This window comes from Nerophis lumbriciformis, linkage group LG25, assembly GCF_033978685.3.
Source record: "Nerophis lumbriciformis linkage group LG25, RoL_Nlum_v2.1, whole genome shotgun sequence".
Lineage (NCBI taxonomy): Eukaryota > Metazoa > Chordata > Actinopteri > Syngnathiformes > Syngnathidae > Nerophis > Nerophis lumbriciformis.
The window spans coordinates 16,124,039-16,188,615 of NC_084572.2; the positions used below are offsets into that span (position 1 = coordinate 16,124,039).

At 39.9% G+C, this 64,577-nt stretch overlaps 1 protein-coding gene across 1 annotated transcript; it reads left to right on the forward strand.

Annotated features, from left to right (window-relative positions):
• The first annotated feature begins 2,255 nt into the window (after window positions 1-2,255).
• LOC133621658 (arachidonate 12-lipoxygenase, 12R-type-like) lies at window positions 2,256-59,722 on the forward strand. The gene is made up of 14 exons (XM_061983888.1): window positions 2,256-2,495; window positions 6,646-6,850; window positions 16,417-16,498; window positions 16,578-16,700; window positions 16,978-17,081; window positions 34,501-34,667; window positions 34,776-34,919; window positions 38,803-39,006; window positions 39,084-39,170; window positions 39,240-39,409; window positions 44,559-44,680; window positions 45,784-45,884; window positions 45,949-46,119; window positions 59,263-59,722. Exons 1-14 carry the CDS (start codon window positions 2,355-2,357, stop codon window positions 59,440-59,442), a joined length of 2,001 nt encoding a protein of 666 aa, XP_061839872.1. The 5' UTR covers window positions 2,256-2,354; the 3' UTR covers window positions 59,443-59,722.
• The last annotated feature ends 4,855 nt before the right edge of the window (window positions 59,723-64,577 follow it).

Below are 64,577 nucleotides of genomic sequence, written 5' to 3' on the forward strand. Positions count from 1 at the left end.
ACCCAATAGGACTCTTTCTTCAGCTTGACGGCATCCCTCATCGCTGGTGACACCAGCGGGTTCTAGGATTACCGCCACGACAGGCACCAACTACCTTGCGGCCACAGCTCCAATCAGCCGTCCTTGCACGCTACACCGCTACAACAAAAATGGGAGTGGTCAAAAATTCAACCAGAAGCTTGCCAGAAGCTTGTGGATGGCTACCAAAAGCGCCTTATTGCAGTGAAACTTGCCAAGGGACATGTAACCAAATATTAACATTGCTGTATGTATACCTTTTACCCAGCAAATTTGGTCACATTTTCAGTAGACCCATAATAAATTCATAAAAGAACCAAACTTAATGAATGTTTTTTGTGACCAACAAGTATGTGCTCCAATCACTCTATCACAAAAAAAAACCAAGAGTTGTAGAAATTATTGGAAACTCAATACAGCCATGACATTATGTCTTTCACAAGTGTATGTAAACTTTTGACCACGACTGTGTTGTGTTTTAGTGTGTTCCTGCCTTCTTTGTTGTTTGCACCTGTGTTTTAGTGATTCATCCTCGGCGAGGGGCGGACCTGGTGACACACCTGCTCGCAATTAGCCCGCCAGTATTTAAGCTTGTCACCTACAGCTTGACCTTGCTGGTCATTGTTTCCTGAACTGCGCACGTGCATGCGCCTACTTCGCCTCATGGTACGTTGCTTTCCCTTGTCCTGTTATTTCTAACTTCTTTGTGTTTGTTCCCTAGCCTCCTTGAGGCAACAAAGACTTTATGCGGTGCTTGGTGCACCCTGGCTTTCCTCCCTGCCAACCACTGAGGAACCTGTTTTATTAATATACATGGTGTGCACTTTTGCCCCATCGCTTTTTGTTACATTTTTGACCTATTAAATGCATTCCTTTTTGTATTTCAAACTTGCCTCCCGTCTCTGCATCCCGGGGTCACCCCCCTTGACCAGTTCATAACAGACTGTACATGAAGACAGACATGCTAAATCAGTGATTCTCAAACTCTGGTATGCCAAATAATCCCTTAATTTAATATTCAAACAGTGGTACTGTTCAAACTGTGTCTAATGTGGTCAAAAATATTAGACATACAGTACTTTTTAAATAAAACCTCTGCCTTGTTTTTAATGAATACTTAGCCCTACTACGCTACGGTATCTTATTGTTGGTCATTATGGTGGTACTTGGAGAGCCAAGTGTTTTCTGAGGTGGTACTTGGTGAAAAAAGTTCGAGAACCATTATTTTGCGCTTTTAAAAAATGGAACTTTCTGCGCACAAGTTTAATAAGCCAGCTTTGCGTGCGCTATCAGGTTTTGCATGTTTTAATACACACAAACCTTCAAGCACTGTCGTGGAAGATCCTACAAAGCAGCTAAGAGTACAAATGGGCGGAGTGGCTCAGGTGATAAAGCGGCCATGTCAGCAATTTGAGGGCACTGAGTTCGATTCCGGCTTCCGTCATCCTAGTCATGGCCTAACTTGCTCCCAATGGCACCTATACTGGTGTATGATGGTGCACAACTCCCTTGAAAATTAGATATTTAATCTCAATAGGACTTTCCTGGATAAATGCAAATTTTAAAAAAGGTGTGTTTTGTTTCTTCTTTGGCCTTTTTAATAGAAAAAAACAGTGATACATCACTGTGTCCACTGCCCCCTGCCTAGCAAATCGAATGAAAGTTAAAAAAAACTTTTTGTTTGTTGATGTGCTTCATTCCATGAACTGAGGTGTGTCAGGAAAGTTCCAGGACTGTCACTGTTGATGGCGTTTGTTTGATGTGAGGCGCATCCTCCACTGGGCGCTCTGACCGAAAGGCTGGATGTGATCAAACTAGCATGTCAACAACGAGATCCTGTGACGTTGGCTCAAAGAGGCGAGAGTTGTGGCAGGAAATCTAATAGCTGCTCATAACTCACATCGCCGTGATGGAGCATCTTTCCGTCCTACCTGACCTGACATGTGCAGGAATCTAAGGGAAAGTCTATAGGACCCCAGGTGATTCCAAGGGGTAAAACTTGTAGTTGGGTTATAAATTGTCTTTTCCAACACAGTGAGGACAAGAAAGCAAAAAACTGGAACTCCAATTAACACACCGGATGGATTGGTTTATTTGATGTCTCAAGCTGCATGCAAGTTGCGTCAGACTTCACAGAGGAAGTCCATATCTATCTTGTGAAATCTAATGGTGTAAGTGTCCCGCTGTCGTTGCTCTTACATGTCTGACATTCTTTAAGAAAACCTGCTCCAAGAACCCTCCCACTAGCTTGCATGTAGTATAAAAAAGAGGCGGCTGGACCTGTGTATTTGAACAAAAGACCAATTTTGCGGACTTATCATCATTCCGGATTAACAATGGTGGTCTACGAGGTGACTGTCTACACTGGCGACCGCGTTCATGCCACCACATTGAACAACATCCACATTAAGCTGGTGGGCACTGAAGGCGAGAGTGACCGGACGTGGCTGATGTCTTTGATTATCTTCAGGGGAGCAGTAAGTCTGAAAAACAGCTTGCAACTATTTATAACTTTTCGCTTCAGTGCTCTTTGCTCACTTATCTAACAACTACATTAAATGAAATGATCAAAAACATGCATCGTAAGTTTCCTATACCAGCTTGCAGTGCATTCGCAAAGTATTCACAGCACTTCACTTTTTCTACATTGTGACATAGGCTTATTCCAAAATGGAATAAATTAATTTTTGTCCTTAAAATTCTACAGACAATACCCGATAATGACAATGTGAAAACTTTTATTATTTTTTTAGTTTAAAAAAAAATTAAAACACACATGCACATAAGTATTCACAGCCTTTGCGCAATACTTTGTTGATGCACCTTTGGTGGCAATTACAGCCTTTAGTCTTTTTGAATACAAGCCACATGCTTGGCACACCTATTTTTGGGCAGTTTCGCCCATTCCTCTTGGCAACACCACTCAAGCTCCATCAGGTTGGATGTGAAGTGTGGGTTTTCATGCAGTATGTCTCTGTACAATTATTGTATATTTGTTGCTTATATCTCTACAAGTCTCCCAGTTGTGTCCGCTGAAAAACATCCCAATAGCACAGTGGTTCTTAACCTGGGTTCGATCGAACCCTAGGAGTTCGGTGAGTTGGGCTCAGGGGTTCGGCGGAGGTCAAGACACACCCGACTCATTATGTAAATAAAAACTTCTCCCTATCAGCGTATTACGGATACAGCAACAGCAGAACTCACACTGATTTGCAGGTGTGTAATTTGTTGTGAGTTTATGCACTGTGTTGGTTTTGTTCTTTGAACAAGGTGATGTTCATGCACGGTTCATTTTGTGCACCAGTAATAAAAAAACATGGTAACACTTTAGTATGGGGAACATATTCACCATTAACTAGTTGCTTATTAACATGCAAATTAGTAAAATATTGGCTCTTAACTAGTCATTATTAAATACTTATTAATGCCTTATTCGGCATGGCCTTATTATAACCCTAACCCTCTAACCCTGCTCCTAACCCTCTAACCCTAACCCTAACCAAATAACTCTAAATTAAGTCTTTGTTACTTAGAATATGTTCCACATACTAAAGTGTTACCAAAACATATAACTGTCTTGAATTTGAAAAAAACAACATTTTATTTTTCACTAAAGAAGAGTTCGGTGAATGCGCATATGGAACTGGTGGGGTTCGGTACGTCCAACAAGGTTAAGAACCACTGCCATAGCATGATGCTGCCACTACCATGCTTTACTGTAGGGGTGATATTGGCCTGGTTTCCTCCAAACATGAGGACTGGCATTTACACCAAATAGATCAACCTTTGTCTCATCAGATGAGGTAATTGCCTTTCCCAATGTCTGAGAGTATTTCAGGTGCATTTTGGCAAAAATGTGGGGAAAAAGTTAATACTTTCTTATGAATACTTTCTGTAGGCACTGTAAATTAATGTAAGCCTCATTACATTTCCATTATTGCAGTTTGATATAAATAGTTTGAAAAAGGAAAATCAAATGACACAAAATCAAAACGTACCAAAAATACACAAATATATTGAATGTTAGTGTTGTATCTGACATTCTATTCAAATAATATCACACAGGCTTTTGTCTTGTCAGCATTTTGGGAAACTTCTCTTTTGGGATAAGAAGCATCTAAAGGGTGTAATAACTACATTTTGTCTTTGTTCGGTTTTTGCAACAACAACAACAACAATATTTATGTCTTTGTAAGTAGACTGGGAGAATTTTTAAGGTCAGTGAAGTCTGTGATTATTCTTTTACCCAGATTAACGTTATTATAATAGATACATACAATTTTGGGCAAAAAAAATATACATCTGTAAAAACACATTTATTTGTGAACAATTTAATAATATATGAATAAATATATAGATAAAACAATATTTGCCGATAAAACAATATCAACAAATGATACCAAACTACCCTGGTATTGATAATTTCAATGCTTAGGCCGCTCTGCCCTCATCTAATTGTAGTGTTATCCTGCATGTGTGAGACAGAGGGATAAAAAATATGCCTCTATAAACAAGAATATGTTCATAAATTGTTTTCATGCATACTAATGAATGATTTGTATTTAGGATTACAGTATATCTTCAGTTTATGTTGACACTCTCAGACATGTACTAATGCTACAATAAACGTATGGCAGTGATGGGCAAGCAACTTGGAAAATGTAGTAAGCTAAGCTACAAGTTACTCCCGATTGAATGTAGCAAAGCTACAGGGGAAGCTATCCCCGGAGAATTGTAGCAAGCTACAATACAAGTTGCACAGCAAAAGTGGCTTGCTACATCAAAGCTACATTTAATGACATTTATATGTACAACGCCTACCGCCCGAATGCAGCTAAAATAGGCTCCAGCACCCCCCGCAACCCCAAAAGAGACAAGCTGTAGAAAATGGAAGGATGGATATATCTTTGGGCCCACATGTATAATATCAATGATAATGAAACTGAGAGTGTACAAATGGACTCAATAAGTGTCCATTACTATTAACTATCTGTCATTTAGCTGGGGACACTCTAGGGGTCCCCTCACCCCACATATGTATGTATTTAGTTTGCCTTTTCTCTGGCTCACCCTTATAAAGTTATTCATTTTCTCTACCTACAGTAAAAAAAACAGCATCTATTTATTTCAAAACAATGACTTGTGTGATGTTTGGGAACAGTTGGTAATGGTTATGTGCAGTAAAACTTTTCATGAACTCAACTCACTTTAATGTGTGTTCCTAAATCTGTGTTGGGTGTCTAAAAGATGAAGAGAGCAGTTATGATTTTAGTTTACAGAGTAAACAACTAAAAACTAAGGTTTTGGGTATTGTTTTCTCTAAACGCATACATTTGTCTAAATATGGCCAACGATACGCATTAGAGAAAATCCCTCTGCCATTTTTAAGCATGTTTCTTTTTTTTTTTAAATCGTCAGCTAGAAGCGTCCCTCTGTCTCTGACTCTCTCGATATGACATGACATGAGTGCGTGTCTGATATGATTTTGCTTCCTGGTTTCGATGACCCGCCTTATATTGGCCAATCCGTAATGTTTCGTCCTAACCTTAGCCAATTGTGACTCATCATACGAACACCAACCAATCATCATGAATTTTCTCCGTATGTATGGATGTTATCATTCATCCAGGTCATTGTATTTTCTCCATATTTGGGGGGGGGGGGGCCTGGATTCGCAGTCCATTTTCTCTCTTTGTAGCTTGTAGCTTTCATGTAAGCTACCTAGCTACATGGGTCTAAAAGTAGCTAAAATACCGGAAAAGCTACTCGTTAAAAAAGTAGCTAAGCTACCAACAAGCTACTGGAAAAGGTAGGTAAGCTACAAAGCTTAGTTATATGTAGCTTATTATTGCCCATCACTGATGTCTGGTGAGGTAAGATAACAACAATTTCATCATACACACCCAACAGTAGGATGCAATGCGCTAATCCAAATAAATCATTTTGTCTTGATTAAAATATGGCAGTAATCTAAAGTCGCTCCTGTCAACGCAAACCTCGCATACGCGGTGCACAGCACACTCTCAGACATATGTTACAGTAAATTATCCATCCATCTTCTACCGCTTATCCTTTTCGGGGTGGCGGAGGGTGCTGGAGCCTATCTCAGCTACAATCGGGCGAAAGGCGGGGTACACCCTGGACAAGTCGCAACCTCATCACAGGGCCAACACAGATAGACAGACAACATTCACACTCACATTCACACACTAGGGCCAATTTAGTGTTGCCAATTAACCTATCCCCAGGTGCATGTCTTTGGAGGTGGGAGGAAGCTGGAGTACTCGGAGGGAACAAATTATGTGTTTGTTATTATGGTTCGTTCTAAGAGGGTCTGGTGCATGAGGTAAGGTAACCTTATTTCACCAGACACACCCCTCATTGTATTGTATGATGCAATGCACTTTTGATGCTTATCCAAATAAAGAATTTCGCCTTGACCAAAAATGACAGTACTGTTTCTCCTGTTGCTCACAGTGCAATGTAAAATGTATATGTTCTACATTATAATACACATTGCAATATTTCAACACCACATCAGACAGAACCCAGTTTCCTATAATTTCATGATGCATTTGAGTGCATCCGTTCTTATTACTTTCTCCTGTCATTTTGTTTGCCTTTTAGGTGTCTACTTATACTGTGACCTGCGAAAAATCCCTCGGACAGCTACTTCTGATAGAACTGGAAAAAAGAAAATTTTTCCTGGTCCCTAGTGATGCTTGGTTCCCTGACAAGGTGGAAATCAAATCACCCGAGGGCGACGTCTACACTTTCCCCGTCTACTGCTGGATCAGTGACAGTGAGACTCACCGCTACAGAGAGGGGAAAGGTGTGTTGCTTTGTGTGCTTGATACCAATGTCATTGACCCAGCCACACACAAAGAAGTTGTAGACCTCCATGTTTTTCCAAGTTTCCAGTTTTTGTCGTGTAGAAAGATGTCTGGAGCACAACCGACGTATAATCCTTGATATCACTCGACAAATCTTTTTTTGATAAAGTATAAGGATCTATTCCACTGCATAGTTTGATTTTTTGCTCATATCTGCTTTTTGCAGGAAGGTTTAAGCCTCTTTTGTACTCAGATAGTTTTCACGCTTTCTTGCTGTACAACAGTCATCTTAGCTTGGTTGACCACCACTGGTTTTCACTTCTGGGAAGAGGTCACGTGTCGGAATACACGCTTTACAAAAAAAACAAGCAACAAATTAATTACACTCTATATTAACGCTCCTGTTTTTCCTAAATTTGGCATTTTTCTCTCAAATGACTTGTTTTTCACCTCTTGACACAATCATACTTTTCGTTCCATATCGTTTATTCTTAGGTTTGAGATTTAACATCTATCTCCTTCTCTCCCCCTTCTCAGTTTTTGACTTTCTCATATACTTGCTGACAGACATATGATGCCTTTTATATCCAAATATCGAACTGTACTTTTAACCACAATTGTTGTTTTCTCAGAATTATGGTTAGCTTGAAATGTACGTTTATCACTTCAGTCATGAAACATAACAATCACCGAGTCCTCCTGGACTCTACAACAAATGTCTACTCTTTCCACAACTTTATCTCTTTGCACTTACAGTCTCTGCATATGATACTCAGTTCTTAATTTCTGTATTTCAGCTGCCTTTTATTTTACTTGCCTCACAGCCTCTGCTGCCAACACTGTGTGCTCCACCACAATGTACACACATTTCCTACACACCTACTCCACACCTTCGACATGTTTGTTCCCCTTTACAATAAGTCGCTATATGTCCATACGTCTGGCATTTGTAACACCGTAAAGGTGGTGGTACAAACAACCTCACTTTATACCTAATGTACCCTATAAAAACACATTTCAACTTGAAAATCCACTAATATTGACAGGCTATCCACTTTCCTCCTCCTCTCCATGCTTTTAATGACCTTTCTCTTTGCCCCTCACTCTTAGGCCCCTTCTACACTAAGCTGGATAAGGTTATCCGGGGTAAATCCCACCAAACCTTATCCGTGTCCACATGCCACAATGCCACCGTTAAAGACCCCCTAGCCCCCTCGTGACTATGCGCGTGCCATAGTCACCTCTGACCTGGAAGTGTATCCTTACACTGTGATTCAATGTAGACTATTGCCACATTTCTTATAACAGTAAACCTTGCTTGCCTCACCATCAGCAGCTGTTACAAACCCTGTTTCCATATGAGTTGGGAAATTGTGTTAGATGTAAATATAAACGGAATACAATGATTTGCAAATCATTTTCAACCCATATTCAGTTGAATATGCTACAAAGACAACATATTTGATGTTCAAACTGAAAAAACTTTTTTTTTTTTTTTTTTTGCAAATAATCATTAACTTTAGAATTTGATGCCAGCAACACGTGACAAAGAAGTTGGGAAAGGTGGCAATAAATACTGATAAAGTTGAGGAATGCTCATCAAACACGTATTTGGAACATCCCACAGGTGAACAGGCAAATTGGGAACAGGTGGGTGCCATGATTGGGTATAAAAGTAGATTCCATGAAATGCTCAGTCATTCACAAACAAGGATGGGGCGAGGGTCACCACTTTTTCAACAAATGCGTGAGCAAATTGTTGAACAGTTTAAGAAAAACCTTTCTCAACCAGCTATTGCAAGGAATTTATGGATTTCACCATCTACGGTCCGCAATATCATCAAAGGGTTCAGAGAATCTGGAGAAATCACTGCACATAAGCAGCTAAGCCCGTGACCTTCGATCTCTCAGGCTGTACTGCATTAACAAGCGACATTAGTGTGTAAAGGATATCACCACATGGACTCAGGAACACTTCAGAAACCCACTGTCAGTAACTACAGTTGGTCGCTACATCTGTAAATGCAAGTTAAAACATTCCTATGCAAGGTGAAAACCGTTTATCAACAACACCCAGAAACGCCGTCGGCTTCGCTGGGCCTGAGCTTATCTAAGAAAGACTGATACAAAGTGGAAAAGTGTTCTGTGGTCTGACGAGTCCACATTTCAAATTGTTTTTGGAAACTGTGGACGTCGTGTCCTCCGGACCAAAGAGGAAAAGAACCATCCGGATTGTTATAGGCGCAAAGTTGAAAAGCCAGCATAGCATCTGTGATAGTATGGGGGTGTATCAGTGCCCAAGACATGGGTAACTTACACCTCTGTGAAGGCACCATTAATGCTAAAAGGTACATACAGGTTTTGGAGCAACATATGTTGCCATCCAAGCAACGTTACCATGGACGCCCCTGCTTATTTCAGCAAGACAATGCCAAGCCACGTGTTACATCAACGTGGCTTTATAGTAAAAGAGTGCGGGTACTAGACTGGCCTGCCTGTAGTCCAGACCTGTCTCCCATTGAAAATGTGTGGCGCATTATGAAGCCTAAAATACCACAACGGAGACCCCCGGACTGTTGAACAACTTAAGCTGTACATCAAACAAGAATGGGAAATAATTCCACCTGAGAAGCTTAAAAAATGTGTCTCCTCAGTTCCCTAACGTTTACTGAGTGTTGTTAAAAGGAAAGGCCATGTAACACAGTGGTGAACATGCCCTTTCCCAACTACTTTGGCACGTGTTGCAGCCATGAAATTCTAAGTTAATTATTATTTGCAAAAAAAAAAAAAAGTTTATGAGTTTGAACATCAAATATGTTGTCTTTGTAGTGCATTCAATTGAATATGGGTTGAAAAGGATTTGCAAATCATTGTATTCCGTTTATATTTACATCTAACACAATTTCCCAACTCATATGGAAACGGAGTTTGTAGATTATTGTAGGGAATCACACCGGAGCCATCATACATAAACCATATCTTTAATGGACCTGTGAAAGTAAACAATGTGATAAAGAACATTTTACAAAAACCAACAACAGGACACTGTGCTTGTAGGCTGAAATTGGCGGTCGTACTTGACGTCCGCAACCTCTTCATGGCTTCCCAATAATTATGGAGTACAAAACTAGACGTTGAGTAATCGCTCGACATACGTCGCGGACAATAACCGATAGTCTGCTTTGCCAGTACAAATGCATTCGCTATTTTTCATAGTCTTAGTGTAGACATAGCCTTACAGATTATCATTAGTTTACCATTGTTATGCACATTAGCCCTCTTTACGTTACCTATGTTACCACAGAGGAACCGAGTAATTGCACTTGATCCCAATACTCTTCTAATATCTTGAACTTCCTTGAACTTTAAAATTACTTTGAATTCTTCCTCCCCATGGCTCTTCTTTTACGCCACTCTCTCTTTCTCACTGCGACTTGAGCTACTCCAAAACCTCTTCCTGCAAAATTGTTCCTCATCAAAGTCGCTGCTTTTCCTCGCTTTGACTCAAATCCCTTTTTAACCCTGCCATTGGCAATTGGTCATTCACCCCCAACGACTACGTCAATTCTTGTCAACTAGTTTTGCAGCAGTGACATTTGTGCAAGCTGACACTGTTACCATGGTATCAAGTTTTTTAAAAATAATCTTTATTTGAATGAGAACGTAATTCAAAACAATACCTACAAAACAAACATTATACAATAGATATTTCGAAACAGTCACTGTCACCTTGGAAACAATTGACTGTCACTACACGACCCGTAAAGAAACGATTTGCTCGGCAGCCCTAAACTAAACAAAAAACAAAGTAATTGACCTGTTTCCTTGTTTATTTACATCAATTCACAATAGGGATAATGGCTAAGTGTACTTTTTGTATTAGGCTGCAGGTATGGATTAAAATGAACATTTGGGATTTAGTTGCGCTCCTGTGCGTCATTAATGCGATTGAAATTGATAACCACAATTTTTTTCAATCTACCCCTAAGTGTTGATTTTCAAATACTTTTTTTTTTTTCCTATTATGTATGCTTTTTTATAGGAAATATTCATAAAACATTTACAAAACCCAAAACCAGTGAAGTTGGCACGTTGTCTAACTCGTAAATAAAAACAGAATACAATGATTTGCAAATCCTTTTCAACTTATATTCAATTGAATAGACTGCAAAGACAAGATACTTAAAGGCCTACTGAAATGCGATTTTCTTATTTAAACAGGGATAGCAGGTCCATTCTATGTGTCATACTTGATCATTTCGCGATATTGCCATATTTTTGCTGAAAGGATTTAGTAGAGAACATTGACGATAAAGTTCGCAACTTTTGGTCGCTGATAAAAAAGCCTTGCCTGTACCGGAAGTAGCAGACGATATGCGCGTGACGTCACAGGTTGTGGAGCTCCTCACATCTGCACATTGTTTACAATCATGGCCACCAGCAGCGAGAGCGATTCGGACCGAGAAAGCGACGATTTCCCCATTAATTTGAGCGAGGATGAAAGATTTGTGGATGAGGAAAGTGAGAGTGAAGGACTAGAGGTCAGTGGGAGCGATTCAGATAGGGAATATGCTGTGAGAGGCGGGTGGGACCTGATATTCAGCTGGGAATGACTAAAACAGTAAATAAACACAAGACATATATATACTCTATTAGCCACAACACAACCAGGTTTATATTTAATCTGCCACAAATTAATCCCGCATAACAAACACCTCCCCCCTCCATCCCGTCCATATAACCCGCCAATACAACTCAAACACCTGCACAACACACTCAATCCCACAGCCCAAAGTACCGTTCACCTCCCCAAAGTTCATACAGCATATATATTTCCCCAAAGTGCCCAAAGTTACGTACGTGACATGCACATAGCGGCACGCACGTACGGGCAATCGATCAAATGTTTGGAAGCCGCAGCTGCATGCGTACTCACGGTACCGCATCTGCGCATCCAACTCAAAGTCCTCCTGGTAAGAGTCTCTGTTGTCCCAGTTCTCCACAGGCCAATGGTAAAGCTTGACTGTTATCTTTAGGGAATGTAAACAATGAAACACCAGCTGTGTTATCCGGCACAACAGTCAGGTGTTTCAAAAATGCTGGCACAAGTGGCAAAAAAGACTGAGAAAGTTGAGGAATGATCATCAAACACTTATTTGGAACATCCCACAGGTGAACAGGCTAATTGGGAACAGGTGGGTGCCAAGATTGGGTATAAAAGCAGCTTCCATGAAATGCTCAGTCATTCACAAACAAGGATTGGTCGAGGGTCACCACTTTGTGAACAAATGCGTGAGCATATTGTCCAACAGTTTAAGAACAAAATTTCTCAACCAGTTATTGCAAGGAATTTAGGGATTTCACCATCTACGGTCCGTAATATCATCAAAAGGTTCAGAGAATCTGGAGAAATCACTGCATGTAAGCGAAGACATTACGGACCTTGGATCCCTCAGGCGGTACTGCATCAAGATCGCCATCAGTGTGTAGAGGATATCACCACATGGGCTCAAGAACATTATTTAGAAAACCACTGTCAGTAACTATAGTTTGTCTGTAAGTGCAAGTTAAAACTCTACTATGCAAAGCAAAAGCCATTTATCAACAACACCCAGAAACGCCGCCGGCTTCGCTGGGCCCGAGCTCATCTGATGCAAAGTGGAAAAATGTTCTGTGGTCTGACGAGTCCACATTTCAAATAGTTTTTGGAAACTGTGGACGTGGTGTCCTCCGGACCAAAGAAGAAAAGAACCATCTGGACTGTTATAGGCGCAAAGTTGAAAAGCCAGCATCTGTGATGGTATGGAGGTGTATTGGTGCCCAAGGCATGGGTAACTTACACATCTGTGAAGGCACCATTAGTGCTGAAAGGTACATACAGGTTTTGGAGCGACATATGTTGCCGTCAAAGCAATGTCTTTTTCATTGACGCCCCTGCTTATTTCAGCAAGACAATGCCATGTGTTACAACAGCCTGGATTCATAGTAAAAGAGTGCGGGTACTAGACTGGCCTGCCTGTAGTCCAGACCTGTCTCCCATTGAAAATGTGTGGTGCATTATGAAGCGTAAAATACGACAACGGAGACCCCGGACTGTTGAACAGCTTCAGCTGTACATTAAGCAAGAATGGGAAATAATTCCACCTGAAAAGCTTCAAAAATTGGTCTCCTCAGATCCCAAACGTTTACTGAGTGTTGTTAAAAGGAAAGGCCATGTAACACAGTGGTAAAAATGCCCCTGTGCCAACTTTTTTGCAATGTGTTGCTGCCATTAAATTCTAAATTAATGGTTATTTAAAAAAAAAAATTAAGTTTCTCAGTTCAAACAATAAATATTCTGTCTTTGCAGTCTATTCAATTGAATATAAGTTGAAAAGGATTTGCAAAATCATTGTATTCTGTTTTTATTTACAAATTACACAAAGTGCCAACTTCACTGGTTTTGAGTTTTGTAAGTATAACAACAAATGACGTCACACCAGCATTGTCGTAAAAATTGCGAATACAGGAAGTGACGTAGCCTTTGCACATTCATGACAGACCCACCATCACCCTTCCCTATACAGCAAGCGATGACCAAAATTGCAAAATTTTATGAACATTTCAGGAACCATACGATTTTATCCACAAAATCAAAAATATTTGAACACAAAGTGTCTCTAAAAGAGTTTCTCTTCGACTCCCGCTAACATTTAGTAGTCGACTCTACTTGCTAGCTTAGCTAACAGATAACAGGTTCTCAATAAAGACTCCAAACCCCAGTGTTGGGACTAACGCGTTACAAAGTAACGCGTTACTGTAACGCCGTTAGTTTCGGCGGTAACTAGTAATCTAACGCGTTATTTTTTTTATGCAGTAACTTAGTTACCGTTACTACATGATGCGTTACTGCGTTATTTTACGTTACTTTTGATGTAGTATCGGCTAGAAACAGAAGCGCTGCGGTGACGTTCTTCTGAATCTTCCTCTGTCACAAGCCGGAGAGAAGAAAAGAGGCGCGGTCTATGTGTGTGTGTGTGTGGGTGTGGGGAGGGGATGAGGCACACAACTGATCCGCGGTTTGATATATGAAACAAACAAAAAAAAGTTGTTGGCACGTTCAGTCCACACACAGCGTGGTCATGGCGAGCGGAGTAACGGAGGAGCTTGAACGCCCCCGCCATTGAATCGGTGTGTTTATAAGTGCAGACTCGGTTGTGCAAAACGAGGGTTTTAAACACATGCTGAACGTGCTTGAACCACGTTACGACATCCCGTCGCGCACCCACTTCAGCAATAAGATTGTGCCAGATCCTTATGAGCAGGAGAAGAAAAAAGTTGTGAATGAACTATCCCGAGCATCATCTGTTGCGCTCATGACAGACGGGTGGACGTCCAGCGGAACTATAAGCGCTCACTTCATCACAGCAGACTGGGAGATGAGAAGACGAGAGTCACCTTGCGCAGGTACTGACACAAGCAGTGGAGGAATGGAAGATAAAGATATCCCAGTCACACGTGATAATGCCAAAAATCAAATAATTACAGAGAATGAGGCAGGACTGGGACCACAGATAGGTGCTTTGCACATGTAGTGAATTTGGCATCACAGAAGGGAATCTCAGTCAATAGGATGGAGCGCCTCTTTGGGAGGATCAGGAAGGTTTCTTACTTCCACCCAAGCACAACAGCTGCTCATGTGCTTAAGACAAAGCAAGAAATGCTAAAGCTGCCTGCTCATACATGATGTCCCAACGAGGTGGAACTCCACTTATGATATGTTGGAGCAGCAGGCAGCTATATACTCTGCATTGACCCACAACACCCTGAAGACAAATGTCACCCTGTCTGATGATGATGTGAGAGTGGCAGATGAGGTCCTCCAGGTGCTTAAAAGTGTTCCATCTCTACTGAGCACTGAAACTTCACCATCTGTGTCAATGATCCTGCCACTGAAAACAAGGATTCTACAATCCATGGCTCCAAGTGTGGAAGACAGCAGCATCACTCCAGATGTCAGGCTTTATTTCACTACCTATGTTTCAAGGAAGATGATGTTTCTTCTTATGTTGCACTTAAACTTGTTTTTTATTAATGGTCATTGGTCCAAGTTTAAAGAAAGGAGGAATGCCTTTTTATGTTGCACTGTTTTTCATTCATTATGTTAAAAGGAAAATAAAAATGTATGTCAAGTTGATCAACAGATTGTATTATTCTCCAGTGCAATAACAGTACTGAAATGAAGGCAAAAAGGGCATTAATGGGAGCTTTAAAAAAAAAAGAAGAAAAAAAGAAGTAACTAAATAGTTACTTTTCACAGTAACGCATTACTTTTTGGTGTAAGTAACTGAGTTAGTAACTGAGTTACTTTTGAAATAAAGTAACTAGTAACTGTAACTAGTTACTGGTTTTCAGTAACTAACCCAACACTGCCAAACCCCACCCTCTTGTTGTATGGTGTGGGGCATCATAAAGATGACAAGAGTCCTGCTGTGTCTCAGTACCGTGTATTCAGGCTGCATGTAGGAAATACAACTCAGGTAAACACACATGACGCAGGGATATATTATAGGTGAGGGCTCTGTGGCTGCCACAGGGTGGCGCAGTATGTCAATACAATCACCCTGTAACACCTCTCTGCTGTGCCTCGTCTGCATGGAACTACTTTGACGTAGTACCTATGATTGCCGTAATAACCAGTATAACACTCAAAAGCACAGATTCTGTCCATCCATCCATTTCCAACCTCTTGTCACTCTGGAGCCGATCCCAGCTCAGGGCCAACACAGATAGACAACATTCACACTCACATTCACACACAAGGGCCAATTTAGTGTTGCCAATCAGCCTATCCTCAGGTGCATGTCTTTAGAGATATGTACCCAGTTCGAACGCACAAAGTCAGGATATGCATTCCAGCAATTGTCATAATTTCTTTAGACTGACACTTGCGGTAATTGTAAACGTGACACCTCATTGGCTGGTTCTGAGACACCATCAATTGCTTCAGTCTTAATTTATCACAAGTGAGTCTTGAGTTTTAAAGCAACAAATATTGCTTTAAATTGTAATACACTGAAATTGTATAAACTGCATTTTAAAAAAACTGTATTTTACCAAAATATTAATTCAATGAAACTGTCAGCTTAATTGGATGTAATAAAATTCAGTTCCTAAAATTTAAATGCCAAAAAGTCAGTTACATAATTTCAAGGTAAAAAAAAAACATAATAAAGAAAACCTCCATAGTGGAGGCATTCCCTTTGGATTGATTGATTTGATTGATTGATTGAAACTTTTATTAGTAGATTGCACAGTACAGTACATATTCCGTACAATTGACCACTAAATGGTAACACCCGAATAGGTTTTTCAACTTGTTTAAGTCGGGGTCCACGTTAATTGTGACTGAAACCCTCAACCAGTCCAACACCAAAACTTTGGCAAGCTCATGCCAAAATGATGATGATATGACACGTTGGCAAATTGTTTAACACAAGTATCCAATATTGTAACAACATTTGTAAGCCAGAAAAGAGGAAAATTCCAATAGTCTGACTTTAATAATGTGTTTTTCTTGTGAAAGTTCTGAGGATCTTTGAAGACAACAACCCTCTTGGTCAGTACGCACGGGAGCAGGAGCTAAGCCAGCGGAGTGAGGACTATAGGTGGGATTTAATTTTCTTTATTATATTTATAAACGTACTACAGACGGCTAAATGAACCTTCATGCCCTCCCCTCAACAGCTGGGACATGTATCACCCAGGCCTGCCATACAGCATTAAGGCAGATGGTCCCCTTGCCCTGCCAGATGAGGTCCAGTTCTCCTTCACCAAAAGTACACAGTTTGCCTTCACAGCGGCCACTGGGTAAGATATGTAATGTACTATATATATGCTGGTTGTTCATTGGTGGGGCAGATTTACAAGACTAGTAAAGGACCAAAATAAAATGATGCTAGCTGCACCACGGTCTTCACTTTGCTGCAAGACCTTTTTCTGTCCTCAGTCTCGTTTTGGATAAAGTGCATCTTCACACATAAGTAAACACTGTACAGACCTTGGTTGTTATTATTGACTTGTTTTGTGTCCACTAGCATCCTTTCTGTTAGCGTGTCATCATTCAGCAGGTGTTTGTGTTTTCAAGGTTAGCAGAGCTGAAGCTAAAGGGCCTGGCAGAAAACCACGACAGTTGGGAGAATCTCAACGATATCAATGAAGTGTTCCATAAAAAAGATACAGCCTTATCAGGTATTGGGGGGCTGGGTTTAACCTCGTCTGGAAGAGACATATATATTTGATTCGTTTTACCTTTATTTTGCCAGAGAAGATCAATTGTGAACAGCTTCTCATTTACAATGATGATCTGGCTATAGGCCTGAGCCAAAGCAAATAACAATACACATACTTTTTTTACTCTTAGTAGTGTTTTTTCTGAACAAATGTTTGTATAGAAGAAACACTACCTTTACTCCATTACATTGAATTTAATTCCGATCACTACAATTATTTAACTCATCATATTACCAAGACGTTTTATTTTGGCTTGTTAAAGAGACATCTTCCAGCGGGCACAATCACATCACTCTGTTTCACCAATTAAACGTAAGGACTTGTTACAGACTCCTCTCTGAGCTCCCACCTTAACGTGGTAGAGGAGTTTGCGTGTCCCAATGACCCAGATTTCCCTCGCCCGGACGCGGGTCACCGGGGCCCCCCTGTGGAGCCAGGCCCGGAGGTGGGGCACGGCCAGGCACTGCCCGAAGAGGCAACGTGGGTCCCCCCTCCATTGGGCTCACCACCCATAGCAGGGGCCATAGAGGTCGGGTGCAGTGTCAGCTGGGCAGCAGCCGAAGGCAGGGCACTTGGCGGTCCGATCCTCGGCTACATAAGCTATCTCTTGGGACGTGGAACGTCACCTCGCTGGGGGGAAGGAGCCTGAGCTAGTGCGTGAGGTGGAGAAGTTCCGGCTAGATATAGTCAGACTCACTTCGACGCACAGCAAGGGCTCTGGAACCAGTTCTCTTGAGAGGGCCTGGACTCTGTTCCACTCTGGCATTGCCGGCAGTGAGAGGCGACGGGCTGGTGTGGCTCAAAGCCTGCACGTTGGAGTTCAACCCAGTGGACGAGAGGGGAGCTTCCCTCCGCCTTCAGGTGGCGGGACGGGTCATGACTGTTGTTTGCGCTTACGCGCCAAATGGCAGCTCAGAGGACCCACCCTTTTTGGATTCACTCCAGGGAGTACTGGAGAGTGCTCCCCCGGGTGATTCCCTCGTTCTACTGGGGGACTTCAACGCTCATGTTGGCAACGACAGTGAAACCTGGAGAGGCGTGATTGGGAAGAATGGCCGCCCGGATCTGAACCCGAGTTGTGCTTTGTTATTGGACTTTTGTGCTCGTCACAGATTGTCAATAACAAACACCATGTTCAAACATAAGGGTGTCCATATGTGCACTTGGCACCAGGACACTCGAGGCCGCAGTTCCATGATTGACTTTGTAGTTGTGTCATCGGATTTGCGGTCTCATGTTTTGGACACTCGGGTGAATAAAGGGGCGGAGCTTTCTACCGATCACCACCTGGTGGTGAGTTGGCTGCGATGGTGGGGGAGGATGCCAGACAGACCTGGCAGGCCCAAACAAATTGTGAGGGTTTGCTGGGAACACCTGGCAGAGTCTCCTGTCAGGGGGAGAGTTTAAATTCCCACCTCAGGAAGAACTTTGAACATGTCATGAGGGAGGCGCTGGACATTGAGTCCGAGTGGACGATGTTCCGTACCTCTTTTGTCGAGGTGGCCAATTGGACCTTTGGCCGCAAGGTGGTTGGTGCCTGTCATGGCGGTAATCGTAGAACCCGTTGACACCAGCGGTGAGGGATGCCGTCAAGCTGAAGAAAGAGTCCTATCGGGGTCTTTTGGGTCATTGGACTCCGGAGGCAGCAGACAGGTACCGACAGGCCAAGCGGTGTGCGGCTTCAGCGGTCGCGGAGGCAAAAACTCGGACAAGGGAGGAGTTCGGGGAAGCCATGGAAAACGACTTCCGGACGGCTTCGAAGCGATTCTGGACCACCACCCGCCGCCTCAGGAAGGGGAAGCAGTGCAATGTCAACACCGTGTATGGTGGGGTTGGTGTTCTGCTGACCTCGACTGCGGATGTTGTGGATCGGTGGAAGGAATACTTCGAAGACCTCCACAATCCTACCAGCATGTCTTCCTTTGAGGAAGCAGTGCCTGGGGAATCTGTGGTGGGCTCTCCTATTTCTGGGGCTGAGGTTGCCGAGATAGTTAAAAAGCTCCTCGGTGGCAAGGCCCCGGGGTGGATGAGATCTGCCTGGGCTGTCTTGGTTGACAAGACTCTGCAACATTGCGTGGACATCAGGGGCGATACCTCTGGATTGGCAGACGGGTGGTGGTTCCTCTCTTTAAGAAGGGGGGCCGGAGGGTGTGTTCCAACTATCGTGGGATCACACTCCTCAGCCTTCAAGGTAAGGTCTATTCAGGTGTACTGGAGAGGAGGCTACGCTGGATGGTCGAACCTCGGATTCAGGAGGAACAGTGTGGTTTTTGTCCTGGTCGTGGAACTGTGGACGAGCTCTATACTCTCAGCAGGGTCCTTGAGGGTGCATGGGAGTTTGCCCAACAAGTCTACATGTGCTTTGTGGACTTGGAGAAGGCATTCGACCTTGTACCCCGAAAGGCCTGTGGGAAGTGCTCAGAGAGTATGGGGTAACGGACTGTCTGATTGTGGCGGTCCGCTCCCTGTATGATCAGTGTCAGAGCTTGGTCCGCATTGCCGGCAGTAAGTCGGACCCGTTTCCAGTGAGGGTTGGACTCCGCCACCAAGGCTGCCCTTTGTCACCGATTCTGTTCATACTTTTTATGGACAGAATTGCTTGGCGCAGTCAGGGCTTTGAGGGTATCTGGTTTGGTGGCTGCAGGATTAGGTCTCTGCTATTTGCAGATGATGTGGTCCTGATGGCTTCATCCGGCCAAGATCTTCAGCTCTCACTGGATCGGTTCGCAGCCGAGTGTGAAGCGACTGGGATGGGAATCAGCACCTCCAAGTCCGAGTCCATGGTTGTCGCCCGGAAAAGGGTGTAGTGCCAGCTCCGGGTTGGGGAGGAGATCTTTCCCCAAGTGGAGGAGTTCAAGTACCCCGGAGTCTTGTTCAAGAGTGAGGGAAGAGTGGATCGTGAGATCAACAGGCGGATCGGTGCGGCGTCTTCAGTAATGCGGACGCTGTATCGATCCGTTGTGGTGAAGAAAGAGCTGAGCCGGAAGGCAAAGCTCTCAATTTACCGGTCGATCTACGTTCCCATCCTCACCTATGGTCATGAGCTTTGGGTCATGACCGAAAGGACAAGATCACGGGTACAATCGGCCTAAATGAGTTTCCTCCGCCGGGTGGCGGGGCTCTCCCTTAGAGATAGGGTGAGAAGCTCTGTCATCCGGCAGGAGCTCAAAGTAAAGCCGCTGCTCCTCCACATCGAGAGGAGCCAGATGAGGTAGTTCAGGCATCTGGTCAGGATGCTACCCGAACGCCTCCCTCGGGAGGTGTTTCGGGCATGTCCGACCGGTAGGAGGCCACGGGGAAGACCCAGGACACGTTGGGAAGACTAACTCTCCTGGCTGGCTGGGAACGCTTCGGGATCCCCCGGGAGAAGCTGGACGAAGTGGCTGGGGAGAGGGAAGTCTGGGCTTCCCTGCTTAGGCTGCTGCGCCAGCGACCTGGCCTTGGATAAGCGGAAGATGATGGATGGATGGATGGACTTGTTTCAGACCCTGACAGTCACATGATCGCACTCGTCCTACACACAAAGCCGCATTAATGTACGGGCTCACATGAGCTGAAGCCCGGGGGCCTCACCCATTTCGGGGCCCCCGATTTTGTCGGTGGAATTGGTGTTCAATCACAGATGGCTCAGCTTTGTGTAGCGATTGTGTACTGTCTTTCTTGATTGCGTTGATTTTTCCAAGCGCTTCGAGCGGGGCGCGAACCCTGGTGTGACAGATCAGCGTGCTGCTCCTGAGCTGGGCAGTCTCACTGCATCGCCAGCACTATTCTTAAAGTTGACTGGCTCCTGTTACACTCGCACAGACGTGCATGCGCCTATCGTGAAGATGTATTCATGAACAACATTTTTTTTTTTTAAATGGGTGATATTTTTGCATCCTTGTTGTTCCGTTAAGTACATTTTTTTTCTTTTTTTTCAAACTGTGGTTGGGGAGACGTGGGGGGGGGGCTTGTTGGGGTTTGAAGGCCCCCCCCCCCCCAAATCCCCCTTAGTCCCTTAGGTTCAGGCGGCCCCTACTGTAAAAATGACATATGTCAGACAAGGCGGCACAACTATTCAATGTTTACTTACAAACTATGATACAGAACATTTATTTCATACAGTAAGCTGTCATCTGTGTCAGTAGAAATGTTTACATTTCTATGAGGGGCCGTTAGGGACATTATTCAGAATTACCTCTTACATACACTACTGAAATGCTCTCACATAAACAACTGAAATCTTTTTCTTTTATACACACTACTGAAACACTCTTATAAACACTACTGAAATGCTCTTACATACACTACTGAAATGCTCTCACATAAACAACTGAAATGTTTTTCTTTTATACACACTACTGAAACACTCTTATAAACACTACTGAAATGCTCTTACATACACTACTGAAATGCTCTTATAAATACTACTGAAACACTCTTATAAACACTACTGAAACACTCTTACATACACTACTGAAACACTCTTATAAACACTACTGAAATGCTCTTACATACACTACTGAAACACTCTTATAAACACTACTGAAATGCTCTTACATACACTACTGAAACACTCTTATAAACACTACTGAAATGCTCTTACATATACTACTGAAACACTCTTATAAACACTACTGAAATGCTCTTACATATACTACTGAAACACTCTTATAAACACTACTGAAACACTCTTATAAACACTACTGAAACATTCTTACATACACTACTGAAACACTCTTATAAACACTACTGAAACATTCTTACATACACTACTGAAACACTCTTTTAAACACTACTGAAACATTCTTACATACACTACTGAAACACTCTTATAAACACTACTGAAACATTCCTACATACACTACTGAAACACTCTTATAAACACTACTGAAACATTCTTACATACACTACTGAAACACTCTTATAAACACTACTGAAACATTCTTACATACACTACTGAAACACTCTTATAAACACTACTGAAATGTTTTTGTCTCACGCACACACACACACACGCACACACACCTGGAATTATTTTTCACTAGTATGTATAAACGGATTTCACCTGTGTGTGTGTGTGCTTTTTACACGTCCGTGTGAGAGACAACAATTTCAGTAGTATGTGTGCAAAGATTTCAGTTATGTGTATGAGCGCATCTTACCAGTGTGTATGCAAGCATTTTACCAGTGTGTGTAAGAGCATTTTACCAGTGTGTGTAAGAGCATTTTACCAGTGTGTGTAAGAGCATTTTACCAGTGTGTGTAAGAGCATTTTACCAGTGTGTGTAAGAGCATTTTACCAGTGTGTGTAAGAGCATCTTACTAGTGTGTGTGAGCGATGTTGCATTCCGGTTCCGGTCACCAATAATCCCCGCCCCTTTTCAGACAAGTTTTTTATTTTTTTATTTTTTTTTAAAGCCAAGTTGTTGACAAAATGTCTGCCGACAAGTAGCTTAACCGAGGCGGGAGCTCCACTTCATAATTTGAGGGCTTCAGCGGAGAATATAAGAACACTTTCAATGCAACAAGGGTCGGGCTGCCGCCCTAGGTCGTCCCTGCTATACGCGGCACCTGAGCGGCCACACAGGTGCCTTTCTCCTCCCGACAGCCAAGCAGCCTGGAGCAAATGTTACCTTGCGAGTTTGCACCGCAGCATCATCAAGTGCAACGTTTCAGTTCATGGACATCGAAGCAAGAGGAGGAAAAGGTAATTAGACATTATTTATTTCTAAATGATTGTTGAATCCCTCGAAATGTAAGGCGACATGGCATTGTAGTGAGCTACAATGGTAACATGTCGAAATGTGAGTCACGTCGTGGTACGTCAGTAGCTAATCAAATACTAATGATAATGGATTACAATTATTTAGCGTTTTTCTATCGACTTGATAAGGGGTCCCCAAACTACGGCCCGCGGGCCGGTTACGGTCCACCAAAGTCCAACATCTGGTCCGCTAGAAAAAAAAAAGTTGTATTATTATTTTCAATCTGTCTTTTCTAATCCATTTTTTGGTGTTCCCTAGACGCTCAGGCAAATCATATTGTCTAAAAATGCATTTCCCTGTATGACTTATATTGTCTTGGCTGTTTTCATGTGATCTGATTGTTACATTCTTATTCCAGAGTCACCACACAGCTGCGTGACCATTTCAACAAGGACAGAATAAACAACCTCTGGATTCATGGAACTTCTCTGCACACAAATATATTAATTGGAATATTCAATCAATTTCACATAAACATATTAAATATCCTTTTTTTTTGCTCAAAAAAGGTTCCTTATGCCTCATTGGCGTTGTTAGGCCTGTTTTAGGGGGGCTCAAGCCCCCCTAAAATATTCTTAAGGCCCCCTAAATAATTTGGGGACAATTTTTTTTTTTTTTTTTTTACAAATACATGCCGACATATTCATTATAAAGTGGCCCGAATATGAGTTTAAATAAATAATTATATAACCTGTCATTATTCACTCAGTTTCCCCTCACTTCATAGCGTAAGGTAGAGAGCCCCTTTAGTGCGTCGGTATCCAATCCATTCCACTTGTTCATATAGAAAATGCCCACATCACTCAAAATCCAGTCCGCATTTTCTTTGCCACCTTGCATATATATATATATATATATATATATATATATATATATATATATATATATATATATATATATATATATATATATATATATATATATATATAAGAAAAACCCAGACACAATCTTTGTAGTCATTTTTCTCCTGCGTGGACTTCCGTCTTCCTTTACAATGAGTGAAGCTGCACGAAACCTTGTGTCTGCAATTGTAAATAATTTAGTTTTTAAGTTTTGTGTTTCTGGTAGAGTCTATATAAAGTAATATACATTATCCTATTGTTAAAATAATGAAAAAAACATCATTAAATATATTTGTTTTATTGTATTGTATTTTCAGAGGGAGGAAAAACCAAGACATTTAATATCAAATGTAAAATTAATAAATACATAAAAAGAAAAAGAAAAACAATGGTTAAAAGCCATTGTCCCGGGGAGCATTTCATTTCGTCACGTGCATTTTTTTTTACCGTCCCCGGGACTATGTTAATCTCAAGTCCTGGAAGTTACATTTTATTGTTTGCATTATTTGTTTCAGCATTGCACTTTGAAGATGATCCCTCAACTCTTTGACAGCTTTGGCTCTTTTTCAGATCAGCAGACGGACTCTAAGTCTTTCTTATTTACAGTATATATAAACCTTTCTCATTTCTATTCAGACTTCCATATATATTTAATTTCCTTAACGGCTTGCCATAATATATATATATATATATATATATATATATATATATATATATATATATATATATGTATATATATATATATATATATATATATATATCTTATATTTAAGCCAAATTATCCCGATCCAGATATTATTTTAATTCAAGTAACTAAGTAATATTTCCAGGGCTTTAATTTACAACCATTTTAGTCACATATGTGCCCAAAATGTAATCTGTGCAACTTCAAAATATTTGGGAACAAACAATTATTGTATTGTGAGCTAAAGTGGTGGCATTAGCCTCTATGTTGTGAATTAATAACATAAAGGCTAATGCCACCACTTTCATAGTGTTTCAGTGTATCTTGAAGGATCATGCAAGTAATTGTTTCTTGTTGATGCTGTAAACAAAATATCACTGTGCAAAGCCATGTTTGTTGTTGTACTGAACACAGATTGAAAATAAACCGAAATAATAATAATAACAATGAATTATTTATAAGTCTTTGTTAGCCGTTTGTGAAGTGTTTTGCTCGTGCGCTACGTTCGCTCGCATCCTGTGCATCTCCTGGGGGCTAAGCCCCCCCTGTCCTTAAAAGCTAGTGACGCCCCTCTTATGCCTTATTATTTATATACTTTTCAATGCTTCTTGTAGTCAGACAATATATATTGTTTGTCCAAAATTATAGTTTAAGTTAATGTGTTAATATTTACACCTAGCCTAAATACAATAATCATAAGACAAAAAAATTGTGTAGCACAAACATTTGGGACAAGTTTGGGGAGATTTTGACAAAGTGTGTGTGATGGTGGGGGCTGGATGACATTACTCGTCAGAACATAAAATAACTTAAAAACCTCAACGGTAGAAACATAAATGTTTACAGCACAAACATATTGCAGTGTTATTTTGATATTTGCAATAATAAAGTGGGCAACTTCATATATGTCTGTATAACAGGTTCCTTTATTTATTTTTTACAAAATGTTAATTTGCAGAATACACTGCACAAGAGAAGAAAACATTTTAACAAACCTTATATATCACATATTGTTCACTGAATAAAGTGCAGAATTGAAGTGAAAATGTCTATTCCATAGTTGCCATCATTTTCAAGTGGGTTCACTTGTTGAAAAATGTTCATTGTTGTCTCATTAATGTTTACATCTATGTCTGGAATTACACACCGACAAGTATTGAAAGCATATGAATAATAAGACATAAAGAACCTTTCTGAGCCAAAAAAGGTTGTTTTCAACACACTGTTGAAAATAATAATCACAATGTTTCTATGTGAAATTGATTGAATATTCCAATTAATATATTTGTGTGCAGAGAAGTTCCATGAATCCAGAGGTTGTTTATTCTGTCCTTGTTGAAATGGTCACGCAGCTGTGTGGTGACTCTGGAATAAGAATGTAACAATCAGATCACATGAAAACAGCCAAGACAATATAAGTCATACAGGGAAATGCATTTTTAGACAATATGATTTGCCTGAGCGGCTAGGGGACACCAAAAAATGGATTAGAAAAGACAGATTGAAAATAATAATACAACTTTTTTTCCCCCAGCGGACCAGATGTTGGACTTTGGTGGACCGTAACCGGCCCGCGGGCCGTAGTTTGGGGACCCCTCATCAAGTCGATAGAAAAACGCTAAATAATTGTAATCCCTTATCATTAGTATTTGATTAGCTACTGACGTACCACGACGTGACTCACATTTCGACATGTTACCATTGTAGCTCACTACAATGCCATGTCGCCTTACATTTCGAGGGATTCAACAATCATTTAGAAATAAATAATGTCTACGGTAATTACCTTTTCCTCCTCTTGCTTCGATGTCCATGAACTGAAACGTTGCACTTGATGATGCTGCGGTGCAAACTCGCAAGGTAACATTTGCTCCAGGCTGCTTAGCTGTCGGGAGGAGAAAGGCACCTGTGTGGCCGCTCAGGTGCCGCGTCCTGCAGGGGCGACCCTTGTTGCATTGAAAGTGTTCTTATATTCTCCGCTGAAGCCCTCAAATTATGAAGTGGAGCTCCCGCCTCGGTTAAGCTACTTGTCAGCAGACATTTTGTCAACAACTTGGCTTTAAAAAAAAAAAAAAAAAAAAAAACTTGTCTGAAAAGGGGCGGGGATTATTGGTGACCGGAACCGGAATGCAACATCGCTCACACACACTAGTAAAATGCTCTTACACACACTAGTAAAATGCTCTTACACACACTGGTAAAATACTCTTACACACACTGGTAAAATGCTTGCATACACACTGGTAAGATGCGCTCATACACATAACTGAAATCTTTGCACACATACTACTGAAATTGTTGTCTCTCACACGGACGTGTAAAAAGCACACACACACACACACACACACAGGTGAAATCCGTTTATACATACTAGTGAAAAATAATTCCAGGTGTGTGTGCGTGTGTGTGTGTGCGTGAGACAAAAACATTTCAGTAGTGTTTATAAGAGTGTTTCAGTAGTGTATGTAAGAATGTTTCAGTAGTGTTTATAAGAGTGTTTCAGTAGAGTATGTAAGAATGTTTCAGTAGTGTTTATAAGAGTGTTTCAGTAGTGTATGTAAGAATAATTCAGTAGTGTTTATAAGTGTTTCAGTAGTGTATGTAAGAATGTTTCTGTAGTGTTTATCAGAGTGTTTCAGTAGTGTTTATAAGAGTGTTTCAGTAGTATATGTAAGAGCATTTTAGTAGTGTTTATAAGAGTGTTTCAGTAGTGTATGTAAGAGCATTTCAGTAGTGTTTATAAGAGTGTTTCAGTAGTGTATGTAAGAGCATTTCAGTAGTGTTTATAAGAGTGTTTCAGTAGTGTATGTAAGAGTGTTTCAGTAGTGTTTATAAGAGTGTTTCAGTAGTATTTATAAGAGCATTTCAGTAGTGTATGTAAGAGCATTTCAGTAGTGTTTATAAGAGTGTTTCAGTAGTGTGTATAAAAGAAAAACATTTCAGTTGTTTATGTGAGAGCATTTCAGTAGTGTATGTAAGAGCATTTCAGTAGTGTATGTAAGAGCATTTCAGTAGTGTTTATAAGAGTGTTTCAGTAGTGTGTATAAAAGAAAAAGATTTCAGTTGTTTGTGTGAGAGCATTTCAGTAGTGTATGTAAGAGGTAATTCTGAATAATGGCCCTAACGGCCCCTCATACATTTCAGCCTACAAGAATTCTACTTCCAACTACAAAACTAAAATGTAGCAGCAAGTTGTAGATGTTTTTATGTTTTAGTTTTTACAGATACTAACATTAGCCCTGTTATAACTTCATAAGCCAACAGGCAAAAGACATAGAAAAAACGTTGAGAACTTGTTGAACTAGGTCCTGACATTGAGCAACTCAAATATAACATTTGAACAACATATTTATTTAACGAAGTGTAATTAATGTTGGGTTTTGACGTTTATTTTAACCATTGAATTTTGGTTATTTCCCCAACCACTATTCTACAACACAAATACAACCTTGAAAAAAAAAGCTTTTTGACAAAGTTTATTTACTTTTAGGCTTTGGCCTTGACTTTACCATTGAAATTTGGTCATTTCTCGACCAACAAGGTGGATCCAACGTTAGACATCAACGTTGTCTCAATTTACAAATACAACCACTTTACAATGTCGTTTCAAAGTCAGTTTTATCGGACATGTATGCTGGGAAGTGACTGTAAAATGTGCATCTTTTGTAGTACATACTGTAGTAGGGTCTCTGTCTCACACGCACACAAATACACACACCACCTACGGTTGTGTTAAAAATACCATTCTCATGCTCAGGTTTGAGTTGGACCCAAGATGCAGGGAAGAGGCGTAATAGCAGTCAACAAGTCTTTAAAGTGAGTAAAGACACAAAATGCATTAAAAGTTCTGTACAGATGTCTCGGCCAGAAGGAGACAAAAAAAGTGGGAAACTAAGGGGTCCGGAAAAATAGAAAGATTCGTAAGGCGGAAAATTTACGAGTAGCAAAAAATCAAGAGGAGAACCTGGGAAAAGCCACCAAGCTCACTCCTAGAAAAGATGAACAACTAACAGAAAACCCACACCTGAGAGAAAGCAGGTGTGGGTTGTTACTTCGCCTATATGCAGTAACTCAGGAAATGGAAAACTAAATTAGCGACCGCAAAAAAGAACACCAGGGAGTCAGTGGCAGGCAGAGTTTGACAACGATAGATAATAATAAAAATAAATCAGAAGTTACACATCAGTTACTCAGTACTTGAGTAGTTTATTCATTGAGTGCCCTGTTTTCCCATTTGTGTTTGGGTTTTTTACGCTGTTGAATTTACACACAATTGTCTTATTCGTATTTTTCCATCCAGCCTCTGGACACGCTCACTCACGCTGCTTAAGTGAGGCAAAAGTGCTTACTGTAAGTCTCGAATGAAGCCGTACTCATTCATTACTAATAAAGCGAACTCTGCCGTGATGCCTTTTTTTCTGATTGGATGAAAATAATATGGAGTTTTCACAACACTTATGAACAGGGGCAGCGCTACACTGGGGCTGAGGGGGATATAATCTCGTCAGAAATCTGTATGGTCCAAGTCAAATCCCCCCCCAGCCTTTTCTTGTATATTTAAAATATTTGTTATTTAGTCAAGTAAAACACATTCAAACCGAGCCTAGCCATCCAATGCAGCTAGAGTTGCCAGCCATACCTTGAGCGCTGACGCTGTCTTAGCATAACAAAACAGCGACCGCCATTCATCCTGCTGTATTTGTTACCTTTGCATGTTAAACATTTTTGCCATTGTCACCTGTGTAAGACTTGACTCATTTGTTGAATATTCTTTGGTCAAATTCAGATCAAACTACTTTTATATTGAACACTCTTGTTCTGTGCATCATGACTGCTTTTATTGAAAAAATGAGAACTGAAGTCATGAAAATCGATTATTTTCTTAACACCCCTACGTATCGGTCAAGCCCACCCTTTAGCCCCCGGAGAGAAAGAAATTCTTGAGCCATCCCTGCTTGTGAATGTCATAGAAATCCACAAAAAATATGACAATTCGAATTTGAAAAAGGTGTATCAATCCAGGCCGTACTTGTCACGTGAACGTGTGTTGTAATGGTGATGTAGTGTGTGTATGCACGCTACAATAGTGTCTTCTTCCTGGCTGGATGTGAATTATGATCCTTAGATGAAACATTGCTAATATAAATTATATTATATTATTATTATTATTATATTATATTATATTATATTATATTATAATTGCTATTATATATATATATATATATATATATATATATATATATATATATATATATATATATATATATACCGGTATATATAGGGAGGCATGGCATAGTGGGTAGAGCAACCGTGCCAGAAACCTGAGGGTTGCAGGTTCGCTTCCCGCCTCTTACCATCCAAAAATCGCTGGGCGGGACACTTCACCCTTTGCCCCTGGTGCCACTCACACCGGTGAATTGAATGAAGAATGATAGGTGGTGGTCGGAGGGGCCGTTGGCGCAAATTGCAGCCACGCTTCCATCAGTCTACCCCAGGGCAGCTGTGGCTATGAAAGTAGCTTACCACCACCAGGTGTGAATGAATGATGGGCTCTTAGAAAAGCGCTATATAAATCCCAGTTATTATTATCAGAGGTGTGGACTCGAGTCACATGACTTGGACTCGAGTCAGACTCGAGTCATGAATTTGATGACTTTAGACTCGACTTGACAAAATGTAAAGAGACTTGCAACTCGACTTAGACTTTAACATCAATGACTTGTGACTTCACTTGGACTTGAGCCTTTTGACTTGACATGACTTGACATGACTTGCTACTTTCCCCAAAATCCAACGCTTAAAAAGTTATTTGGGAGCGCTCCGTATTTTTCATTTTCTTCGTCTGTGTCTCTCAGCGTGTTGTTCCTGTCAGCTGGTGTGCTGTCAGTACAACAGCCAATCAAATTAGATCTACGTTGTTTTCATCACGCAGCATTCATCCAATCAAATTGCAGTACAACCACCGAACAAGTTGTCAAACAACGCAACAATTATGCCAAAGTTGGTTTCGTTCGGGTATAAAAACTACGACTTGGTCAACAAAAAACTAATTGCCGTATGGAAACCACGCAGTTCGAATATTACAGACGGAGACGCAACAACGTTCAACATTTGAAGTTGCACAAAGAAGGGTAAGTTTTGAATGTAAGATAACGTTTATTGGCTAAGTTACGTGACTTGTATTTGCTGTGTAGTTAAATCTGTGAGGCTGCAAACTCACTGCTAGCGTTATAACCATAGACATCTTATAAGTAGACGCAGTATGGAGCGCTACTGCCTACTGGCGCAGACGAGGCGCGGGGCCGCCATCTTGGAGTGGTGATCCGCTCCACCCAGTGCAATTCATTTGGCAGGAACAATGAACTGTCTGCGCATTTAATTCATTTTACCTCACTGAATACCACTGATTTTCACCCCCCTTTTTTGTCATACGTGTAGCTATGATAACAGACACATGTTTTGGCGTGTTTTAGTATTCATAGTTTGCTTAACAGTAATATAATATTCTTATATGCTATAAGTGACCAGACGTCCGAGATCAAAACTGGGATTATAATCCTAGAGAAGGGGAAAAAACGGTAAACTATTTTTAAGTTGAAGAAACAATATGATTAGGTTATATATACATGCGTATATCCTACATAAACAATGTATGAATACATTAGATATCTATATATCTTAGGGACCTATAGACTGTATCTCTGTTGCTGCAGCAGCAGAGAGTTTATTCTGTCTTGACACTTTGTATTGATATTTTCTATTACATTCTTCCCTTAAATGATAATATTTGCAGTGATTGTTTTATATGTATTATTTTATGTAAGTCGCTTTGGATAAAAGCGTCTGCCAAATACTTAAACATAAACACATATAAACACCTGAAAGTCTTCATATCAGCTAAAACCACCAATCTGTTTCACTGGATTCAGAATAAAACCAAATTCTGTTTTACCCAACAATGTTAGTATTTGAATATTGTTACTTGAAGACTTATTCCTGGTTACAATTATACTGTTAAGAAAGTATTGTCTTATACTTTGCCTAAAATGAGAATGCATCATAATCAGTGGCGGCTGGTGAATTTTGTTTTAGGTGGGGCTGAAAGTTTGTAAACCAAACCCCTGTAGGGGCGTCATCCTCCCCCAGAAGATTTATTTGTGATTTTCACATACAAATATTGAAGATCTTTGATCCTTCTCAACTCTGTGGTAATATTATTTTCATAAGATACAACCAATAGTATGTTAATGTTAAATCTTACTTGTGAAAAGTAATCCCCCGATTCCTATTTTCAACAGTCCGCTCATTTGAGCAGGAAAACGCTGAACACCAGCATCTTTGTTTTCTACCTGTCAACTGTCAGTTTAGGCTGCTCGCCGGCTCCTCATCACCACTTCAAGATGGCGGCCAAATTGCTCACGTCACAGCAACCTGCGTCTACTTATAAGATGTCTATGGTTACAACGTCATTGCAAACACGGCAATCTGTTGCGTCCACTGCAGTTTGCTACCTTATTCATACTTTTTGTCAAGTGATTTTTTTTTAAGCAGGGTTGCATGAGGTACCTACACATAACGTTACGTTAGACAATGTATCACACACAGTAACGTAACGTTAGTCAATGTATCACACACAGTAACGTAACGTTAGTCAATGTATCACACACAGTAACATTACGTTAGTCAATGTATCACACACAGTAACATTACGTTAGTCAATGTATCACACACAGTAACGTAAAGTTAGACGGTGGTCAGCAGCACCGCGTATTTTAGCCACCTACAAAAAGACAAACATAGTCAAATAAAGGTCAGTTAAAATGTATACTATATTAAGAATATGTGTACATATTGCATAGGGTCCTGACATCTAAAAAGTACAACTCTGTTCATTGTTATGTTCATATATTTGTTATGTTTTTCATGTGTACGCACACATAAACACACATACAGTATGAGATGAGATCAATGAGATAAGGTAAGAACAGGATAGAAACTGCTGTGGAACTAGTTACAATGCAATATGCCATTGAAATACAATGTTAACACTTTTGTGCAAATAAGTACAGTTGCACTTGTTTTTTTCAAATGTGTTTATTCTGTAAAGGAATGAGTTACAAGTTTAAAATGACTGGTTAATAGTGCTATTTTGAAGTGCAATGTCAGCACTATCTTTTTCCCTGCAATTTCAAATGCACTTGTTTTAATAAATAAATACAGCATTTTAAAAGCATACACAATCTGTGTAAATATATTAGTCTGTGGTTAAACGACTTGAAAGGACTCGAAACTCAAAATGCAGGACTTGGGACTTGACTTGAGACTTTCCAGTCTTGACTTTGGACTTGCTCTGTCTTGACTCGGGACTTGACTCGGACTTGAGGGCAAAGACTTGAGACTTACTTGTGACTTGCAAAGCAATGACTTGGTCCCACCTCTGATTATTATTATTATTATTATTATAACCAAACTGATGTTATTTGTGATTGTGTTTGTACAAATGTTTGTGAAGCTGTAACACGTGAGATGGGCTTGACAGCTGTTTGTGTGTGTTTTTTATGTGTGTGGGGAGCATGATAGTTTAATATTGACCGTAAATGAATTAATCAAATCAATTGATAGCAATACATTATAGACGTATTTTCTATTAAATTGCCACATGACTACTGTCCAGATGCATTCAATGTCCAATAGTACAAAGATCTTCAAACATGGCTGATATAAACGTTCTCCCCTAACGCTGTGGTCGCACTCGATGTGCATTTTTATTTTTGATAGTTAATACATACAGTGTGTCATTATGGTCCTAATCTCAATTAATGTTTCTAGGGTGTCTCAATTGAAACGATCAAAATAGATTTGATATTTTTCTGGAAGTTTATTTTATCATATGTGTGCTGTCGAGCTGCATTAAAATTTCAAGAGCAAAATAATGTTTCACCATCCGGGGCGCTGGACTTATTCCACCCTCAGAGGCGCATAAGAATAAAAGAAGAGAGAATAATTGGAAAGCCATATTTGACAGGGAATGCCAATAATTAAAGCTTCCTCCATCGAAAGTGCGCATCTTGGATGAAGACACATAGTGACAGACTTTAAGCTGGGGTAAATTGAGGTAGAATGCTGTGCACCTTTTTTCACCTAAGCACATAGAACAGGGGTGGGCAACCCGCGGCTCTAGAGCCGCATGCAGCTCTTTAGCGCCGCCCTAGTGGCTCTCTGGAGCTTTTTCAGAAATGTATGAAAAATGGAAAAAGATGAGGGGAAAACAATCTATTTTTTGTTTTAATGTGGTTTCTGTAGGAGGACAAAGATGACACAAACCTCCCTAATTGTTATAAAGCACACTGTTTATATTAAACATGCTTCACTGATTCGAGTATTTGGCGAGCGCCGTTTTGTCCTACTAATTTTGGCGGTCCTTGAACTCACCGTAGTTTGTTTACATGTATAACTTTCTAGGACGTGTTTAATGCCACTTCTTTTTCTGTCTCATTTTGTCCACCAAACCTTTAAGGTTGTGCATGAAAGGTGAGTTTTGTTGATGTTATTGACTTGTGTGGAGTGCTAATGAGACATATTTGGTCACTGCATGACTTCAAGCTAATCGATGCTAACATGCTATTTAGGCTAGCTATATGTACATATTTCATCATAATGCCTCATTTGTAGCTATATTTGAGGTCATTTAGTTTCCTTTAAGTCCTCTTAATTCAATTTATATCTCATGACACACTATCTGTATGTAATATGGCTTTTAATTTTTTGCGGCTCCAGACAGATTTTTTTTTGTATTTTTGGTCCAATATGGCTCTTTCAACATTTTGGGTTGCCGACCCCTGACATAGGAGAATAGGGCCCTGAATACTTACTTTTACCCGAGTAAATATTTGGATAACTACTTTTTACATTTAATTGATGTATATTACACTAAAATAACGGTAAAATGTTTGGCTACTCTACCCACGTCTGCCTAGAGTATGTTCCATTTTGTCAAAGACTTCATTCAACTTGTAATTGTTGTGTCAGAATTCTTAAAATAAATCCAGCAAAGCCTGACAATAATTGACTGACAACAAGTCAAAAGTATGTCCTTTTCTCAGATTACGTCGAGGAACACTGGAAAGAGGATGACTTCTTTGGATACCAATATCTAAACGGCATCAATCCCATCCTCATCCGACGTTGCAAAACTCTGCCGTCGAATTTCCCCGTGACCAATGACATGGTTTGCATCCCTGCGGGCTCAGACCTGTCTAATGAGTTGAAGGTATTCGCTCGTTTCACATGAGTTCCACAGCAGCTTGACGCCATGATCCAACTACTTTGTCATTAAACTCGACAAGATACACAACCAGATTTGTTTCCCCTCAAACAGCAAGGCAACATTTACCTGTGCGACTACAAGAGCCTGGACGGAATGCCAGCAAACACAGTCGTTGGAAAGCAGCAGTACTTAACGGCGCCCCTGGTTTTGTTTCTCAAGAGACCAGATGACAAGCTGATGCCTATTGCCATTCAGGTGACATTAGTAAACAGTGGTGTTAAAAAAAATATGAGACATATTTTACTGCCCTGCTTTGGTGTTTTCATTTTACCTGTTGCTCCTGATTTTTGGGTTTGCCATTTTTTTTACTTGCATGAAGGCATATGATAGGACAGTTGTAGTCATTCCTCATGAAAATGATACTGCTTGTCATCGCCACAATGCAGGCCCGGCCCTAACCAATCTGGCGCCCTAGGCAAGATTTTAGGTGGCGCCCCCCCACATCGGCAGTGAAGTGTATATACTCACAAGAAACCGAATAGCTTTGTCTTTGACCTTTTTTTTTAACTTACAACCAGAGGTGGGTAGTAACGCGCTACATTTACTCCGTTACATCTACTTGAGTAACTTTTGGGATAAATTGTACTTCTAAGAGTAGTTTTAATGCAACATACTTTTACTTTTACTTAAGTATATTTATAGAGAAGGAACGCTACTTTTACTCCGCTACTTTTATCTACATTCAGCTCGCTACTCGCTACTAATTTTTATCGATCTGTTAATGCACGCTTTGTTTGTTTTGGTCTGTCAGACAGACCTTCAAAGTGCCTGCCTTACTGGTGACGTTTCACTTCGTTCCACCAATCAGATGCAGTCACTGGTGACGTTGGACCAATCAAACAGAGCCAGGTGGTCACATGACCTGACTTAAACAAGTTGAAAAACTTATTGGGGTGTTACCATTTAGTGGTCAATTGTACGGAATATGTACTGTACTGTGCAATCTAATCATAAAAGTTCCAATCAATCAATCAAAAGTGTGAAGGAAAAAATATACTTTTTTTATTTCAACCGTACATCCCGTCAAAAGCCTCAAGACTGACCGCACATGAAGACGTTCCTGTCTTCACAATAAAAGTGCCGCTCCATCGCGCCTGCGCTTTCAAAACAAGAGTCTCCGAAAGCCAGCGCAAACAAGCTAGCAAGCTACGGAGTTTGACGCCAATATATTTCTTGTAAAGTGTATAAAAACGAATATGGAAGCTGGACAAATAAGATGCCAAAAACCAACCACTTTCATGTGGTATTAGACAGAAAGGAGGAACTTTTCTTCTCCTCCATTTGAAAACGTGGACGTTATCATCACTACTGTCTGATTACAATCAACGCAAGTCATCAGAATCAGGTAATACACCAACTTATATTCTAGTCTGCATGAAAGAAAGGAATCTATATGTTAAACATGCATGTATATTCATTAAAACATCTTTAACATGTAAACAAAAACAGCAAAATAAATACATATAAATTATATACTGTATATATCAATGTATATGTATGTATATATATATATATATATATATATATGTATATATATATATATATATATATATATGTGTGTGTGTGTATGTTTCTCATCAGTTACTCAGTACTTGAGTAGTTTTTTCACAACATACTTTTTACTTTTACTCAAGTAAATATTTGGGTGACTACTCCTTACTTTTACTTGAGTAATAAATCTCTAAAGTAACAGTACTCTTACTTGAGTACAATTTCTGGCTACTCTACCCACTTCTGCTTACAACTATACCTAATATATAAAGGGGTGGAAAAGTGACTATTACCTGCAGGGCAAACATTAGCTAACCAGAAGGCAATAACAATGTAAACAAAAACACCTGCTTAAAAGATCTAATACAAATGTCCCTGAGGAATGTAAGGTGGGAGTACTGTAATTACCTAACATTACATTATTATTTTCCATAACAATTTAGCCCCCTCCACAATATTAACCCGACGTTAAAACAGAACTAGCTATTTATTGATTAGCAATTGCCGAATCATGTAACATTAGCTTAATGCTAAAAAGCCAGGTTACTATCACATTCTGTAACAGACAAATAATTTAATGTAGGCTAACGTTACCTACCTGCTACCTCCGTCTTTCCTCGTTTCTCCTCCTCTTCTTTTCTCTTTTTTCTTCCCTGGGCACCTGACAGTTTTGGCCGTTTTGACATCTTGTGTTAATTTTTTGATGTGGTGACGTCCAAAAAGAGTCATGATACGGGAAGGGGGGGGGCGCACCGTGCGAGGGGAAGGGGGGGCGCGTAATGTTGTAACAAATAATATTTCTATTAAATAGGCTTTAATTTGCATTTTAATTAACGTTTAATTAAATCAAGCTTCACTACACGCTGGAACTTTGCCAAATATCCGTCACCTGTCATGGCAGCTGTCACTTTATTCAGCGAATAGCCAAAACTTAGCATATTTTTGCTGTTAAATTGTGAGTGTAATGTTAGCATTGTAGCTTACATAGCTATGCTAGTGTTGCTAACATCTTTTCCTCCTGTCCCACTCCATAGTTATTTGTCGTATGTGATACATGGCCTCTTTTACATTGGAGAAGCACAGAGTTAGAGTGTTTTATGTCAAAAGTGCACAACAGTGTTTTTCAGAAACACACAAACATAACTCACTAGCATTAAAGTTAAAGACACACACAGGCATGTTCTTACTCAATTCTGGCAACAAGCCCATACAGTTTTGGACAACGTGTAACCAATAGCTTGGATTTTACTGACTTCACGTCCGGCTCACGTCCCGCCCATTAAATATGTGTGGTGGTCAAGCTAGCTCTGTTCTTAATGGGTACTGGGCTAAACGTTTCTTCAGAGTTCTTTGAGAGTAAATCAAAAAGGGCAGAAGAGTGGAAGAAAGCATGCCACTCTCACACCAGTCCAAGGGAGTAGAGTCAAAGAATGCATACGTTTGCAGTGATCACTTGGTTAAAGGTTTGTTTGATATACTTTTAACAGTTATTATTTCCCATATGAATATTATCCTGATATGATTTGTATTTCTTAAACACATGCTTGCTACGAGTGTTTCCAAAAGCACCAAGTCAGCGAGTCTAAATCAAAGAAAGCACGTGTGAGCAATTCCTTAAAGAGTTTTAAGCTTTTACCAAAGGCAGCAATCATACATGAATCTTTCAGTACATACAGAATGTTGACTTCTATAGTTATATTTTAATAAAGACGGGGGAAAACACACATACTCGTAAACGGTGCGTGAAACAGCAACAAACATGGCTGTAGACGGCGAAGTTAAATCATAAAATGCAACCTTACCTGAGCAAACACCTTGTATGATTGCCTGGCAGAGTCTTGATACCAATTTCATTGACCTAGCCACACACAGAGAAGTTGTAGACCTCTATGTTTTTCCAAGTTTCCATCTGTTTTGTCATGTAGAATGATGTCTGGAGCACAATAGTTTGAAATGTCTGAGAAAGCGACCGATGTATAATCCTTTGATATCACTTAACACATTTTTTTGGGAAAAAGTATAGGGATCTATTCCATTGCAAAGTTTGACTTTTTGCTTGTGTCTGCTTTTTGCAGGAAGATTTAAGCCTCTTTTGTACACAGATAGTTTGTGCGCTGCTTGCTGTACAACAGCCATCTTAGCTTGGGTTGACCACCACTGGTTTTCACTTCCGGGAAGAAGTCACATGATAGAATACAAGCAATACCCTATTGTGGGATCTCAAAGATTTACTCAAAACATTTCAAAAATACTGCAGTGAAGGGCTTTTCATGGTGTCTTGAAGCAATAGTCAGCTTTTTATTAAATAGCTTGCTGTTTACAGTAGATGTGGGTGAAACTGTAGATATAAGTATCGATTCGGTAACTCTAAGGCTGGTATCGTTGATACATATAGTTGTGACTTGAAATGTGATTATTTTTTACTATTTTTTAGGAATTTTCCCTCTAGTTCGTTGATTGTTATTATGTGTTTTAGAATACAATGGAATAGGCTTTTATTGTCATTGCATACTATGAACTTGAGTTTAGAACTTCCCTTTCCCTTGAGTTAGAATGTAGATCACTAATTGGATCACGACTTCCACAGCTGAAACAGACCCCAGGTGAAGACAACCCCATCTTCCTCCCCACTGACTCCACCCATGACTGGCTGACGGCAAGGATATTTGTGAGAAGCGCCGACTTCTCAGAGCATCAGCTCAACACGCACTTGCTGCGCACGCACCTGCTGGCCGAGGTCTTTGCGGTGTCGTTGCTGCGCAACCTACCTATGGTGCATCCCCTCTACAAGGTAAGGAGCTTTGCCTGTGTGGGGTTTTGTCTTTGAGTACTTTTTCATCCTCTTTTCCTTCCATCCCTGCCCTTTAGCTCCTCATACCCCACACTCGCTACACCCTGCAGATCAACGAACTAGCTCGAGATACGCTGATCGGCCCCACCGGGGTCTTCACCTTGGTATGAAAAAAAGTTAACTTTGAAAATCATAAAGATCCTTTACGGTTTCCACTCACGTATTGGTCTCAGTTTGCAGCTTCCGGCGGAGATGCTTTAAACAGGATCCTGGCGAGATCGCTGTCCGCCATCACCTACACTTCCCTTTGTATCCCAGATGACATCGCTGAGCGCGACATGCAGGACGTCCCCAACTACTACTACAGGGATGATGGGCTCAAGATCTGGAACATCATGTACAAGTACGACATTGCCGATTGTTTTATACACAATACTGTTTGAAAATCACTTAGTGTTTGTCAAAGTCTGCTCATTTCAAATATTTGTGGTCTAATCCCAAAGTAAGCGTGTCCCACCTGCATTTCGTTTCAAGTGTGAAGCAGGAGCAGCTTGAGAAAAATTAAGACAAATAGGATAATTACCTAAACAAATCCTGCTCAGTGGCCTTGTGGTTAGTGTCCGCCCTGAGATTGGTAGGTTGTGAGTTCAAACCTCGGCCGAGTCATACCAAAGATTATAAAAATGGGACCCACTACCTCCCTGCTTGGCACTCAGCATCGAGGGTTGGAATTGGGGGTTTAATCACCAAAATTATTCCTGAGCGCGGACACTGCTGCTGCTCACTGCTCCCCTCACCTCCCAGGGGGTGGAACAATGGGATGGGTCCAATGCAGGGAGTAATTTCACCGCACCTGGTGTGTGTGTGACTATCATTTGTACTATAACCTTTTAATTAACTTCTGTAATGTTGAAATACAATCAGTCTCCTGGGTTTTATTTACTGCGCCTTGTCCCATTTCTTCTCCAGCAAGTACAATTCATCCAAAAAGTTATGTAATTAAATGTAACGGAGCAAATGCAGCGCGTCACTACCCACCTCAGGCGAGGGCATTAGACAATAGCAGTAGGCCAGCATAGCATGGACAATAATCTGGCACAGAGGTAGGCTGGAAGAAAGACATTCACAACAGCCGGCAGGTGTGTGAACCAGTGGCTCCACCCCAGAATGGAGGTACCGCAAAAGAAAGCAGATTGGCAGAGGCAACACAAAACTCCATGTTTGTGGAGAGCGCTGCCATAAGACTCTATTTTTGGCATGTGCTCACACTATTGGGATTTGCTGATAATGTTGTGAAAATACAGACACAATGCTTTTTTTGTACGATTGCTGACCACACAAACAGTCCCTAATGTGAGTGGACTGTAACAGTAAGGGTATGTTTTGGTCATTGAATTGTTTTTTTCATTAACAGGAATTTTAAAAAACAAAAACGATTGGTTTATTTCCATTTTATTTTGAAAAACAAAGAATAACATTAATATACAAAGCGTTCTTCTTTTTTGGTGTCAAGGGTTTTATTTATGAAACCAACAATGAAAATTATTTTGATACTATTTTTCCTATTCCGACACCAGAAGCAGAAGGGTCTGTGTACATTCCGCTCATTCTATTTCCAATTCTGAAAATCAAGGAACAAAATTAGGGCCGTTTTTCAATTTTTACTATATATGGCAGATTTTAAAACAAACAAAAAAGGGTTGATTTTCATTAAAATATAGCCATAAATTTGGATTTTGTGCTGTTTTCCTTTTATGGATTTTTATTTTTCCAGAAAAACGCATGGTTATCTGTGTGATGACAAATTGAACCGGAAGCAGTATTTTAGCTTTTCCTTCGTGTTTAGCATGTTTTTAGCAAGTTCAGCAGCAGTCCTATTGTCGTTTTAAAAAAAGTGTCATTAAATAGTTGTCCAACTTTTGTTTCAGAAATAAAAATAGAAAAAATGGCCCGAAGTGTGTTTTTTGATTTGCAATTAAGAATTTGAAATAGAATGAACGGAAGGTACACAGACCTAGAAGTTGCTATTTTAAGACAAGATCACGAACTGGCTCGACGGAAAAACACAGTGTGATTGTGCATCCTGTGTTTTTACAAAAAGGCATATTGATCCATGATCATTTGGAGTCTGTGTAGGTCTGAGCACATTTGGTTCATTAGGTTTTCAAAATAAAACCAACAGTAAAAAATAACAAAATAACAACTCGGTTTGTTTCCAGACCCAAAATGAAAAACAGATAACAAATAATTTTTTATTTTATTTCAGATTTTGGGTACAATTGAAAAATTGACAAAACATGTAACAGACATTTAAACCTGTTTTTTGCAAATCCATTTGAGACATCAAGTTTACCCGTAAGTGGATACCTGTGGACTTGGGTTTGCTGGTAAAAAAAACAAAAAACTAAACATACCAGATCGATGTTTGGCGAGTTTAAAACAAAAACATTAGTCTTCCTGTGTTCTTCTCTGTTTGTTTACCTGCAAGCCCACGTCTACAGATATCCACTTCCAGGTAAACTTGACGTGTCAATGAATTTTGAAAAAATTTAAAAAATTTATTGACACATTTTAGAGTGTTTTTGCACAAAAAAAATTGTGAAAATGTACACGCTAGTAGATAGCCAGGCGTGGGCTTGTAGTTAAACAAAGACTGAAGTAGGACTAATGAATTCTAAACCAAGTTGAAGTTATGGGATGTCTTTGTTTTGTTATAAAACACATTTCAAAGTCTTTTCTTTATTTTCATGACTATTTACATTGTAGATTGTCACTGAAGGCATCAAAACTATGACACCGGTGAAGTGAAAACCCTCTTGGAGCTCATCAAAAGAATGCCAAAAGTGTGCAAAACAATAACCAGAGCAAAGGGTGGCTATTTTGAAGAAACTAGAATATAAAACATGTTTTCAGTTATTTCACCTTTTTTTGTTAAGTACATAACTCCACATGTGTTCATTCATAGTTTGGATGCCTTCAGTGACAATCTACAATATAAATAGTCATTTAAATAAAGAAAACGCATTGAATGAGAAGGTGTGTCCAAACTTTTGGCCTGTACTGTATATTAAGTTAAAAGTTAAAGTACCAATGATTGTCACACACACACTAGGTGTGGTGAAATTTGTCCTCTGCATTTGACCCATCCCCTTTGATCACCCCCTGGGAGGTGAGGGGAGCAGTGGGCAGCAGCGGTGCCGCGCCCGGGACTCATTTTTGGTGATTTAACCCCCAATTCCAACCCTTGATGCTGAGTGCCAAGCAGGGAGGTAATGGGTCCCATTTTTATAGTCTTTGGTATGACTCGGCCGGGGTTTGAACTCACAACCTACCGATCTCAGAGCGGACACTCTAACCACTAGGCCACTGAGTAGGTATATATATATATATATATATATATATATATATATATATATATATATATATATATATATATATATATATATATATATATATATATATATATATATGTATGTACACACATATATATCAAACCAACATAACAAGGGTCAACAATCTTTTTTTTTATCAAGACAACACAATATTACAGCAAGCTTAAATGTCAACACTAAACACACACAAGTCTCGTTGGTGCACTCCAAAGCAAAAAAAAAAAAAAATTTTACCTTGTGTTTGGGATTATTTGAGGCATTGTTTAACAGTCCATGAGTTCCGGAATAATAAACGAGCAGTGGCTTCACATAGTCGCCGCTAGCATTGGCACAAAGTAAGGCAATCATCCATTGGCTTGTGTCCAGGTAATGCCTTCTCCTTTACTGTAATGTCCGCTGTGGCATCTTTTTTCCGTCTCATCACAATTAAAGATTTGCTGCGGAATTAAGCTCCATTCGCTGACAAAGTGAAAGTGCCGCAAGCAGGATGCTAAAAGACTAGCTCAGTGGCTGTCTAGCAACCCAAAGCTACACAGCGATACTGAGAGTTTGAACACATTGAAAACGTTTCTGATCGCGACAGGCTGTCACAGCTCTGACCAGCGCAAGGTACGACAATTGTGGAAATAAAGTCGTCAGAAGTGCCACTCTCATTGAAGCTCTGTGAAATGGTTGCGCCGGTGTGTACAGGATGTAAACAGGATGTGACATAGATGGCCCCAGCTCTTCAAAATGGATTTGCCAGTGTGTACAGGAAGTGATGTCATTGAAATGGCAGCCCTCATAGGGTTTCCAGTGGCACACAAAATGAATGAATGGATGAATAAATGAATGAAGCGTTTGTACGCCAAGAATTTGTGCGCACACAAAGGCATATTTGGCGCTATGTAAACATTTGTAAACTGAACAGGATGTAAATAGAGTAGTTCACTTCACTACCTGCTGCCATCTAGTGGACGATTATTTAACTGCAAATGGCACACCAGTTAGATTAAATGGGCACACATTAGGGCAGTGGTTCTCAAATGGGGGTACGCGTACCCCTGGGGGTACTTGAAGGTATGCCAAGGGGTACGTGAGATTTTTTCAAAATATTCTAAAAATAACAACAATTCAAAAATCCTTTATAAATAAAAACCTATCTTTTTTTCCAAATAGTTCAAGAAAGACCACTACAAATGAGCAATATTTTGCACTGTTATACAATTTAGTAAATCAGAAACTGATGACATAGGGCTGTATTTTACTTCTTTATCTCTTTTTTTCAACCAAAAATGCTTTGCTCTGATTAGGGGGTACTTGAATTAAAAAAAAAAAAATCACAGGGGGTACATCACTGAAAAAAGGTTGAGAACCACTGCATTAGGGTACTACTATCGTTCACAGCATACAAGTGTTCCAGAGCACCCTCAAGTTGAAAAAATAAAACTAAACTACTATAATTAAAATAAAGTAGTATTGCAGTACATTGTATACACAGTATATGCATACAATATAATAATAATGATAATGGATTAGATTTGTATAGTGTTTTTTTAGACACTCAACGCAGTAAAAACTGAGAACCCATCATTCATTCACCCCACATTCATATATTGGTGGTGGTCATATGTGTTTATTAATGATGTGGAGGTTGAGGAATTAATGTAGTGTGTGATTTTCTACAAGCCAAGTTCATATGCCCGATATCTTGGCAATTGTGTACAAAATCAGAAATTGGGAGAATGATCCATTGTGGGTTTTCTCATGAAAACTAATATTGAAAAAAATTGTTGTCATTCGTTAATTTAGTATTGGTTTAATATTGAAAACGAATGGCCACCTGGTCTTTACATTTGTTTTCCTACAAGCCAGTCTGCCATCTTATCTTTAAGTAGCAACTTCCGTTTCCAATGTCAGAACATGAAAAACTTTTATTTTTGGTCCGTTTTTTTGTTTTCCTGACTAATGGTTTTTATTTTTTGTTGTATGAAATCTAAAAATAATTTAAAATTATTTTTTTTTAGATCTAATTGTCCTCTGACAAAAAAGAAGAGGACTTTGTTTCAGAATAACATTCCAATGAAATAATGTATTTTTTGCTTTTCAATTCCCATACATGTACAGAAAAGTCAATAACCAAAACAAGATGGCTGTGAATTGATCTGTTTTTCTTCACAGGTTTGTGCAAGGACTGCTAGAGTATTACTACAAAAGTGACGACGACGTCCTGAAAGATTCAGAACTGCAGACTTGGATCGGGGACATTTTTGAACATGGCTTTCTTTCCCAGCCACAAACAGGTGATCCTTTTATAATATATAGCTATGTTGTTTCAACAATCATTTTGAGTGCTTCACATGCACGCTTTACACTGACTACTCTAAGGTATCTCCAAGTTTGTGATGATATACTGGAATAAAAATGCTTGGGGTGTACTCAATTTTCAGTCCCTGGGTGGCCGCCACAGTAATGCGGTCTCTCGTAGTTGTTGCGTTTTTCATTCCTTACACTGAACAAGGAGAGCGCAATCCACCAAGTCAAATTCCTTGTGCGTTAAACATAGTTACTCCAACAATTCATACAAATTTAACTGATCCCCGCCTCACAACTTTGTCCAATCCCCTCAGTTTTCCCGCACAATTTGACTGATCATCGACCAGCAGAACTCCAATGCAACGTCACTGTCAAACCAACCAAATGTCTCCCTGCGTTGTTCTGTGTTCACTTCTTTGTTTACATTGTGCATAAACTATTTTCAACTGTGAAAATGTTTATTCTTTACTTATATGAAGGTTATGACATATTTATATCAGCCTTTTCCTTGCTATATGTTTGCATTTTTGTGTATGTTGGTCAGATGCTTTTCTCAGTTTTTTGTTTATTTTTGTTCTTTAATTACTTTTTTTCAGCAAATATTGCAGTATAATTACATAATTAATTTTCTATACTTTCACTTTCTCCCTCAATTGTGTTGCAACAAACACCGAGAAAAAAAAAAAAAAAAAAGTACTTTCCACTGCGATTTTCGGGAAGAACTTTCTGTAAATTCAGGCATCAAAAAAAAAGGGACGGATACATTTCTGTCAGTGTTCAAAAATGTTTAATTTAAGATGCAGATAAAACATATTGTGTTAGATTTATTGAAATCATGTGCTTTTTGAGGTTAGGTTTACAAAAAAACACTTACTCCATATTCATAAAACCATAAGGGGATTGATTAATGAAAAAACTTTTCTTTCAACTTTATTTTGGAAAAATGCTACTGCAAAATCAGGCATTTTATGTTGCAAAAATCACACAAAAAAAAGGCAGCAAACTGGAAGGACTGACTATTATAAAATACTGCATGCGTACATTTGAGCTACTAGCAAAAATGACACCATTTTGTTTCTGTCCCTGGCAGGAATCCCTCAGAGTTTCACCACTGTGCCTGAGATGATCAAGTTCGTCACCATGGTGATGTTCACTTGTTCCTGCCAGCATGCGGCTGTAAACAGCGGGCAGGTGAGCCCTCACTGTTTTGTGTATTATACAAATAAACCAATAACTAAAAAAACACTCGTTGCAGTACGACTACGGCGGCTGGATGCCCAACAGCCCCACGACTTTGCAGCGTCCTCCCCCGACGAAAAAAGGGACAACGACGGAGGCAACAATGTTGGCCACGTTACCTCCCGTCAGTGTGACAGCTCAAGGCATGGCGACACTCTGGCTCCTCAGCAGGCAGTCGTCAGACTTTGTAAGTAGACCAAAACTTCTAGACAAATTACAAAGTGTGTGTGTGGAGGGAAGTGGGGGGGTGGGGGGGGGGGGGGGGGGGGGGTACAAGTGCTACAAGGTTAGTTGGTCAGGGTCATCAATGTAAAAATATGTTTATTAGCCATTCCACTGAATTTCTGCCATTAGCTTGATGTAACGCTGTAAAAAAACCATACATTTAGGGATTTTTTTTCACTTCTAAATGTGATAATACAAATGTTAAATTGCTAAAAATGCGCATAGGTCCATCTCAGGCCACTTTATTTGATGTGTTACAAGATTCCTAGGTGGTAGATGACTCATTTCAGTAACAGGACTGAAAGTAACAGGAATCAGTTTTTTGCATTATCAAATACAGGAAATATAGCCCTATGGCATTTATTCCAATAGCATGTTGACACTCAGCACATTGCAGTCATTCAACATTTTTTTCTTTTCTAACTAAACACAAATATAAAATTGGTAACAGGACTGTGCTAATATTTAACCCCCGCCTTAGTCATGGTTGAAATACCATGGATTGTATACAGAAAAAAATCTGAATGATGCAACTTCCCATGGAGTATGTGACTTGTGGAATATTCCACATTTTTCAGAGGGTGTAACAGGACTGAGTGAAAACCCAGGGATATCAATCAATCCTTTTATTGTCATTGTCATAACAACATCAGTTATACAGTTAGCGTGGCGCAGTGGAAGAGTGGCCGTGCACGACCCGAGGGTCCCTGGTTCAATCCCCACCTAGTACCAACCTCGTCATGTCCGTTGTGTCCTGAGCAAGACACTTCACCCTTGCTCCTGATGGGTGCTGGTTAGCGCCTTGCATAGCAGCTCCCTCCATCAGTGTGTGAATGGGTAAATGTGGAAGTAGTGTCAAAGCGCTTTGAGTACTTTGAAGGTAGAAAAGCGCTATACAAGTACAACCCATTTATCATTTTATCATTTATCATTTTGTTGGAGCATAGTACAGCAGCATAGAAAAGAGTTGCTGGTCATTTTGATTCAATAATCTTCTGGTACATTCAGGGGCAGTCCAATAACAGTAGTTATTATGGCAGGACAGGAGAGAGGTGGGAGGGAGGAAAACAGTCAGATGTTAGAATGCAATGTCCAGGGCACGGTTATAGAGGTGGCGTTACAGAAAATGAGAAGGCTGTCGTCTCAAAGCCTGAGGATACACACTGAAAGACATTCTGGTGGTACAGCCGTGAATGGAGATGTAGCTTCTTCCAGAGGGTAGCAGGTGGAACAGGTCACGTGCAAGATGTTGTGTATTCGTCTTAGGCAGCGAGCGGTATACACGTCTCTGGGAGTGTTGTCCCTGTAAGTTTTCCCGCTACTTAAACCACTCGATGGAAGCCCTGTTAGTTAGCTTTTGTGCAGTTATCAAAGCACACTAAGAAACTGTGTCTTAGGACACGGTTTATGGCACAGTTGTCAAAGTTTACCGTTAGTTCCTGCAGGATTTTTGCGCACTTTAATTTTCCTTAAAAACAAAAGACGTTGTTTGGTCTTTCCAACCATAGAAGCAATGTTAATGTCCCAGCATGGATTGTCTGTCACAGTCACACCTAAACATTTGAAGTGTTCAACCCTCTCTAAAACCTCATTGCAAATAAAGAGTGTGGAGAGTTTTTTGCACTTTATCCGCAAAAGTCCACAATTCCTTCTTTGTTTTTAAAATGTACATGTTCCCTGAAAAAAATTATCTGATTATGCGTGCATTTTCATGCATCACACATTAAGTCGGAATACTTTATTTTGACATGCACAGCACATACAGAAAACGGAAGTAGAAGAAGAGTGACTTCCGCTCTAAACAAACATGGCTCTGTGCACGTTATTTATTTGTCTGTTTTTCCTTCTGTTCGCTACTTTTGCTTTACCTCTCTTTTTGAAATGGAGCTATTTTTTGCCCTCCATGTTGTGATGTGTACGGGTTGCCGCACGTCTTCATGGTACGACATTCTGTGTGCTTGCCTGAGACTAGCAGTCAGCACCTGGAGTAGCTGTAATGTCAAGAATAAAACAGCTCGTTGAGACGACAACTGGATCCATTCTTTTATTGTTACATCGACACATGGCACTCCAGACCATTCTTTTGTTTTTGCTAGTCTTGTTCTTAGAGCACCAAACTCAACAACAGTATATAATGCTACTTCTGTACATGTTGAACGGGGGGAGACGACAGCAATACAATCGCTTCATTTCGAGACTATTTAACTTAGTCCCTCCTCCACCACCAACGTATAGCTTATGTCATATACATGCGCAGTAAGGATCATTTTGACCCAAACTTTGGAAGAAGTGTTTTCATGCGCTCCAATCTGAATGACTATTGGAATAAACCACCCGTCTCGATCGGAATTAAAATATGATCTGAACGTGTGTGATAGGGTCAGAAAATTCCAAATGACGTTTTTGCATTAAGCATTTTTATTCCAGTTAGGCTTTTAATCTGATTAATTGTGTCCATGTGTACATAGCTAGTGGTGTCTTAGGCATGTTTGACAGTGAGGTTTAATGTAGATGAGGTAAAAGAGGCTATACAGTCATGTCTGAGGAGGTTGTAGAGCATTGGGCTTAGTAGAAAGCCCTGTGAGGCCCCGGTGTTGATAGTGTTGGAGAAGTCTACTTTCCTATTCACTCGTACTGTGTGCGGTTAGTTAAAAAGTCCAGAATCCATTTAGAGAGGGTGTTGTTCACACCGTGATTGTGGAGCTTATATCTAGGTTTGTTTGGTTGTTTTGTATTGAAAGCTGAACTAAAATCACAAAGAGCAACCTTGCAGCTCAAGATGTCCCAAGTAGTGATGGGATCGGCAGTTCTTTTGACTGTACTGAATCACTAGAATCAGTTCCTTAAATTGATTCGTTCGAAAAATTTGTTCACCGAATCACTTCTGCAGCAGCAGTTCTGTGTGCAGGTCGGCGAATCACGAGTCAGTCAGTAACAGATTCCCCAGCGGCAGATCTCGGTGTGTGTCAGTTCGCGAACGACACAAGCCCTCAGCACCCAATGAACGACGCGCACAGTGACTGAACGAGAGCCTCAATGTGACGTCCTCCTCCGCGACACAGTCAGTTCTCTGTGTCAGTAGGTTCGCGAGTCCTGTTGTTAAATATGTTTTATTGCACTGAAATGAAAATAAGAAATAAATAAAAGTGGGAAATAAAAAAAATAGTTATAGCCTACTAAAATGCTTGCAATCAACAGTTAAATTAATAGGCCTCGTTTGTTTAGTGCAAAAACAAATATTAAATTAAGAAACCCTTAACAAATGCCAACATAAAAACTAAATGTTCTGTAGCCTACGTTTAAAAATATAACAAAGAAAATATTAACTTAAATGTGCAAACAAAAAGAAAATAAATAGGCTACCTTAAATAAAACAAAACAAATATTAAACCAAGTGCCAGAAAAGCCAACATTAAAACTAAAATTTCTGTAGCTTACATTTAAAAATATAAAAATGGAAATATCAACTTAAATATGCAATAAAAAAGAAAATAAATAGCTTAAATAATATAAAAATCAAGATAAATAATAGCCTATGTATATGTACATACATTAGTTATTATTTTTTATTTTAAATCTTCTCAAACAGCCTGCCCTACACTTTACCCCCCGCCCCTCCCCCTCGCGTCGCTGCTGCTCAGCCTTGCCCTGCACTGACTTTCTTTCTGTCTCCTCTACTCTCATAACTTTATGTGTTGAGATAATGGGGACGGGGCGCGTGTGTGTGTTTGTTTTCATGTGGCTTGATTCAACATTAGCCGTTAGCTTGGAGAATGAATGGAGAACGGATGCCAATGGCATGAAACATATCTCCGCGACGGGAGGAGAATCACTCGCGGCATTGGGGCAAGCAGAGGAGAGAGTGAGAGCGTTGTCGTTCACTGAGTGATTCATGTCGTTAATCCGCGGTGAACGAATCGTTCGCTCAGTCCCTCCCCCCGCCCCCATGATGAGTAGCTGGCTGCGTCGTTCGCCGACGTCACAGAATGCGCCAGTTCCACTCATACCGGCATGGTCGCGGCGGAGCTCAACTGAACTGAGAAAGGAACGAATCAGTTCATGAAGTGATTCGGTTCAGTACGTTCACTCAAAAGATTCGTTCCTTCGAACGAATCATTCGCGAACGACACAACATTAGTCCCAAGGGTCTGTGGAGTCTTATAGCAATGGTGTCTCCTGTCGATCGGTTCTCACGGGATGCAAACTGGTATGAATCAGGTGATGGTCAAATTGCTTTTTAATGTGTTTAACTACTTGCCTCACATGTACTTAGCTAGTATCGGGGTCAGTGCTTTAGGTCTTCAGTCATTTAGACATGTACTATTGGTCTGTTTAGGGATGGGGACTACTGTGGCTGTGTGATTTTCGAATTAATTGCGATTTTCACTTATAACGATTCTTAATCAATTAAAAACAAAATAATCAAAAAACGATTAAAAAAAAAAAAAAAAATATATATATATATATATATATATATATATATATATATATATATATATATATATATATATATATATATATATATATACTGATGATTGAGGGAACCCCCCCTCATGAAACAGGCCTGTAGAGATGAAATAGTCTTGTGATTTTTTTCCCACACATACATATATTGCGCTCTACTACGATATCGAGCACTATTTTTTGGATAACCTTATTAAGACATATATATATATATATACATATATTCCTGTCCAGCAACTCAGACAAATCTTGTTGATGATGATTGTAGATGATCATATCTGCCGTACAGATTTTCTTCAGAAAAGAGAAGTGTTGAATACTTCTCCTGTTGCCTTGCTTGTATTTGACTTTATTCAATGTTTGGGTAGAATTTTATTAAACAAAACCAAGTTTATTTTAAGTAATACATACATTTATCAGAGCTGTTATCTATTTTATAGAGAAAAGTTTTATTAAAAAAAAGTATTGATTTTGAATCAAGAATCGTTTTGAATCGAGAATCAATTTTGAATCGAATTGTTACCCCCAAGAATCGAATAAAATCAAAATTAAGACATCTGTTTTAACACACGACACAACATTAGGCCCGGCTGCTTTCCTTGGGTTGGTGTTACGAAAGGTGTGATTTACTTCATGTGTGCTCAGGACTGGGGCAGTGGAGGGCAATGGGGGTGGGGGGTGGGGAATAATACTGAATCTGTATTATCCATCCATCCATCCATTTTCTAACGCTTGTCTCTATCAAAATGGGCCTAAAAATATTAAATTCCTCACCTAGGGTGGCACTACTCTTTGCTGAGGAAGAGGTATTTTTTGAATTGTAGTTACCTTGGCACCTTTACACACCTGCTACGGATCTGCGTCATCTAGCGTTTTTGACTTGGCAACACACACGGACTTGTTTAGATGATGGACACAGTCGACGCATAAATTAATGTAGTGCAACACTATTGAGGTGTAGCCGTCCAGATATTCACGTGAAAGTGCACTCTCATCTCTAAAAACTTCTCAAAAAGTGTAGTAAGAATAGTCATGGAGCTTAGGGATAGCATCTTCTGGCCATGTTCTTAAAGTTAAAGTTAAAGTACCAATGATTGTCACACACACACTAGGTGTGGCGAGATTATTCTCTGCATTTGACCCATCACCCTTGATCACCCCCTGGGAGGTGAGGGGAGCAGTGGGCAGCAGCGGTGGCCGCGCCCGGGAATCATTTTGGTGATTTAACCCCCAATTCCAACCCTTGATGCTGAGTGCCAAGCAGGGAGGTAATGGGTCCCATTTTTTATAGTCTTTGGTATGACTCGGCCGGGGTTTGAACTCACAACCTACCGATCTCAGGGCGGACACTCTAACCACTAGGCCACTGAGTAGGTACCAGGAGAGTCGAAAACATGTTGCCTCTGTTTTGAAGCGGTTATGATATATATCTCATTAATGACACCAAAAGACTTCCAAAGTTTGTGAAAAAATAGATCTGATCAAAATAGTATCAATCTCACAGAAATTCCTGAGCCATTTTGAGAATAAATGACGAAGTCAGTCACGTGATCCATGACGCAGAGTTAGGAACTACAGATCTTTTCCCCATCAACAATAATGCTAATCAAGCAGACTTTGTGAGAGCCAACAACAACTACTTTGGCAAAAATTAGGATCCAGAACCTTATATATTTGAGCCTGAACACAAAGTGGATGAGCAATAAGTTTTAGAAGCCGAGTGCCAGTCAGATCCAGTTTTATTGAAACGCTATAGCCTTAGCAGCACTGCTATAGGTGCTAATTATACAAATTAACCATAAAAACCTTACACTTACTGTACAATTTCCACTGTCGCTGGGATGCCGACCGACAGGACGCTCACATAATCCTGTTTAGATGAAGATTCCATTGCAATCCTCACAAAGGGTTAAAAATAAAGTTGCCACAACTAGCGTCTTTTTGTGTCTTTTTTGACATCTCGGGAGATGTCAAAGTCGACCAGCCTCTCGGTCCATGGCCACATTTGTCTACTACCAGGTGAGAAATGCATTATTCATAATCTTGAATTAACTTTTATCAACTTTGAGCCAAAGCAGAAGCAATGTGTCAACAATAGCAGCTAAGCTAGCATTAGCTCACTGCTATCAATGCACCACTAAAACTGGTCTTCTGCGTCATCGCTTATAATAACTTGACCCAATTGTTAGCTATTTATTTATGATTTTGAATGCATAAAAAAAAAAGCCAAGCGTATGTGTTTTTGTCTTGCAGAAGGATTGTGAATGATAAACAGCACATCTATTTCCACTTTCTGCGTATTTCCAGTATGACTGATCTGATAATATGGTCAGAGTGCAGAAGCGTTTCTACCGTGACGTGAAATCTACGAAAATTGCTGAAAGATATTCAGAGCGGAAGATTCAAAACAGCTGACTGAATTTGTGACATTTTGTGATGTTTAGACAATATTTTTACATATTTTGCGGATTTTAAACACAATTGGATATGGTTTAATGGATACAATGAAACACAATCAAGCATATAAAGTCAACTTGTTTTTTCCACTCTGGCACAGCAGTTCAGATTTTGGGTGTGTATCACGGGTGTAGCAGAAGAGAAAGGTGATCTAACAGGTATAATTGAGGGTAGGCGTGGGCTCTGTATGCACTGCCATGTTTGTGTAAACCTGATCAAGCGTTTTCCTCCCTCGGTTGCACAGTTTAGGCTTCCATGAAACGTAAACATGTAACCGTTTTTACAGTCAAGACTAGTTAGTCTCTACTGACTGATGAGATTTCGTCTGAGCTCCTTCATATGAATTAGAGTTAGCACATTATCTCGATTTGCAAAAGGGAAATAGCTGTAATGTCCTCCTTATTTGTGATGTTTAATGCATGAGAGGCTTGCATATAGAAAGGTACTCTCATTCATTTCCTGATAATAATACACTGAATATCTTTTGTTCCCATCATCATGTCGCACCACAAAGAGACGACGTAGCAAAAATATAAGTGTCCTAACTTTTTCCACCAAAGTCCACTTTCTGTAAAGATCCAATTTGTAATTTAGTAAAAAAAGAGGGAGAGAGGCAAAAAACATGTATTCAAAGACAACGGGCCAATACAAATAAAATTAGTCACAAATTGCATCTGGATTGTATTTATAACACCCTTGAGGTAGCCTAAATACAATAATGTTAAAGTATTTATTGAACCACAAAAACAATTTCAGAAGGAACAACATTATTTTTTTTAAATCAATGGCTGTTCTCATCCAGGTCTTTGTAATCTCAGGGCATTCAATCAATCACAACTGGACTGTTTGTCTGAGAAGACGTTTCATCTCTCATCCAAGTAGGCTTCAGCAGTTCATGCTCATAGAATTAGATTGTTAGATCTAGTCTTAAACTTAGATAGGTCTTATCTAGTCTAGTAGCTGGTGCCAAAACCCCAACTATTTATACTCCCAACACAAGGAGGGTGTGCCTTGGCAAGGATGGTTCCGCCCTATTTTCAAGAGAAAAACAGCTGTTAAGATGCAAATTAGCAACCCTTCTTGTCAATGCCAACGACAGTTGGTAAAGTGGAATTTCTCCTCGTTGGTATTGAGAAATTGGCCTTCTCTACTGGCCTAACATAAATCGTGATCATAAATTGATAAAAGTTAATTCTATTTTTAATTTACTTTCCCTAAATATATAACATTATTCATCATATTATCTTCTTGTCATATTAGGCTCCAGTGTTGCTGTTTTTACATTAGAGCTTTTATTCAATCAGAATTCAGCTAGCTTGTTGCCAGCGCTGTTTAAATCTGCCAAAGGCCTTCTGAATCAACAATGTGGCGAACTGTGCAGTGTAGGTGAACGGGAAACATACCGTCGATAAACAGTTGCGATAGCCAATCAGATCCTGAGTTGTTGACAGTTGAACCGTTGAATGTGACATTAACTCCTCCTGTGATTAAATTAGTATCCAATTACAAATTTTGAGAGCAGCAAATCAAACAGAGGCGCACTTGGCAGCAGAGAAATCTGATACGTAGTCGCTTTTTTAACCCATGAAGGCTGAAGGAAAGCAAAACGTTCATTAGGTTGTAGATATATATTTGCAATGCCATTTTCAAAAAGGACATTTCAAGAGAAGCTAGATCTAATGAGACGAGTTCGGCTGACCCCCGAGCTTGCTAACCTGTGCCAGCTGGTGAAATGGTTTGGCCGCCACTTCCAATTGAATCAACCAACTATGAGCGGTACTCCTGGCTTCCGGCTTCCGATTCTGAGTTCAAATATTTGATTTCTTTACTTTTTCATGTTTAATATGTTTTTACAATTATTAACATTTTGACACTACCACGTAAGATATGCTTCAATATTTAATGCGGGTTTGTTGATTTTTAAATGGGTCAGAAGATAGGCCGTTTTGTACACTATTGAGGTGATTAAATTCACAGTGGTGTGCAAGTGTGTTTCTGTATGGTATTTCTCCAGCTGTGGTCATGTGGTGACATACATTTTGGTATTATGAGAGGTATTTATTAAAGTCGGACTAAGTAGGATACTACTAATGTACGGCCCGCCAGTGGAACGACCACCATCAGCACAAAATCAGTCGGAATTATCCCTGATAGCATTCCATTCAGTTGTAAAAGTTGGCACAAAATGAGCATCTGTGACCAGAATATTACTAACTCCTGTTATTTGTTGGAGGCTAAATTGGTCTTTTAGGAATGGTTGAAAGGACAGTCCTGTATGTGGGAGACAGGAGGTGTCACAGACCACCTCCTCTATTCACGGATGGTTTTTCAACCTTGACATAGATGGCTTCCTTCACAACTCTTTCGTACCATCCGTACTCCCTGTCCAGTATCTGTACAGTTTTGTTCTTAAGGGAGTGCTGTTTCTCCTGGAGGTGCAGGTAGACAGCTGAGTTTTGGCCTGAAGAGTTTGCCTGCCTATGCTGTGCCATACGCCAGCTTAGTGGTTGTTTTGTTTCCCAATATATGAATCAGTGCATTCATCATTACACTGTATAGCATACACCAGTTTTTGTGGGTGTGGGGTGTCCGGTCTTTAGGATGCACCAGTCTCTGTCTCAGGGGGTTGCCTGGTTTAAACTGTACTGGGATGCTGTGTTGACTTTTTTTATATACTGTATTTATTTATTATTATTTGTAAAGATGATGCTTGGATAAGTCAGCATGGTTGAAGTCCCCTGCTACAAGAACGCTGTTGGGGTGTGCGACCAGGCTATTGTCAATGCTGTTATGTATTTGTGCTAGCACTAGTTTCACATTGGCATCTAGAGAATTGTACATCGCACAGATGTAAACAGTGGCATAACTCCCTTGGGAGAGAGCACGGTCTGCATTTTATCAGCAAAATCAACTCCACGTCTGTGTTTCAGTTTATCCACTCACGACATTTATGCACCAGTTGTTGTGAGTATAAACACACAACCCTCCGCCGGTCTTCTCACCAGAATCCGCAATGTTGTCAGCTCGGTGGGCAGTGAAGCCAGTGAGCTCAGTTGCCACATCTGGGATGGTGATTTCCAGCCAGGTTTCCATAAAAATTTGAGCTACACAAGCTCATCGTGGCTGTAAAGTATTGCCTGTGCGACAAAAATATGCCAGAAAACACAAAGTAGCATCAACAAGGTGCAAAGTCTATGCCGTCTGTAAGAGCTTCTGGCTGATACGACCACGCATGTTGCCACTGACAGCCAACAAAAACTCACACTTTTTATTTTAATTATTAAAGTGTGAATATTAACTTTTTTTTAAGGTTAAAAGTATATTTGGGATAAAGAATAACAGAAATATGTACAAAAAACATTTCTGAAGGATTTAATCGAAGAATTACCCTTAACACTAAAAATGAGTATTGGTGCCCGTCCATGCTTCCTGAAATTAGTTTACCATGAAATATAGTCATTTGTATTCATTAAATAGTAGGGATATAACAGCATCAATATCTCACTGTATGCCATTATCACGATATTTAGGCCACAGTACATTATTATTGTGTTGTATGTCAAAAAAAACAACAACAAAAAAACTATTTATACTCCCAACACAATGCCATAGTGTGTAAAATGAAGTGGCAGGAATGTTAATAATAATAATGTAAGTACCTTCACAAACTAATGTTTGGCTTCGCTGACGTCAAATATCTTCTCTGGGTGACGGTTTATGAGGTGGCGACTTGACCAGGGTGTACCGAATGCAGCTGGATAGGCTCCCCCCGCGGCATCAAGAGAGACAAGCTGTGATTTATGGATGGACGGGTTGAGGATTTATCAAGTACATTTTCAGTTTACCTGTATTTCCCGCAGTGGACAATTTTTTGTTGTTGTTGAGTTCCCTTTGTACGTGACCAGCTGACTGTGTCTGCTTGGAAACGCTCGAGACAAAAGTAGTACGCTTGCTTTGCAGAACACAGACTTTCTTACCTCTGCCAAAAAGCTTATGTTTTCGCCAGGTTTTGTTTGTTCGCAACAAAACTCAAACAGTTGTGGATAGATTTTGATGAATTTTTCAGGAAATGTCTTAAAAAAACAATTCCTTTCATCTATTACGAACACACTTCCAATTCCTGGTTTCGACGTTCCACGCCCCCCATCTTGTTGGCCCCGCGCTGTAGAGGGGATTCTGGGAGATGGAGTTTATTTTCAGACCCGGCCAACTCTAAAGCGCCAGAAAAAAAACTCCACACCAAGTTTTTGTTTGTTACCGTCACTCGTCACGGCATTATTGTGCAGACTTTGAAACCGCAATATATTGTAAAATACTGTTACAGGCTAATTAATTACACATTTAGATGAATGTGCAGTACACTTTGCAAGATTAAAACATTTTATTTTATTAGTCACTTCATCGTGCATTTATACTTTTTATTTCCTGGGGATGCTAATGACACAGATTTTGTGTAATGGCATTTATCCTTTTGATTTTGTTAGTTTTCCAATCCATGCATCGTGTTCTAAGTAAAGGTCTATATGTGCCTTGTGAGTGACTGGCGTCCGGTCTCGGGTGTCAACTTGGCAACTTTGTCGCTAAATCTGGTGACTTTCCAAATCCTCTTGCTGACTTTTTTGTAAACAACTATTAGCGACAAACCTGGCGACTTTTTCCGGTGTTACTGGAGCCTTGTCTTGCGTCGCGGAGACTCTGAGGTGTAAAGCACACTGCAGGTACTGTCATCAGCGAGCAGTGTCTGGCACTGCTGTGTGCCCCTCCCCCGTTCCAAAGCAGTCACAGGCGGTCAGTCTAATTCAGGGGTCACCAACATTTTTGAAACCAAGAGCTACTTCTTGGGTACTGATTAATGCGAAGGGCTACCAGTTTGATACACACTTAAATAAATTGCCAGAAATAGCCAATTTGCTCAATTTACCTTTAACTCTATGTTATTATTAATAATTAATGATATTTATCTTTGTGGAAACACTGATCATCTTAATGATTTCTCACAATAAATATATATAGAGAAACAGATCAATATCAATATGCAACACTTTATTTTTATATTTTCTCTAAGTGCACATTTTTCAAATTGAACATTTTCAAATGATCACTTCTAAGACAGTCTTGTGAAATCACAATATCCCATTTTAACTAGCTAGCCACTAACATTTTTTAACAAATCATGAATTACTTTGCACCACGTTTGTACAAATAATAACATATGTAAAATACAAAAGTCAACTCTCACATTTTTAAATAAATCATGTCACACTTTGAACTGGACACCAAATCTGTTATCTGTTTCTTAGTCAGTTAGTGAAGACCAAGTCTTTAAAATATTTTCTTGGATTTTCAAATTCTATGCGTTTTGTCTCTCTTAGAATTAAAAATGTCGAGCAAAGCGAGACCAGCTTGCTAGTAAATAAATAAAATTAAAAAAAATAGAGGCAGCTCACTGGTAAGTGCTGCTATTTGAGCTATTTTTAGAACAGGCCAGTGGGCTACTCATCTGGTCCTTACGGGCAACCTGGTGCCCGCGGGCACCGCGTTGGTGACCCCTGGTCTAATTGCAGCGAGTGCTGCTGCTGTTGTGTAACGCTACATTAATCACTGCAACATCCCAATCCCGTCGTTCATGTTAATGAGCCAGTCAATAGATGAGAATAATGTCACAGCCGTCTAGTCTTTTGATTATATTTGATTCTCTAATACTGTAATTGGGTTAAATTGACTAAATAAAGTTTAACTCACCAGAACAAAGACAAATGACCAAAGTAAATATTGACAGTGTCACGGTGACGGGTGACATCCATTACCTGCATTGTTAACCACCTTGTACTATCAGTTTTTCACTATTTAGAGCGTACAGAAAAGGGAAAGAGTTGTCTCACATAAGTATTGTAGGATGATGGCCAAAATTTCATTAAAAATGCAGTTTTCCTCTAAGGTGTTACACGCAAAGATTTTAGAAATCTGAAAATATTTTTTACTTGTTTCAGACCCCTCACATATATTAACAAACATGTTGCACAACAGAACCAATGTTTTACTCGCGGTAAGGCATACTGGTCAGCATTTGCATATACAAATAAAGGAAATGTGCTGAAAGTAGGGAAAATATGGCAAACACTGGACTATTACAGTTAATTGAATAAAGCTGTTAATTGGAGAATTTGTGATAACTATTCCTTAGGTTGCCCTGGGACACTACCCAGAGGACCACTTCACTGAGGAGAACCCCCGCCAGCTGCAGAGGGAGTTTAAAGCAGAGCTGGAGGTGCTGACTACAGACATCAGGAAGAGGAATGCAGATCTGGAAATCCCTTACACTTACCTGGATCCAAAGAGCGTGGAGAACAGCGTGGCCATCTAAAACTAGTCTACCAACGTGTCGTATATGTTACGTGTTATATATACAAGCAAGTCATCTATATCTGCTTTGATCTTATGTTATGCATTAATATTTGTCTTTTTGCAATGCTGAAAACAGGTACTGAAGCAGAACCTCTAAATAAGCACAATCAGATAAAAGTGAAAGTATAACTACTCACCTTTTGAAGGCACAGCAAGTTATTTGCAGAACTGTACCTACACCTAGTGGCCTGTCATAGGCATTGCTTGATTAAACTAAATAAAGTGTCATTTTGTTTGCATCTGTTTGGAAAAGTTACTTTGTGTATGCATATTGCATTGAGAAGCCACACGCTTTCTTATGGCCATGTCCTCTTCTATGGTTATCGTCGCCTTTTTTCCTTCTCCATCATTAATCTGCCCTTAATCCAGCAATTTAACATTGCTTTAGAGTACATTACGAACAAAATATTTTTTAAAGTTTGTTGACTTTTAATGATGGATGCTTTTTAAACTCCCCAGTTTTGGTTTTAAACATGAGGGGTATAAAGTGTAAAGCAGGGGTGGTCAATATATGATTTGTCACCTGTAATAACAAAGCTGACACAATGTTTGGTCTTTAAATGTATAAAATGTGCAGGTAGGCCTTCGTTGGGTGTTCCGGTTCTGGCCTGGCTGGTGGGCTAGTCTCTGGGTTGCCCTGCGGAGCTGCCTGGCATTGTATTGTTTTATTTGGTGTGTATGTGCATGCGTGTGTGGGGGTGTTGGGGTGTGCTTGTGGCCCTGCCTCAGCGTGACGTTCCTGCGTTGCTGCTTACTGCGCAGGGTCTGTCCAGGTGGCGCTAGGCGTTGTTATACAGCCGGGTTTCGGGGACCCTACCTGTCCTCTTTTTATTTTCATTCATGCATTTTTTTAATTTTTATATTTGAAAAATCTTTTAGATATATGATATATTTATACATATATATATATATATATATATATATATATATATATATATATATATATATATATATATATATATATATATATACATTTATTAAATACTTGTTAACTCTTGTTTTATTTATTTATATATGTATATATGTGTGTATTAGTGTTGTCACAATACCAATACTGTGGCACCGGTACCAAAATTATTTCGATACTTTTCGGTACTTTTCTAAATAAAGGGGACCAAAAAAATTGCATCATTCGTTTTATTTTAACAAAAAAATCTTACAGTACATTAAACATATGTTTCTTATTGCAAGCTTGTCCTTAAATAAAATAGTGAACATACAAGACAACTTGTCTTTTATTAGTAAGTAAGCAAACAAAGGCTCCTAATTTAGCTGCTGACATATGCAGTAACATATTGTGTCATTTATCATTCTATTATTAGATGTATTTATTATAATAGACCTATATTTTAATTGTACATAGTTTTAATTTCGACAGGTGTTTAAGTGTGATACATTTTAATTGTTTTGATTGTGTTCTAATGCTGGCTTTGGCAATGTAAACTTATGTTTCCCATGTCAATAAAGCCCCTTTAAATTAACTTGAAATTGAATTGAATTGAGAAAGCAAGGGAGAGAGAGAGAGAGAGAGAGAGAGAGAGAGAGAGAGAGAGGTAATCACTGCTTGAGTTAGGTAACATTAGCCGACAACAACTTGTTAATTATGTTATTTTGATTTGACTGTAACTGTAACTCCTAGATGGATATCAGAAAGTTATTTGCCCCTAGCAGGGATGAAGCAGCAAGGAATAAGAGAGGTAAGTGAAGTTCTAGCTAGCTAGGCTTTGATTGATGGATTGAAACTTTTATTAGTATATTGCACAGTACAGTACATTTTCCGTACAATTGACCGCTAAATGGTAACACCCGAATAAGTTTTTCGACTTGTTATAAGTCGGTGTCCACGTTAATCAATTCATGACAACATAAGTCTTGTTTTAAGTTACCGTATTTTCCGCACTATAAGGCGCACCTAAAAACCACAAATTTTCTCAAAAGCTGACAGTGCGCCTTATAACCCGGTGCGCTTTATATATGGATTAATATTAAGATTCATTTTCATAAAGTTTCGGTCTCGCAACTACGGTAAACAGCCGCCATCTTTTTTCCCCGTAGAAGAGGAAGTGCTTCTTCTTCTACGCAAGCAACCGCCAAGGTAAGCACCCGCCCCCATAGAACAGGAAGCGCTTCTTCTTCTACTGTAAGCAACCACCCGCCCGCGTAGAAGAAGAAGAAGCGCGCGGATATTACCGTACGTTTCATTTCCTTTGTGTGTTTACATCTGTAAAGACCACAAAATGGCTCCTACTAAGCGACAGGGATCCGGTTCATGAAAAGACGCAATCTCTCCATCCGCACACGGATTACTATTTCACAGCAACTGCCTAAAGACTTTCAAGAAAAGCTGGCTACTTTCCGTGCATATTGTAAAAACAAGATAGCTGAAAAAAAGATCCGGCCAGAGAACATTATCAACATGGACGAGGTTCCACTGACTTTTGATATTCCTGTGAACCGCACTGTGGATACAACGGGAGCACGTACGGTGAATATTCGCACCACAGGGAATGAGAAGTCATCCTTCACTGTGGTTCTAGCTTGCCATGCTAATGGCCAGAAACTTCCACCCATGGTGATATTCAAAAGGAAGACCTTGCCAAAAGAGACCTTTCCAGCCGGCGTCATCATAAACGCTAACTCGAAGGGATGGATGAAGAAAAGATGAGCGAGTGGTTAAGGGAAGTTTACGCGAAGAGGCCGGGTGGCTTTTTTCACGCAGCTCCGTCCATGTTGATATACGACTCCGTGCGCGCCCACATCACGCTGGTTTTTAATATATTATTAAAGTTTGACTGACCTATCTGACTGTTTTTTTGACATTCCTTTAGCGCAGTTAGATGCGGCTTATAACACGGGGCGTCTTATAGGTGGACAAAGTTTTGAAATATGCCGTTCATTGAAGGCGCGGCTTATAACCCAGGGCGCCTTATGGTGCGGAAAATACGGTAATGCTAAGTTAATGCTAAGTTAGCTAACGTTACTTCTTGTATGAAGACAAGCATATTAAATTGCTGTATGAGCTGTCGGGGGAATGTCCAGTGAGCAAGAAACATAATGTTGGTTATGTTCTGCTGCTTCTGCTCAGGCCTTCTGCATCAATGATGATTTGGAGTAAGCTTGTGTCAGTTGATATACAGCCTAGGAATGGTGCAGTGCTTCTCAAATGCTCTATCTTCAGGAATAATTTTTATTCCCCTTTCATCAAGTCGTGAGCCAATTTTTTTTTTTTAAATCATTCAGCACAGTAGACTTATATTTTTAATTGGTTTGTCTTTGACTAAAATAATCTTGTTTTGTCACCAGAACAAGGGCTACAGCTAAAGCATCTGGTTTTGTTGCCAGAAAAATAGCAAAATGTCTGTATTTGTCACCAGAATGATGGCTAAAAATATCGGGTTTTGTTGCGCCAATTAGATTTTTTTAAATATATGTCCATGTCTGTCCTGACAAAGAGGAACAACAGAGTGATGGAAGAGGTGAGGGAGAGATGAAAGTTGATGAGTTGACTATTAATGAACGATGTCCCAATCATGTTTTTTTCTTTTTTTTTTTGCCTCTGAGTTATTTAATTTTGAATATCAATGGCAGAAATACAAAACCTCTCTTATGAGGAAAAAACAAAAAAAACTTTTTAGAAAACAGTTTCTCACAGAATGCTTTTTGGTCAGGTGACTTTTTTGTCACAAGGAAGGATGGGATAACTTTGTAAACAGAGTGGCTTTCGCTATTCTTATATATAATTCCATGTGAAAACTGAAGACCATAAAAAATGCAGATAGGAGATTTAGAACTATGTACATACTTGTAGGGAGTTGATGTGCCTCAGAGAGAGATGACACAGAAAGTAGACACTGAGAACCAAATGCATTACCGCAGTCTATTTCAGGTGGTTAATCAAAGATCTAGACAACAACATAGTCTGATTGTCATGATCCGTGGTCCGGATCATGTTTTGTGTTTTCTGTTAGTTTTGGACTCCTTTAGTTCCTGTTTGTGCATCTCCTGAGTTTGTTACTTATTATTTCCACCTGCCTCTGATTAGTGTTCGCCCGCTCACCTGCTGCCCGAGCACTAATCAGAGGCATTATTTAAGCCTGCCTTTGCCGGTCAGTCGGCCTGGCGTCATTGTTCGCTTCATGCCTTGTCCACATAAGATTTGTTTGGTTCATGCCACAGTCAACATAGGTTTTCCTGGTCCATAGTTTATGCTAAGTGTTTGTTTAACTCCAAGTGCGATCAGCGCGTTGTGCCTTCGCCTTGTTTTCCGTTTTTTTGTATCTCTTTGAGTTTTGATAATTAAATCGTGTTTTTACCTGCACGCCTTGTCCGGAGTAGTCCGTTTGCCTTCCTGGGAGAACGACCCCGCAGTAAGCTGCGAAAACCACGTCGTGACACTGATATGATTGAATATTTTAAAGAACTATTTTTTTTTTAATGATAAATAAATGCTGAATATGTTTTTTTCCCCGCGCACTTTGCCCGCTCTCATTAATTATTTTCCAGGTGTGCCGCAGTACAGTATTAGGTCTAGTGACGCCCCTGATGTAAACCCACTACACCGGTATTTTTTGAAGCTTTCAAGGTGAGTCTACTGACAGATATAAGTCTAAATGGCTGTCAAAGTGTACCAACTCATTGGAATACCTACTCAGACGTCTTCTGTCAAGGTGAGATGCATGATTTATGATCTAGAACAGTGGTCCCCAACCTTTTTGTAGCTGCGGACCGGTCAACGCTTGAAAATTTGTTCCACGGACCGGGGGGTGGGGAGCGGGTGTGTGTGTGTGTGTGTGTGTGTGTGTGGGGGGGGGGTTATCTGGGTTATGGTATTTTGTTTTTTTTGTATTTTTTTTGTCATAAAGAAATACAATCATGTGTGCTTACAGACTGTATCCCTGCAGACTGTATTGATCTATATTGATATATAATGTATATATTGTGTTTTTATGTTGATTTAATAAAAAAAATTAATTAAAAACAATTATTTTATTTTTTTATTTTTTGTGCGGCCCGGTGGTTGGGGACCACTGATCTAGAATAAACTTACAGGAAGCGAGGAAGCAGCAGACCACTAAATGATGTACACATAGGGAC

Bases quoted from the DNA above. Each gene is read 5' to 3' on its own strand.
- LOC133621658 (XM_061983888.1), top strand. From the start codon at position 2,355: ATGGTGGTCTACGAGGTGACTGTCTACACTGGCGACCGCGTTCATGCC. The intron at 17,082-34,500 runs GTATTGGGGGGC...TCCTTTTCTCAG, and splicing joins AAAAGATACAGCCTTATCAG to ATTACGTCGAGGAACACTGG. The intron at 39,007-39,083 runs GTAAGGAGCTTT...CCTGCCCTTTAG, and splicing joins TGGTGCATCCCCTCTACAAG to CTCCTCATACCCCACACTCG.